The following is a 62,616-nucleotide window of genomic DNA, read 5'->3' as shown; positions in this document are numbered from 1 at the left end:
TTATCTCCAGAATATAGAACCTGCGCTTACAAAACACTACAAATTAAAATAATATTAATAAAAATGTATATATATATATATATATATATATATATATATATATATATATATATATATATATTTCTTATTATGGTTGTCTAGTGTCCATAAAATACATTTTCCTGAAATATTACCCCAATTCCAAAAAAGTTGGGACGCTGTGTAAACTCTACATAAAAACAGAATACAATGATCTGCAAACCTCGTAAAACCCATATTTTATTCACAATAAAAATAGAAAACGCAATAGAAAATGTTTAAACGGAATAAATAAAAAATGTAGGTCATTCTGAAATTGATGGCAGCAACAAGTCTCAAAAAAGTTGGAATAAGGTAACAAAAAGCTAGCAAAGTAAGTGGTACTAACAAGCAAGAGCTGGAAGAATATTTTGTAATTAATTGAGTTAATTAACAAAAAGGTCAGTAATTGGGTATAAATACTGCATTATGGGCAGTATATGGAGCCGACGATCAAAGATAATCAATTAACCACTTGACTACTGGGCACTTTTACCCCCTTTCTGCCCAGGTCAATTTTCAGCACTTTCACACTTTGAATGACAATTGTGCAGTCATGCTACACTGTACCCATATGAAATGTATAGCTTTTTTTCCCCACACAAATAAAGCTTTATTTTAGCGGTATTTAATCACCACTGTTTTTTTAAAAAAAAAAAATTTGCTAAACAAATAAGTGAAGAAAAAAAAAATAGTTTGTTTAAAAATTGCACAAATACTGTAGGTAATTTTTCTCCTTCACTGATGAGCATTGGTAGGTGACACTGATTGGCAGCACTGGTGGGAGTGCCCTGATTATCAGTGTAGATGCCCCTTTCACACAAGCCGTTTATCGGCTCTCCTCTCGTTGTCAGCGCGAGGAAAGGAATGCTGATAACTGGCTTGTGTTTACATCGTGATCAGCTGTCATTGGACACAGCTGATCACATGGTAAAGGTAATGCTGTGATTGGCCCTTTACCCCCAATCTGTGTCCTAAGGATGCAGCGATCATAGAGCTTGGGGCACGTGGGCAGCTCGATCACGGGAGGAAGTCCATGGATTCCCTGCTGCCAATCTAAGCCCGTGCTGTAGCCATCTTTCGGCTATAGCGCAGGCGGGGAACTGGTTATACACCAATCTATGACTTTGCCTAAGTTGATATGATGTTATCAGTCCTCTGCAGGCAGGAAGAAGCATATCATCATCAAGCATCATCCTCATACAGTATTTTGGATTAGTATGTTGGTGAAGATTTGATTTATATGACATGGAGGTGTATTTAATGAAGGAATATAAAGTGACATGGAGATGTGTGATTGAGAATATTAGATTTTATTAACAAAACACAAACAGCTTCTCGGGGAAACCAGATGTTTGTTTTTATTTTGTAATCAATGACAGTGCAGTTTGTATCCACTTAATTGCAACATTGTATTTGCTTCATTGCAACATTGTATCTGTTACATTTAGTAACACGTTTCCTATATCAGAGTCCCCCCCTGCTGTTCAGTACAACACTATCAACGGTGTATATTTTTATTAATGCAACTACAAGTGCCACAGTCTGTCTTTATCATAGCTTCCTATAATCTTCTCCATAGCAGGTTGTCAGAGGGAGGGTCACCACTTTAACCTCTATGAGTTGACTTGCAGGGGACACATTTGGTCTTGTTACTCCCTTCCAGAAATGTGAATCCAGGCTTACAGAAACAGCCAATCAGACACAGATCGATGCACGGTTGGCGTGGGCCACTTTTGGCACACATCATGGAACAGGGACTTCCGCAATCATAATATATTTGATCCGGTGGGCACTCACTGTCAGGGACTGATAATTAAAAAAAAATAAAAAATTAAAATAAATGAATGTTAATGATTTTTTGGACCAGCAAGATTAACTTTGGAATTAGACATACATAGGAGAGAAAAAAAAAAGTTTTGTGCTGCCACCTAGTGGTAAAGTGCAAGATATCAAGTGTAAAAATTGCTGCTGCTATCACCTATGTGTTCCCACATCAACAATCTATAAAACTATATATTAATGCGATGGCGCTGCCCAAAACAATCTAACATAAATACATAAATAATACAGTGAATTAAACCTGTCCCCGGGGATTTTTTAATCTACCTATGCCCCAAAAATGAAAATCCCCCCTCCATGGAAATTGCAAGGTATGAATGTGAAATGGAAACAACCCCCCCCCCCCCGCACACACACACACACACACACACACACACACCGAAGTATTTATTTTTATGTCTGAAACACCGGCACCAAGATTTCACCAATTTAATATTTCAAATTTTGGTAATTTCCGGTGAATGTTGGTGGCTGGATCACCACCTTGACATTCACAGGTCCTCGTATCTGCTCTGTGGCCCTGGCGCGTATTACCCTAATGTTACACCCAGTGGCAGACACTATAGCCTATGGGCCCCTGTATATAACCAATTTCTGGGCCCGCATTCAACTACTGGCCAAGTCGGAACACTCCTCCCCCCCGAATATCTAGCAGCATCTAGACAGAAGTGAGCCCCCACCAACATGTGTATGAATGGGCCCCCAAAGTCTCAGGAGGCCCTTGTACAGCTTTACAGTGTGCCCAAATTGTATGTCCCTCCTCCTCCCCCCGCGGGTTACACCATTGTCCCCTTCTATAGAGAGATTATATTTTACACGTACTTGGTACAGCATGTTTTAGTGGCGGGGGCCCAAACAGTCCATAGTGGGCTGGGCCCCAAACATGTGCCTGGAACACAAAGAAATGTATGACTCAATTAAAGCATATGTGACTCTCAACCACCATTCAAATCAAACCATTCAGTTTAAAATGGAAATGAAAGGCAGAGCTGACCACCCTGTGCTCTCATGCTTAGTGTCGTCAGTTTAATAGGAAAGCAGTGGGACTGGCAGGATCAACAGGGATTTCATACAAAGGAAGCAATACAAAGAGAACAGGAGACGTTATCATACATGGTACAGCAGGCACATATCAGGAATAGGAAATGTTGGGTTGAATTGATGATAGGCAACTCCTATCCTCATATTGATTAGTGGTTCCAAATTAATAATAACTACTGCAGTAGGGAACAGACACAAAAGATACGCTCAGCATCTTTTCAAATTACTGTTCTGCTTTATTATGACGCAATTGAAGGTTTTTATGCACATGATTACGTAGGTATCACATTAATATTACAATTGTACGTTTATGGTAACAAGGGGCGTAACATAGGCAGGCTAATTCTAATCAGGACTCGAAAGAATGTAAACATTTACTGAAAACATTATTAGTGCCGTGTGCACAGTGAGGGCAGTGTGCAATACATACAAAATACAATACAATTATATACAGAACTTACAAATTTCCATTACAGTCTCCCCTCTTTTGATCAATATTTTGATCACTAACCATACCTGCTATCACCTTTAACTTGGAAACTCCACACGCTTAGGTGGAGGTAGTTCTGGCCAAAGAGGCAAAAAACTCCATTGTGGAGAAAATAATAGCTGAGCAGCTTTTTCATTACAAAATGACTTTTCATTGTGAAAAACAAATGATTGATAAGACATATTTACAGTACTGGCTGTACACTCCTGTGGCCAGAATGGCCTTCTAGCTGAATTGTTGGCATGCTGACTTATCAGCATATGTAAACACAGACAATTCTATATAAAATGGAAGACGTACAAAAGACAAATATGACTTCACACATGGCTGAACTACTTTTCAAATATATATATATATATATATATATATATATATATATATATATATATATATATATCCCTTACAATTAAAGTAATTGAATCAAAAAGTACCCTAGACTGTGATGACAAGAGGGAAACAAATCAAACACAGAGATTTCTTTAATTTAGTCATTTTTGCAGTGTCTGGTGTGGATCCAGGTGACTTTTCCTTCAAGTTTTGCAAAACCTGTACATGAAATAGATGCTGTATTGAGTCTCCAAACTTTTCCTTATATATAAATGTCTCTTAACAATCCACAAGTCACCTGGCTTTAGTTTTAGATCCTTCCAAACTTTTAGGATCTGGAATTGGGGAGAAAACACATAAATGAGTTTGTAAAAAACCTTAAAAGATCATCAGCATTCTCCGTGAGATCCGAATGGAGGACTTCAGCTGCTGAGACAAAATGTAAGCAAGTGAGTAACACACTCCCAAACCAAATCCCATAGGGAGAGAGTCCAACATCCCCCTTAGGGGCCTGATAAAATTTAAAAAAACATTCAGGCAAAAGTTTTCTAGTTTCTTACTTTACTTTGTCCGCTATATTGTAGACAGTAGGGGGTGTAAAAATAAAACCTCAAAACTTCTATTAAGGACTCTCCTATAAAAATGATTTCCTCTGTTACTCTCTGTACTTTCTGGCACTCTGTACTTACAAACTACTTCTGATAACACTTTTTACTGTGGCCTTTGCAGTAGCATTTGCCACTGGACATCCAAAAAACATGTCCATACAGACAAAATGCATACTTGTAAGATCCTGACTTGGGCATCTGGATATATCTTTTTGTAATCTCTGGAAGGGATGTTCAGCTTTTGGTAACACCTTTGGTAACAGGTAAAACAAGAAGTGGTATGTTATAAAAACAACTGTGGAGAACCCTGGCTCTATCCCATGCTCATTTACTAAAGCAGCCATAACTTCTTGTGACTGATGACATGGTCCATGTGTCAAGCTGGAGGGAAAAGAGTAGCTGGCAGACATAAATGATCACCTTTTCCAAAGTCCTGTTTCATAAGAAGTTGCCCCCTGTGGACCACTTGTTCTTCTCGTTCTGGGGTCCTTAAAGTTGAATTATTAATCCCAGCTATACTGGGCCAGAACTAGGGTGGAATCTGTGAGTTGCACAGACCCATCAAGTGTCCGGGGCTGTAAATGCAGCATCCTTAGTCACCTGGTCTGCTTCCATGTGTGAGTTTTAAAGTTAATATGGCTACCTCAGCAAGAACCTGGAAGGCTGAAAACAGCCGATCAAATTAACTTGGCATGCTTTATTGGTTTACCTGCCGAAGTAAAAACAAACTTCTGGCCCTTTAAATGGAACCAAAAGCTCTCTATATCTCGACTATCTATATAAATATACACTCTTTTTATAGCTCACAGGCTTTGCTAAAACATGGAGCTCTGCTTCTTGAGCTGGGGAAAAAGGATCCAATGACTTTGAATACAGAGTATTCTTCTGGGTGATAAACTGCATACTCAAATCTACAAAAAATGTAATATCTGGGTCTTCAGGGAGTGTGTCCTGCACTGGGCTCACAGCAGCTGATTCCTTCATCATCAATTTAACACACGTGTCTTTTCCTTTCTTTTGAATAAATGTACGCATTTTTCATTGTTAGATTTGTACATAAACAAACTCATATTTTAAACCTTTCATTAGACAGACATTTAGTTAGCTGTATATTTGCTGCACAGAATGTCGGACCATTAAAAATTAAATGTTTGACCAAAACAATATCTAACTTTGTCTAATAGCACCTTTGCATAAAAGCTACAGCTCTAATATATCGGGGTGAACCTTTCATTACTGGGTCCAGCTTCCATAAATATATTACAATGGCTTGTTTTCTATCATGCTATTTGTGTAAGAACTCCAGTTTCATGTTTCAAAACACAACTTCTTCCTGGCAATATTATAATAAATGATAACAATATATATATATATATATATATAACATAAATCCAAAATATTCTTCTGCTTATACCACAGTACTTACAAGGAAAAGGGGCACATCATTTCACAATCCACACATTCTGCTTTAGATTTCAAAAATAAAAATAAATAAAACAAAACAAAAGGATCAACAATCTGTATGATGGACCAGAAAGCATCAAAAACTAAAAAACAACTGGCTGCAGGTGGCATCTATCCTAACAGGGTGTGTGGACTTGATGTGATGGGTCTGTTATATTTAAATTGTATTTATTATTACTCTTACATCATGGACCGCACATCAAGTTATTATCAAAAACCTTAAAATTTAATTTTTGTAGAAGAACTTCTTATATATCCCATCCATCTTGGCTTTATTCAATATTATGGCAGCTTTATTCCAAATAACAACCTCATCTTAATCATTTTTTATCTCAATAAGGGCTTATTGTATAAATGTAAAATTACAAATTTGTTATCCTAAACTAAACTAATCCCATTTTTACAAATTTCCACAATAACCTGGATTTCATTTCCAACCAAAGGTTGTCTAAACCAGTTTCAATATATCTATATAATTGTTAAACTCATATTAGAAATGAATACTCATTATTACTTAATTTTACTTAATTTCCCTTTTTTTTAAATGCACTGTTTCCACTATCAAAGGATATTCAATTTGTGTAATACATGGTTAAATGTAACCTTCATTTTACCATGTCTGGAAAACAGATTCAAAATAATTGTGATCACATTGTTTACCATTAGATTCGTTAACCTGGCACATTTTGTTATAAATGTTTTGTCTAAAAAGCAGAAATTGGCATGGTGTCCTTCCAGCTTATCACTGACCTCTCATCCCAGCCACATTTCTTTCATGAGAGCACAAAGGAGGGGGTCACATCTGCGTACATGACACACACAAGCAATAGAACTAAAGGTCCCAGCATTCGCACACATACACCAATATCTCTCTAAAATCGCTTACATTTTTCCCATTTGTACACAACATGTGCATATCATTCTCTCACTTTCTTTTAACTCTTTAATATTTCCCTGCATAAATTCTGCATTCCTTATTTTGTTTAAATAACTTTTATACCTAGCTTCTATGATTCTATGATCAGATGGGGAGCCACAGTGCTCATCCCATCTTCCCTCTCTGACAACATATAAAGTATTCTGTTTTACCTCTCATTTCTCTGTTTCTGACTTTTACTAGTTGTAGTGCCTGATCCCAAATTCATCCCACAACTTAACATGAAAATGTCCCTTTCTGTCTAGTGTTATTGTCACCCTTGATCCATCCTGCTCACATAGATAGCTGTTTCTCTAGCTGTTTACTCTGCATGATTCTTATTCCCTGTGGACCTTGGTAACCCAGTTACCCATTGTGGATCCCTGTCCACTCTAACCATTAATCTAGGGGCTCAGTATAGGCGGAACCGCACCTTTGGTTCATATATAGCGCTCCTCTGGCGCTGGGCATTTTTGAGGGTCTCTTACCCTTCATTCCCTTACTTAATTCAATGCCCATAATGACTGGCCAGTCTTCTCTCTTCTCTATGTGTGCCTATACCCTCTTGCCTCTAAACTACTTTATCTAGCAGATGTACTACATATACCTGTGAACAGCACTATTCTTCCCTTTCTTATCTATAACACTCCAATGGACAGTAGACAGGGACAACATAACATATAACCACCAATCAATACAGTTCGATTAAGGGGAGTAAAATAGGTACCCTTTGTCCCGAAAATGCCTTACCGATCAAGGAAGTCTGATAACTCAAATGTAAGCAAAAGGCTTACCTCAGCCGGCTGATTATCAGAAATTCCCGGATCGTCTCAAGCTCCTCGTTTCGGATACTCAGGGTCACCTGGAATCCCCTCCTAAGGCAAAGCTCGCCATGCAATGACTCGGTTAAATTGATGATAGGCAACTCCTATCCTCATATTGATTAGTGGTTCCAAATTAATAATAACTACTGCAGTAGGGAACAGACACAAAAGATACGCTCAGCATCTTTCCAAATTACTGTTCTGCTTTATTATGACGCAATTGAAGGTTTTTATGCACATGATTACGTAGGTATCACATTAATATTACAATTGTACGTTTATGGTAACAAGGGGAGTTACATAGGCAGGCTAATTCTAATCAGGACTCGAAAGAATGTAAACATTTACTGAAAACATTATTAGTGCCGTGTGCACAGTGAGGGCAGTGTGCAATACATACAAAATACAATACAATTATATACAGAGCTTACAAATTTCCATTACAACATATTCCAGAGAATATTAAATCCAGACAGCAAAGAAACCCAGCTCAGGGGGGAGCCGCTGTGTAGAGGGTTTCAGCAACCAGGAGAGTGTATGTATGTGTGTTATTACTTGACCCCAATGTTAGGAGGGGTGGTGATGATCCCCACTGATGCCAATGCCAGGGAAGGTGGGGGCTCTATTATTAATCCCAGTTACTCTAACCATACTGCCAATGCCAGGAAGGGAGGGGGAGTGTTTTATTACTCTTACCTTCAATTACTCCCTCTGACCAAAGCAAGGGGCTTTTTTTTTTTTTTAATCCCACTGACCCCAATGCCGGGGGGAAGAAGTCACCCCCATTAATCCATGCGCCCGGCCCCTAATTTACATGCGTGAATTCCAATGGTTTTTTTTTTTGGAAGCACATGATTAGAGCCTGAGGCTCCAATAGGGTGGGCTCAGGGCATTGGTGAGTGGATTGTTTGCTGTGCCCCCTCTCCCCCCCAAAAAAATTGTTTATGATATATAGTCATGGCCGGGAGATATATAAATCTTCATAATTCATGAAACACTCAGCTAAGGAGCACCCCCCCCACCAGAAAAGGTGGAGTGAATCACCCTGTCCAAGTTGAGGTCAATATACAAACATTATCTTGAAGCAGAGTGACCTGAACAATTGTGCCACGTGACACAAGACCAACTGACAATGGTCAAACTATTGTTTTGTGATCAAGATAGCAGAGCCTTTGATTAAAGGAAAGCCAGGGTAAATAACCCCATTGTTTCAAAGGGTGAAATTTTCACCTTAGAAAGAACCCAGTGTTGACTCAGCTTTTCTCCAGACAATGGCAGCAGACGCTCGGTTAAGTATACACCAGAAGGACACCAGTCACGAATCAGAAGTTGAAACAAAACTAAGAGTATGTGTATGTGTATGTATGTGTGTGTATGTATGTGTATGTATGTGTATGTGTATGTATGTGTGTGTGTATGTATGTGTGTGTATGTGTGTGTGTGTATGTGTGTGTGTATATATATATATGTGTATATATATATGTGTATATATGTGTGTGTGTGTGTGTGTGTGTGTGTGTGTATGTGTGTGTGTGTGTGTATGTGTGTGTGTGTATGTGTGTATATGTGTGTATATATGTGTATGTTTGTGTGTGTATATGTGTGTGTGTGGATATATATGTGTATGTGTGTATGTATGTGTGTGTGTGTATGTATGTGTGTATATATTATATATATATATATATATATATATATATATATATATATATATATATATATATAGTTAAATTACAATGCAATGGTGTGTTAAATTACAATGTTGCAATGCATTTGGTAAGCATCAATGTGTAGTCATCCATGTATTTGACGAGGATTTGGCACCAGTCTGTTATGGTTAAAAGGCGATGTTGTTTAATTCCATAAATCTCTGTCAATCTCAATATATTTGGTTAGGTAGAGATTTCTTATAGCCAGCAAGGTACAAGGGATGGGGACAGAAAAAGGCCGGCAATCACCATATTATAGTAACATGAAACATGTTAAAACACATTTCATAATAACACTAGACATCATATTCTGATTACACCTTTACCATGATCACAGATGGGCGGGTGAGAATCAGGGCAGTTTCCTCCCATATTTGGAACCAACCAATTACGAGATGGTAAAGATGAAGTTAGGGAGGTAACCATCCAATAATTTGCACTATACAAAAGGGGAGACACAGATGATTCAGAGGAAGAGGACCACAGACCCACACCCTGACCCACACCCTGACCTACACCCTGACCTACACCCTCTGGGGGAACACAAATTTGAGAATAAGTGACCACTCCCCATCTCGTTGGACATTGCTGCTAGGACGGATCGAATACACGTCCTTTTCTTTACACAGTGGTGAGATACTGACCATATAATTATTGATAATATTTTCTCTTCCCAAAAATCATAGGAATTGTATCTTTCTGTATACATTGTATCTTATCCAATACTGTGTGAAGGGAAAATTATAGGAATCGTATTTTACTGTTTACATTTTATCCTATACAATACTGTGTGAAGGGTAGTTTAGTATTTAATAATTGTCCCACGTCATTGGCCTTGTGTGTTGAAGCCGCTTGTGGAGCCAAGGACAGAGCATTGTCACCCCCCCCATAACAGGAAGTGCCTGAACAAGGCCGTTGTCTTGTCAAATACAGTCCCCTATCATATAGTGTCCACCCTGTACTGCGCAGGCGCAGTACGGAGGACAAACGAGACGCCGAAAGTCTCCGAAGTTTAACAGCTGATCATCAGCTGTACACGGCGCCTGCGCTTTTATTCTCACCCTGTGTCCAGGTTCATTCCCTACTATCCAAGTGGACATAGAGTGAGAATAAATAGTTGCCGAGCGCAGCGAGGTCGTGCCCGAAGCGTGGTGAGCGAAGCGAGCCCGCGAGGGGCCCTCTTACACAGCCATCGCTAAGAAGTGCCGAAGCGCCGTGTACAGCTGATGGTCAGCTGATCAACTTCGGACACTTTCGGCATCTCCTTCTGCTCCGTACTGCGCCTGCGCAGTACGGAGCGGACACTATCCGATAGGAGGACAGTATATGTCAGAACACCGGATCAACAGAGATTATTTAAATAAAAATCTGCAGAATTAAAGAGTGATATTCAGGCTCCATTCACACTTGTAATGAAGACAAAAAATAAAAAAGAACCCCCCCCCCCAAAGGGGAAAAAAAAAAAAAAAATCGAAGCTCTACTTACTGACCAGCTTGCAACCAACCAAATGAACCTGTCTAATGCCCCGAACACACGGTCGGACATTGATCGGACATTCCGACAACAAAATCCTAGGATTTTTTCCGACGGATGTTGGCTCAAACTTGTCTTGCATACACATGGTCACACAAAGTTGTCGGAAAATCCGATCGTTCTGAATGCGGTGACGTAAAACACGTACGTCAGGACTATAAACAGGGCAGTAGCCAATAGCTTTCATCTCTTTATTTATTCTGAGCATGCGTGGCACTTTGTGCGTCTGATTTGTGTACACACGATCGGAAATTCCGACAACGGATTTTGTTGTCAGAAAATTTTATATCCTGCTCTCAAACTTTGTGTGTTGGAAAATCCGATGGAAAATGTGTGATGGAGCCTACACACGGTCGGAATAAAAAAAATATATAATTTAAATGAACACATCTCAAATAATACATTGATGAGTGAAGTCTTTGGTAAGGCTACTGACCGGTGTGATGTAGTAGTAGTCGGCGGCTCCTGTAGCAGGAATGGCCGGGTTCAGGCTTATATAGGCTGAGGGGAGGAGGTGTGGCCATACAGTAGATGGGTGTGGCCATAAGTAGATGGGCGTGGCACATTAATTAGTTCCTACCTAGTTCTCTGCTGGGATTTGCATGCAGTGCCAACGAGGAAGCCCAGAGGACGGAACACTCAGCTCTATAATTAATAGGTTGGGAGGCTATGATGTCTCAATGCCAATTTAATTAGGCTCCTCCTTTTCCTTGTATTAATTAGATGAGAAGTTCAGCTGACCCGCTTCTTTCATTCTTAACTCTGTCCTAGTTTTACAAATCTCCATGAAAAGAAAAAAAAAAAAAAAAACAGGGATGGGGACGGGGACGGTAGATGCTCCAGCATCTGTGACAACTCTCTGTGTATCTCCAAACTGGTAACCAATAAAAGCTCATAGAGCGTCGCCTATGAAGATATTTAACCACTTCCCGCCCGCCAGATAGCAGAATGACGGCCCGGAAAGTGGCTGCATTATCCAGACTCGGCGTCGCAAACGTGGCATCGCACCGATTCGGACGCTGCCATTGCCGGCAATTGCCACCGATTTGGCATACGAGTTGACATGTCAACTCGCTTCCCAAATCGCATCAATGTGAACCAGGGCTTAAAGTAAGTAAAATGGACCATTTTAAGAAAAGGTAAAATGTATTTTTGAAAATGATGGTCTCAAAAAGTTGGGACAGGGCAGCAAAAAGCTGGCTAAGTGGGCGGTACTAACTAACATTTTGCGACCAATTTGCATAATTGGCGACAGGTCAGTAACATGACTGGGTATAAATATTCCATTCTGGCCACTAGATGGAGCCGAAGGTCAAAAGAAATCAACTTATTAAGCAAAAAATGGCAGGAATTTCCTTATGCTGGGAATTTATTTGTGGAGATCTGTAAAGCTAGGATAGAGTTAGGAATGGAAGAAGCAGCTCAGCTGAATTTCTGATCTAATTAATACAAGGAAAATGAAGAGCCTAAGGCACCGAGGCATCGTAGCTTCCCAACCTATTAATTATAGAACGTATGGTGCTTCCTCATTGGCAACACCATGGAAATCCCACAAGCAGAGAACTGGGAACCAATTAATGTGCCACACCCAACTAAGTGTATAACCACACCCCCACTCCTCATCCTATATAATCCTGAATCCGGCTTTACCTGATACAGGACTTGCCGACTACTACACCATACAGGTAAGTAGCACAGCCAGAGAGTCCCTCATTTTCCTAACGCCTTACCAAAGACTTCATGCATTAATGTTTTGAGTTGTATTTATGTAAATGTTATTTTACAGCTTATGAGTATTTTTTTTGTTAACCAGTTGCAGACCATTAGTTAAATTAGTTTAATTCATTTTTGGGATTTTTTTCATTTATTCAAATTGATTTGAATTTTCTGAATTCGGTCGAATGGAGTTCAATTCGACCAGATTGTCTGAAGTGTCAGATTGTCCACCGCAATATTGCAGTCACACTAGAAGTATAAAATCGCCATTACTAGTATAAAAAAAAATTCCATAAATCTGTCCCGTAGTTTTTATATAAGACCATTAGCTATCTCTATGTATTGATACCCAAGTACCGTAATTTTCAATGATTTTATGCTAAAAAAAAAAAAAAAAATCTTCACCTTTTTATAATAAAGACATTAAGTATTCATTTTGTTTATGTCCCTTAATGGTACTGTTAGAGTCCATCATATCAGTTCTATCCCATAGTTTGTAGACGTTATAACTTTTGCGCAAACCAATCAATATATGCTTATTAGAATATATATATATATATATATATATATATATATATATATATATAAATAAACATCAGGTGGGTTACCCTCTTCTCTTTCAATCCTTGTTCAATCAAGGCACCGTCAAGGTGGACTCCCAAACTTCCACCGTAAATAGATAGAAAAGCCTGACGAAGAGCGAGTTGCGCTCGGAACTGTACAGTGCTTGCTTGTTTGCAATTGAACTATGTAATGAAGATTTTTCAGTAAAAGGACACTTTTTTCTTTCTATCTATATATATATATATATATATATATATATATATATATATATATATATATATATATAAATAAATATATAATATTTTTTTTAACCAAAAATATGTAGCAGAATTCATTATGACCTAAATTTATTAGGACTTATTTTTTTTTTATTAGACATGTTTTATAGCAGAAAGTAAAAAATACTTTGCGTTTTTTTTTTTCTTTTTTTTTTTTAATGAACAAATACCACCGAAATAAAACTCTATTTGTGGGGAAAAAAAATTGAATTCATTGAATTTATTTATGTACAGCATGTCATGGGGAGGGGGATAAATCTTCCGAAGGTCAAGTGGTTAAGCTTTACACGTTAATACTTGTTTTGCAATGACAAAAATCACTCTTAACATCTTTAAATCTGAAGATTTTATTAAAACAATCCCTGACAAAAAAATAACAGGTTTATTATTCATGCATTTGAAAGAGATTTATATGCTATGTATATGTTTTCTTTTTTTATTGCAATTTTTGGTGTGGGAACACATAACATCTGCAGCAATCATTTTATTATATTTATTGAATTTGGTTCACAATTTGCATGGTAGCATGGGGGACTCCGGTATAGTATTAAAAATAATCCCTATTGAGCCGGCCTTGTTCAGGCACTTCCTGTTATGGGGGGGTGACAACGCTCTGTCCCTGGCTCCCAGTTGTGCTCCTGCGTTGTCACCCTGTCACATGGGCTTCTAGTGGAGACTACAAGTGGCTTTTTCTGCACACATTACACAGGCGCGGTCCACTGCTGTCACCATCAGGAAACCCGCCTTGAGAAATACTATGCGGCCATTGCTGGGGTGCGTGTAGGCAGGAAGTTGTTGCAACATCAGCAACACTGTAATTTAACACAGGATGAGAAAAGGTGAGGATGGGTGCATCTGAAGTATATGTAAAGACAAAACTTTTTTTTTTTTAATAGAGTAGGGAATTATTGTAACCCCAGTTTGTTTAAAAAGTGTGATTACAACAATCGTGTTGTATATTATTATATGGATGTTTTATATACATGTCTGTGTCTCATCTGTAGGGCTCGTCCTTTCTCTTTGTTTCAACAACTGATAAAGTCTTGGTGATCATGGGGCCATCCTCTGGATTCCTGATGGTACTAATTGGTGAGTAGAAATCCTTTATAAAGTCTGATTTATAGTGGAGTTGGCTCAGTATATCCTCAGTCTGAGATCTGAGGTGTCATTAATCATCATATATTGCACAATGCTTTTTTTGCTTAGAAGATAGATCACGATTCTCGCAGCGTAACATCATCTTTCACATTAAAACAAAAAAAATTGGGCTAACTTTACTGCTTCTTTTTTTTTTTTTTTATTCATTGAAGTGTATTTTTTCCCCAAAATTGCATTTGGAAGACTGCTGGGCAAATACAGTGTGAAATAAAATATTGCAGCAATTGACAATTTATTCCCTAGGGTCTCTTATGGGGGTTCCAAGTAATTTTCTAGCAAAAAATATTGATTTTACCTTAAAGAGGGAGTCCCGCGAAAAAAAAAAAATTTAAAAGTCAGCAGCTACAAATACTGCAGCTGCTGACTTTTAAAATAAGGCCCCCCCCCCTTTCCCAGGGTCCAGCGATGTCGGTACCCGAGACCAAATCGTCCCTCGGTCCTCGGGGGCTGCCGCCGCCATTCTCTGTAAGGGAATCAGGAAGTGAAGCGCTGCAGCTTCACTTCCCGGTTCCCTACTGCGCATGCCCGAGTCGCGCCGTGCTTCCTAACTGGTCCCCGCTGTCTCGGGGACCCGTGTGTGTCCCAGCAGACAGTGCGGTGGGGACGGGAAGAGGCATAGACTCCTGTGGGAGTCTATGCCGGAAGTGGGTGCAAATACCCATCTTAGACAGGTATCTGCACCCCCTCCCCCCTGAAAGGTGCCAAATGTGACACCGGGGGGGGGGGGGTTCCAAAAAGCGGAGGTTCAATTTTTGTGTGAACCTTCGCTTTAAGAAACAAGTGTTAGAAAAAAGATTTAGACTTTAAGTGGTTAAACTTCCTGCATTTACACTTTGTTTAAAGACTTGCAGACTGCCTGGATTGTTTTCTTTACAAGCAGAAGTTTCCCTTTGATCTAAGAAGGAAGTTAGTTACAATGTTTCATTTTAAAAACTTGGCAGACTGCCTGAATTTTTTTCTTTGCACTCAGAAGTTTTCCTTTGATCTAAAGAAGGAAGTTGGTCACAATGTTTCATTTTAAAAACTTGGCAGACTACCCAGATGTTTTCTTTTGACAGCTGAGTGAGCAGATAAGTCTCTCCACTTGTTATATGAAAGAATCAGCAAACTCTGCAATAGAGATCGTCAGAGGGGTTGAATCAAGATCACAATTTTTTAATAACAATTAATTGTGCAGCTCTACTTTAGACCAGGGGCCCCAAACTAAAACAAAGGGCCATTTCACTGCTTGGAGGGGACAGACAGTAGGGGGAAAAAATGCCCTGACATCCATTCTTACATCTGGATAGTCCCTCAGACAGCCTAGCAGCCCGGGGCAACAGGACACACGTCCACCCAGACAGCCGTCCAGGTGGCACAGAACCCCTGATCACCTGACCTCACCTGAATAAATAGGCTTTCCTAGCAGGCCAAGGGACCCAACAAAATCCCTGCCCATTGGCTGAAATACCCCATCTATTCCTAATCTGTCCCTGCAATGCTCTTGTCTTATAAATGATATTAACTTGCAATAATAAAGAAAATTAATATAAGCGGCGCTGAAAGTGACACTATAAATGTGATAAAGTGAACATTCGTTTGCACAAACCTATACCATAAGTAGTGAAATCACAAAAATCACCCTGTGTCAATAAAAGATATGCATAAAGTCCATAAGTTGATGAACACCGTGAATATGTGCAGATTTCTTAAAGTATTCACCAAACCACACGTTTCAGTGATTCCTCTCCCTTCAGATTCAAAACTCACCGAACAAAAATGCCTCACACTCTCGCGTTTTGGCAAATAAGCGTGATAAACCTTGCAGACAGGTTTAAACGAGTGATCCAACACCCATCCGTGTATGTACAGGTTCAGTCTATAAATCCAGCTTCCCCTCCTCCACAGCTCTCAATTGTGTCTTTACAGAAGCTCTGGCATGGCTTTGTGGGGTAGGTGGCGCACACTGACTGGTGGCTTTGCCTCTCATGAAGCTGCTCTGCCTGATAAATTAGATATTTCTTCTTCAGAGCAAAAGATGCAATTGTAGCAACAAGAATGGAATCCTGTTACAGCTTTTCTGGTTCCAGGAGTGCAGTGTTCACAGCAACGACCCTCTGGCGTCCCATCAATGGATCCTCTCACACAGGGTGCTGCTGTGTCTCTCTCTCCAAACACACTCCTCTGACATCTACCTTGTCTTATCTAATGCCATCAGATACTTGGCCATCTAGTGACAGAAGTGCAGCAATTCCAGAATTGGGGTGGAATCAGTTGACCTCCTAACAATCGGCCAAGGCCACTATCACTTGGCAGGTAAATTTGCTAGCAACCCTGCCTAAACATCAGGGTGCTACACACTAGACTTGTGCACAATGGAAAATTTAGTTTAGTTTAGTTTTCATTTGTAAAATACATCATTTCGTTCTGTTATATTCATTATGTTATGTTAATTCGTTTTCGGATAATTTGCTATTATTCGTAGAGTGTCGATATTCATTATAGTGAATCTCGAATCATGTCGAATTCATTTTCGTTATATCCGCTATAATTTCTTTCGAATTAGTTGAAATTCGATATTTATGTGTGTATATTGATTCGTGATAATGATTTGTGGTTTGGAAAGTTGTTTGTTTATTGAATCTATTAACACACACAATGAAAATATCTCTTCTCCTCTGCTCAAATACAATACAACACACACAATGACAATATCTCTTCTCCTCTGCTCAAATACAATACAACACACACAATGACAATATCTCTTCTCCTCTGCTCAAATACAATACAACACACACAATGACAATATCTCTTCTCCTCCGCTCAAATACAATACAACACCCTTCCCACCCAGTTCTCAGGAATGCACTTTGCCAGTAATCCAACCTCCAGCACAAAATTATTCAGCTGATTGGGCTGTAAGATTTACTTTGAGCTGACCTTTTGTTTCATTAGATCTTTTACGAATTACCGAATCATGTCGAATTCATTCATTATATCCGCTATAATTTCTTTCGAATTAGTTGAAATTTGATATTTATGTATGTATAAATATTCGTGATGATTCGTAGTTTGGAAAGTCGTTTGTTTATTGAATCTATTAACACACACAATGACAATATCTCTTCTCCTCCGCTCAAATACAATACAACACACACAATGACAATATCTCTTCTCCTCCGCTCAAATACAATACAACACCCTTCCCACCCAGTTCTCAGGAATGCACTTTGCCAGTAATCCAACCTCCAGCACAACATGAATAAGCTGATTGGACTGTAAGATTTACTTTGAGCTGACCTTTTGTTTCATTAGATCTTTAACGAATTATCGAATCATGTCGAATTCATTCGTTATATTCGCTATAATTTCTTTTGTATTAGTTGAAATTCATTTCTTTTTTTATTCGGATGCATCCGAATGTCCGAAAGATGCAAAATTTGTCCGAATTTCGATTCGTTACGAAATGCATTGCACATGTCTACCTACACAGTCACTGTCATGACGTGCGATGTGCTGCAATAAAAATGCAGACATGTTTTCTGTTAAAAAAAAAAAAAAATGCAGACATGCTGCATTTTTACACAACACACCACAGATCATGCATGGTGAGAACATACAGAGTAATTGTTTTCTCTCTGTACTTATGGTGAGTCTGCATCCTTCTGCCTAAAGGTACAAAACTTGCAAATATAGTAAGGGGGAATGCACTTAAAATTTGCTGTAAGATGTTCAGATGTCATGAGTTTTTTTTTTTTTTTTCTCATATCTTTACTATGGTGATCATTCTTGCTGCTGTAACCTTTTTTCAGTTATGTTTGCACAAAACACATTTACTTTGCAGTGTGGAAAAGTAACAATCAGCATTTGTGGCTCACCATCATGTACTGTAGAATGCTCATAGAACAGACAGATCTGTTAATTGCACAAGAAGTAGACTGGACACCGCACTCTCTTCCATCGCTCGTGGGGTGCCGCTTTGCCTGTGTGTTCTCCATCACGCACACTGCTGAGTTACAGGGGGTGGAGCTAGTGTAATTCACTGATGGTACCCTCGTCCAATCAGAGTGTGTGGATCCTTCCTCACACTCCCACCAGCAAAAGACAAGTGTGGGTGCCCAGCAAGTGAGACTGTCACTGTAGGGGGGAGGGAGTTAGGAGGAAATGGGCGTTTTGTGAAAGCTGTGGGGAAGGAACACGAGTCGGCCTCTATGATGTGCAACTCAGCCGGCGCCCCGCAATTTACATAGCAATGCATGCCCTAATTTGCATATTAATCATGTACACACACAGAGCCAACAACATTAATGACTCACTGGGCTGGGCCTATCAAGGTAAGGGCCTGGAGCTACAGCTTCAATAGCCCCTATGTTAATCTGTCCATGTAGCCACACCCTGACACGTTTCGTCACTTCTGAAGTGCAAAAAAAATTGCAACACCCACCATTTATTTTTCTCTAGGGCATCTGCTTAAAAAAAAAAAAAAATGTATGTATATATATATATTAGATTATAAAATATAGATTTGGGGGTTCTGAGGAATTTTCTAGCAAAATAAGATGGGTTTTGTTTTACATGTAAGTGAGAAATGTCAGAATTGACCTGGGCTGGAAGTAGTTAACAAAACCAGTTCACTGTCCATCAGATTGCTTGTAGGCAGTGGGTATAACAAATTCACCAGCATCAGATTTTAGTGGGAGTAAAAATTACCATAGAGAGGGTGAATTCTGTGGTCAGAAGGGTGCCCCAGCATTGGTTTCAGTGGATGCAATAAAATACCCTCCAGGACTGGGGTTAGTAAGAGTAATACATTTCCCCCAGCATTGGGGTTAGAGGGTTTCATAAAGTGTCCTCCCTAGCTTTGGGGTCAACAGGGGTGATACAATCCTCTCCCCCAACCATTAGGGTCAGTGGGTGTGTGTATTTATTAAGATCCCTCCAGATTTAGCATCAGTGGGAGTAGTAACACCCAGGTATTGGAAGTAATAAATTCCCCCAACATTGGGGTCAAAAGAATAAATAAAAGACCCCCCCCCCCAGAATTGGAGTCAGTGGGAGTATTGGACTATCTTCCTTTTGGGATTAATAGGAGTGATAACAGAACCCCTAGCATTAGGTTCAGTGGGAGTAACAAAAGACACCCCCCATATACCTGGCATTGGGGTCAGTGGGAGTATTACCCCACCACCCAGGTATTGGGGTCAGTGACAATAATATTAGCCCCCCATTTCCCTGGCAATGAAAGACACCCCCCCTCTCCTCCATGGAGTTGGTGCCAGTGGTCGTAATAAACGGGCCCCCTCCCTTTGGCATTGGAGCCAGTGGGAATAATTAAAGACCCCCCTCTTCCCACAGCATTAGGGTCAAGGGTAGTAATAAAATACCTTGCCCCACCTAGCATTAAGGTCAGAGGGAATAAAAAAGGACCCCCAGCATTGGGGCTAATAAAGAGTAGTAACACTTCTCCTCCCACCCCCCTCCCTTGGCTTTGGGGTCACTGGGAGTAATAAAAGTGTTAGAAAATCTGCATATAGACCTACAGAACAGACAGTGCACAGTCCACACGGGCTTTGCTGCTTAACCGCAGACAGGAAACAGGAAATTTTATTATAGAGAAAATACATTTTTTACCATAGATGCAGCTAAAAAAAGTATAAACATTGCTATCTACTGGCTGAAAAATATATCTGTAGTTGTGCAAAAATACATGAGCAAGGTATTCCAACAAAAAGAACCCCTGCACAGAGGTCCCCCGGCTCCACTGCCGCCTCTATCCACCCATTCCCTGTTTCACAATGATGGGGAAACCCGAACATTCAAAGGTGTCACCGGAACAGCAGGGGAAATCTTTCCATGAAGACACCTGTTCCTGTACCATCATCTGGGAGGAAATTTTCCTTACTTTGGAAATTTCATCACACTTCCTGTTGAGTCCAAAGTACCTGAAGTGAAGGGAAATCTCCCCAATGGGACACAAATGGCTAAAAAAAAAAACCTTTTACAGGAGGTTTATAACCTTCCCCTGCCCTACACAAAATGAGGGGGAAATGTAGAACTTGTTTTGTAAAATTAAAAAAATATATATATTTCTAGCTACAAGAATAAATGAAAATATTATTTAAGTGATAAATTGCTTTTTTGTTTTCCAGGCATTACCTTCTTCATATCAACACATGCCGTACCAGGTATCTATAAACCCCTCTATACAGTATTAGTTTTGATGTCAAATTTCGTTTTTAGTTTCACTCAGTCTTTTGACTAAAATGCCATTTTCGTTTTTTAGTCGTATTTTAGTCATCTGAATTGTTTTAGTTGTATTTTAGTCAACTAAAATCTAATGGGTTTAGTTAAATTGTAATGCATTATTTAAACATTTTCTCTAGTATTACCAAACTCATTATTTTACTCCTGGAGTAAAAATATAATAAGATGATGTTTTTTCTGGTATAAAGGTTTGTACACGCACTACAGACACACAGATTTAGCCGTTGTGATATAAAGTCTTCATAAATAAAACTGAGTTTCATAAAAAAAAAATAGTTTTTTGACAAACAGAAGTGCAATTTTAACCACTTGCGGACCTCACGCCATCATTTAACGTGGTATCATTTTAGCCACTTGCCGACCGCCGCATATACATATACATCGGCAGAATGGCACGGCTGCGCAAATGGGCGTACCTTTACATCCCTTTGAATTTGCCGCTGTGTGGTCGTGTGCGCGCGACCCTCCCGCAAGCTCCGTGAGTGTGATCACGGGTCCCGCAGACTCGATGTCCTGCAGGGATACCTGCGATCGTCTCACGAAGAGGAAGAATGGGGCAATGCTGATGTAAACAAGCATCTCCCCGTTCTGCCTAGTGACAGGACACTGATCACCGCTCCCTGTAATTGGGAGCGGTGATCAGTGATGTGTCACACGTAGCCCCTCCCCTCCACAGTTAGAATCACTCCCTAGGACACACTTAACCCCTACAGCGCCCCCTCCTGGTTAACCCCTTCACTGCCAGTCACATTTACACAGTAATCAATGTATCTTTAATCGCACTGATCGCTGTATAAATGTGGTTCCAAAATCACGCCAAAAGTGTCCGATGTGTCCACCATAATGTCGCAGTCACGATAAAAATCGCTGATCGCCACCATTACTGGTAAAAAAAATATTATTAATAAAAATGCCATAAAACAATCCCCTATTTTGTAGACGCTATAACTTTTGCGCAAACCAGTCAATAAACGCTTATTGCGTTTTTTTTACCAAACATATGTAGAAGAATACGTATCGGCCTAAACTGAGAGAAAAAAATGTTTTTTATATATTTTTTGGGGATATTTATTATAGCAAAAAGTAAAAAATATTGCTTTTTTTTCCAAAATTGACGCTCTTTTTTTGTTTATAGCGCACAAAATAAATACTGCAGAGGTGATCAAATACCACCGAAAGAAATCTCTATTTGTGGGGAAAAAAGGACTCCAATTTTGTTTGGGTGCAATGTCGCACGACCGCGCAATTGTCAGTTAAAGCGACACAGTGCCGAATCGCAAAAAGTGCTCTCAGATAAAAGTGGTCTCTGCGGAGGATTCACCGCAAGATCACTTTTATCGAAGGTGGGACCCCCCCGCTGCACTTCGGTCCTCTCCGCCACTTACCAGAGCCGTTGGTAGCGGCGGAGATGATCGGGTCCTCTCCACTGTGAGACATGGAGCCAAGTGAGGGAATGATGGCCCGCCCACTCAACCACATAACATTGGATGGAGGAAGCTACGCCAAATGTCACTTCCACTGCTCTTATAGGGGATATGTATGTCCCCAGATCTCACATTAAAGAGGTCCTGTCATGCTTTTTTTTCTATTACAAGGGATGTTTACATTCCTTGTAATAGGAATAAAAGTGACACTTATTTTTACACTGTCGGAAAAAAAAAGATTTTTTTTTAAAGCGTCCGAGCTTGCACGCAGAAGCGAACGCATACGTGAGCAGCGCCTGCATATGAAAACGGTGTTTAAACCACACATGTGAGGTATCGCTGTAATCGTTAGAGCAAGAGCAATAATTCTAGCAAAAGACCTCACCTGTAACTCAAAACTGGTAACCTGTAGAATTTTTTTTTTTTTTTAACATCGCCTATGAAGAATTTCCTGGGGGCTGCAGCCTGAGGAATCATATAATATTAAAAAAAAAAATCTCCAGGATCAGGAAGGCTCTCCTATATGTATGTCTAATTTCTAAACTTTATCTTGCTGGTCCAAAATATCATTACGTTTTTTTGTTTGACATTTTCAGTTAATGACGGTGAGTGCCCACCGGATCAAGTATATAATAAGTGTGGAAGTGCCTGTTACTCTCCATGCGGCAAAAGGGACCCAAACCAGGTCTGCACCCAGCAGTGTATCTCTGGCTGTTTCTGTAAGCCTGGATTCATGTTTCTGGAAGGGAGTAATAGGGCCAAATGTGTCCCCTGCAAGTCAACCCAAACAGGTGAATTAAAATGTATTTTATTTTTTTATTTGGTTCACTTGAGCAACCCGATTGTATATTCTGCGTGGCCAATGCACTCTGGGTGCTCGGTTGTAAGCCGTGGACTGTCTCTCTTATTCATTAGGGAACAAGATCATTTTTTTTTTTAGAGGGAGTATGTCCGCTCGAGCTATTGAAGTTGGGTGGCCCTCCCAGCGCAGGCAGAGTATATTTATAGTGAGATGGAGGGACGGTGTGTGTGTGGCCCATCCCCCTAGAAGATGTCACTGCTGACGAAACATGTAGGGGCATGGCTACTCTTGGCATCTATCTGCATTACCCATCGAGCACCATCTAGTGCTCCCTGCTCTACATGATCAGCCTGCTGATCAGTGGCGGTGTGTCCATAAAGGGCACAGGAGTGCCGCCCCCCCTCTCCTGGCACCACTCTATCTATGGTCGCCACTGACACACCCTATTCAGGTGTCCGGACCCTTTTCGGGTGCCGGACACCTGAATTACAGTGGTGGGGGTGTTTTTTTGGAAGCACCTGATTAGAGCCGTAGGCTTTAATATTCGCCCCAAAAAGGTGAACAGCGGGCGCAATGCTGTGCGTTCGCTGTTCACTCAGCTGTGTGTTAACAAAGTGAAGGAATTCGCTTTGCTAACACTGAACCGCCTCTCAGTCAATCAGGTGCTCGGGTGTGTTACCTGTCACCTCATTGGCTGAAATGTCAGGTGCTGTGATTGGACGCCTGATAGAGAGGACGGAAGAAGACATCGAGGAGCGTGCAGGACACCGCCGCTGACCTGCTGCGAGACAGGTAAGTACCGGGCAATGCACACTGGCAGCATTTGATGGGGCACAGTAGCGGCGTTTGATGGGCATACTGGTGACAATTGATGGGCACAGTGGCTGCACTTTATGGGCACAGTGGCTGCGCTTGATTTTTTTTCTTTTCGGTTTGTTTTGCGCCCCCAAAAAAATTTTGAGCACCAGCTGCCACTGCTGCTGATCCACCCTGCTGTGAAGCTTGTCAGTGAACCCTGTAAGCTTTCAAAAAAACGCATGCCCCGTACACACGATAGGATTTTCCGACAACAAAATCCATGTTTTTTTTCCGACGGATGTTGGCTCAAACTTGTCTTGCATACACACGGTCACACAAATCTTGTTGGAAATTGTGAACGTCAGGAAAGCGGTGACGTACAAGACGTACGACGAGCTGAGAAAAAATGAAGTTCAATAGCCAGTGCGGCTCTTCTGCTTGATTCCGAGCATGTGTGGAATTTTGTGCGTTGGAATTGTGTACACACGATCGGAATTTACGACAACGGATTTTGTTGTCGGAAAATTTGAGAACCAGATCCCAAATTGTGTGTGCCAGAAATTCCGAAGGAAATTGTCTGATGGAGCCTACACACGGTCGGAACTTCCGACAACAAGCTCCCATAGAACATTTTCCGTCGGAAAATCCTATAGTGTGTACGGGGCATAAGGTGCTTATTATGGACTTCACGATGGAGATTTGTATTTCTTTCCTGACATTCCATTGGGATTGACTGTGGAGTGATGACCATCGTCTTCCTTGCTGACCGCCCAGCCTGTGTTCACATCTTATGTGCTTTTGGCTATTATAACCTTAGGTCCATCTTTTCTGGTAAGAGGCGTGATGATTATTTCCAGCCGGTGGTGGATCTCTTTACACCTGAGTTGGAAGAACACACGCTAATGGACGGTCTTTGTTCTCACTATGGACGTCACACAATTTCCTTTTTATTCTGACATAAGGGCATTTATATATGCACAGTGCTTGTTTGTACATTATTTATCTTCATGTCAATCAATATGTGATTTATTTCTGGTAAAAAAAAATGTATATGTGAATATACATTATTATTCAATATAAATGAATACATATTGTCAATTTTTGTTTGGGTACAACGTCGCACGAACGCACAATTGTCAGTTAAAGCGACGCAGTGCCGTATCACAAAAAAATGGCCTGGTCGTTAAGCAGGAAAATCTTCCGGGGCTGAAATGGTTAATAATGGCTCAACCCTCACTATACTGACATCTAGAGGAAATCACTGGGCAGTGCAGCCTGGAAAAACAAAACAAAACAAAACAAAACAAAAAAAAATATTATATATATATATTTATTTATATTATCCCCCAGGGACAGGAAGGCTCTCCTATCTGTATTTCTATTTCCAAAGTTTATTGTGCTGGTCCATAATATCATTATTAATACTTTTTTTTTGACATTTTCAGTTCCTGACAATGAGTGCCCACCGGATCAAGTATATGAGGGGTGTCAAAGTGCCTGTTACTCTCCATGTGGCAAAAGGGACCCAAACATGAAGTGCACCCAGCAGTGTATCTCTGGCTGTTTCTGTAAGCCTGGATTCACATTTCTGGAAGGGAGTAATAAGACCAAATGTGTCCCCTGCAAGTCAACCCAAACAGGTGAATTAAAATTTATTTTACTTGGTTCACTTGAGCAACCCGATTGTATATTCTGCGTGGCCGATGCACTCTGGGTGCTCGGTTGTAAGCCGTGGACTGTCTCTCTTATTCATAAGGGAGCAAGATCGTTTTTATTTTAAAATTTTTTTTTCTATATCTTATTTAGGTAGTGTTCAGCCATCTGAACAGTAGAGGGAGTATGTCCACTCGAGTTATTGAAGCTGGGTGGCCCTCCCCAGTGCAGGCAGAGTATATTTATAGTGAGACGGAGGGACGCTGTGTGTGTGGCCCCCCCCCCCCAGAAGATGTCACTGCTGACGAAACGTGTAGGGGCGTGGCTACTCTTGGCGTCCGTCTGCATTACCCATCAAGCATCATCTAGTGCTCCCTGCTCTACATGATCAGCACCGCTCTATTTATGGTTGCCGCTGACACCCCCTATTCAGGTGTCCAGCCCCTTTTTGGGCACTGGACACCTGAATTACAGTGGCGGGGGTGTTTTTGGAAGCACCTGATTAGAGCTGTAGGCTCTAATAGGCACCCAAAAAGGTGAACAGCGGGTGCAATGCTGTGCGTTCGCTGTTCACTCAGCTGTGTTTTAGCAAAGTGAAGGAATTCGCTTTGCTAACACTGAACCACCTCTCAGCCAATCAGGTGCTCGGGTCTGTTACCTGTCACCTGATTGGCTGAAACGTTAGGCGCTGTGACTGGACGCCTGATAGAGAGGATGGAAGAAGACATCAAGGAGCGCGCAGGACACCGCCGCTGACCTGCTGCGAGACAGGTAAGTACCGGGCAATGCACACTGGCAGCATTTGATAGGGCACACTGGTGGCAATTGATGGTCACAGTGGCTGAAATTGATGGGTTTTTTTTTCGGTTTGTTTTGCGCCCCCCCAAAACATTTTGAGCACCAGCCGCCACTGCTGCTGATCCACCCTGCTGTGAAGCTTGTCCGTGAACCCTGTAAGCTTTCAATAAACTTATGCCCCATACACACGATAGGATTTTCCGACAACAAAATCCATGGATTTTTTTCCAACGGATGTTGGCTCAAAATTGTCTTGCATACACACGGTCACACACAAATCTTGTCGGAAATTGTGAACGTCAAGAACGCGGTGATGTACAAGACGTACGACGAGCCGAGAAAAAATGAAGTTCAATAACCTGATCACGGATGTAGAAATACGGGGCAATTTAGGTAACAGCGATCACAGGTCAATTAGTTTCAGTATAAATCACACAAATAGGAAACATGAAGGGAACACAAAGACACTGAATTTCAAAAGAGCCAACTTCCCTAAACTACAAACCTTGCTAAAAGGCATAAACATAAACTGGGATAAAATATTAGGAACAAAGAATACGGAGGAGAGATGGGTTTGCTTTAAGAGCATATTAAATAAGGGCATTAGCCAATGTATCCCATTGGGTAATAAATTTAAAAGAGCGAACAAACATCCTGGATGGCTTAACTCCAATGTAAAAATGCATATAAAAGCAAAGGAGAAGGCCTTCAAAAAATACAGGGTTGAGGGATCATCCTCAGCATTCAGACTTTATAAAGAATGCAATAAGAAATGTAAGTGTGCAATTAGGACAGCTAAGATAGAACATGAAAGACACATAGCGGAGGAGAGCAAAAAAAATCCCAAGAAATTCTTTAAGTATGTAAACAGTAAAAAAGGGAGGACAGACCATATTGGCCCCATAAAGAATGAGGAAGGACATCTGGTTACAAAGGATGGGGAGATGACGAAGGTATTGAATTTATTCTTCTCCTCAGTCTTCACGAGTGAATCGGGGGGCTTCAGTAACCAAAACTGCAATGTTTATCGTCATGACACATCACAGGAAGCACCTCCATGGTTAACAGAGGACGGAATTAAAATTAGACTTGAGAAACTTAACATTAATAAATCACCGGGACCAGATGGCTTGCATCCAAGGGTACTTAGGGAACTCAGTCAAGTGATTGCCAGACCGTTGTTCCTAATTTTTACAGATAGTCTACTGACTGGAATGGTACCAGCTGATTGGAGAAAAGCCAATGTAGCACCAATATTTAAAAAGAGCCCAAAATACATCCCTGGGAATTACAGACCAGTTAGCCTAACATCAATAGTATGTAAACTCTTGGAGGGGATGATAAGGGACTATATACAAGATTTTAGTAATGAGAACGGTATCATTAGCAGTAATCAGCATGGATTCATGAAGAATTGTTCTTGCCAAACCAATCTACTAACCTTCTATGAGGAGGTGAGTTGCCATCTAGATAAAGGAAGGCCCGTAGACGTGGTGTATCTGGATTTTGCAAAAGCATCTGACACAGTTCCCCATAAACGTTTACTGTACAAAATAAGGTCCGTTGGCATGGACCATAGGGTGAGTACATGGATTGAAAACTGGCTACAAGGGCGAGTTCAGAGGGTGGTGATAAATGGGGAGTACTCAGAATGCTCAGGGGTGGGTAGTGGGGTCCCCCAGGGTTCTGTGCTGGGACCAATCCTATTTAATTTGTTCATAAACGATCTGGAGGATGGGATAAACAGTTCAATCTCTGTATTTGCAGACGATACTAAGCTAAGCAGGGCAATAACTTCTCCGCAGGACGTGGAAACCTTGCAAAAAAACCTGAACAAATTAATGGAGTGGGCGACTACATGGCAAATGAGGTTCAATGTAGAAAAATGTAAAATAATGCATTTGGGTGGCAAGAATATGAATGCAATCTATAGACTGGGGGGAGAACCTCTGGGGGAATCTAGGATGGAAAAGGACCTGGGGGTCCTAGTAGATGATGGGCTCAGCAATGGCATGCAATGCCAACCTGCTGCTAACAAAGCAAACAGAATATTGGCATTAAAAGGGGGATCAACGCAAGAGATAAAGCGATAATTCTCCCGCTCTACAAGACTCTGGTCCGGCTGCACCTGGAGTATGCTGTCCAGTTCTGGGCACCAGTCCTCAGGAGGGATGTACTGGAAATGGAGCGAGTACAAAGAAGGGCAACAAAGCTAATAAAGGGTCTGGAGGATCTTAGTTATGAGGAAAGGTTGCGAGCACTGAACTTATTCTCTCTGGAGAAGAGACGCTTGAGAGGGGATATGATTTCAATTTACAAATACCAGACTGGTGACCCCACAATAGGGATAAAACTGTTTCGCAGAAGAGAGTTTAACAAGACACGTGGCCACTCATTAAAATTAGAAGAAAAGAGGTTTAACCTTAAACTACGTAGAGGGCTCTTTACTGTAAGAGCGGCAAGGATGTGGAATTCCCTTCCACAGGCGGTGGTCTCAGCGGGGAGCATTGATAGCTTCAAGAAACTATTAGATAAGCACCTCAACAACCGCAACATACAGGGATATACAATGTAATACTGACACATAATCACACACATAGGTTGGACTTGATGGACTTGTGTCTTTTTTCAACCTCACCTACTATGTAACTATGTAATAGCCAGTGCGGCTCTTCTGCTTGATTCCGAGCATGCGTGGAACTTTGTGCGTCGAAATTGTGTACACACGATTGGAATTTACGACAGAACCAGATCCCAAATTTTGTGTGTCGGAAATTCCGATGGAAAATGTCCGATGGAGCCTACACACGGTCGGAATTTCCAAAAAGCTCCCATCGAACATTTTCCGTCGGAAAATCCGACTGTGTGTACGGGGCATAAGATAATTATTATGGACTTCACAATGGAGATTTGTATTTCTTTCCTGGCATTCCATTGGGATTGACTGTGGAGTGATGACCATCGTCTTCCTTGCTGACCGCCCAGCCTGTGTTCACATCTTATGCGCTTTTGGCTATTATAACCTTTGGCCCATATTTTCTGGTAAGAGGCGTGATGATTATTCCCAGCCGGAGGTGGATAGTAAAACTTCTTCTTTTTTTTTTTTTTCTGCTAGTTATCACCTTATACAGCCCACTTCCAGTTTCTTGTATATATATAAGAATGCCATAAATCTATCCCCTGTTTTGTAGTATAACTTTTGCGCAAACCAATCAATATGCGATTTATTTCTGGTTAAAAAAAAATGTATATATGAATATACATTATTATTCAATATAAATGAATACATATTGTCAATTTTGTTTGGGTACAACGTCACACGAACGCACAATTGTCAGTTAAAGCGATGCAGTGCCATATCGCAAAAAAAAAAAAAAATGAAAATCTTCCGGGGCTGAAATGGTTAATAATGGCTCAACCCTCACTATACTGACATCTAGAGGAAATCACTGGGCAGTGCAGCCTGGGGAAACAAAATATATATATATATATATATATATAATCCCCCAGGGACAGGAAGGCTCTCCTATCTGTATTTCTATTTCCAAAGTTTATTTTGCTGGTCCATAATATCATTATTAATACTTTTTTTTTTTTTTTAATTTTCAGTTCCTGACAATGAGTGCCCACCGGATCAAGTATATGAGGGGTGTCAAAGTGCCTGTTACTCTCCATGTGGCAAAAGGGACCCAAAACAGATCTGCACCCAGCAGTGTATCTCTGGCTGTTTCTGTAAGCCTGGATTCACGTTTCTGGAAGGGAGTAATAAGACCAAATGTGTCCCCTGCAAGTCAACCCAAACAGGTGAATTAAAATTTATTTTACTTGGTTCACTTGAGCAACCCGATTGTATATTCTGCGTGGCCGATGCACTCTGGGTGCTCGGTTGTAAGCCGTGGACTGTGTTTCTTATTCATAAGGGAGCAAGATCGTTTTTATTTTTTTTTCTATATCTTATTTAGATAGTGTTCAGCCATCTGAACAGTAGAGGGAGTATGTCCGCTCAAGCTATTGAAGCTGGGTGGCCCTCCCAGTGCAGGCAGAGTATATTTATAGTGAGACGGAGGGACGCTGTGTGTGTGTTGCCCATCCCCCCAGAAGATGTCACTGCTGACGAAACGTGTAGGGGCGTGGCTACTCTTGGCGTCCGTCTGCATTACCCATCGAGCACCATCTAGTGCTCCCTGCTCTATGTGATCAGCCTGCTGATCAGTGGCGGTGCGTCCATAAAGGGTGCAGGAGCGCCGCCCCCCCCCCTCTACCTGGGTTGGAAGGACACATGCTAATGGATGGTCTTTGTTCTCACTATGGACTTCACACAATTTCCTTTTTATTCTGACATAAGGGCATTTATATATGCACAGTGTTTGTTTGCACATTAGTTGTTATCTTCATTCACGGCTAAGTGCTGGATGAACACCTGCAAATTATTGAATGCTGTTCCATATTGCACATTTTGGTACTTTATTTACGGTTTCATATTGGAACATGCATGTTTAAATATTTGCTGTTTTCATATTGCACTTTTTGCACTTTATTTGCTTTTTTTTTTTTTTTTTTTTTTTTATATTGCAATTTTTTGCAGAATATTTGTATCTATAGCACTGCTTTGACACAAAGATTGATTACTATATGTTCAAAACGTGCCTATATACATTTGAAGCGGATCTTCAGTCATTTTTTTTTCAACTTTCCATCTATTAAATCTTCTGACCTTGTTTTAACTTTGGATAGTAAAACTTCTTTTTTTTTTCTTCCAGTTTCTTGTCATTAGCCTAGGCTTATGACCTCATGCACCTCTCCCTCTCCCTGAGAGCTGGAGGTGTGCCTCCTGTGTAAATCCAGGAAGTGAACAGGCAGCAGCTTCAGCTGCCCACAGTTAAAATGGCTGCAGCCAGACTCAGTGGAGGGAGATTTCTGCAGTATATATAAAATAAAATAATATGCAAAGTGGTTGGAGGGAAGCTTCAGAATGGCAAAGAGATGTTGTTATTATAAATTATGTGAGGAGACTGCAGATCCTTTTTAACCACTTCCTGACCGGCTCAGACCGATATACGTTGGCAAAGTGGCACATTCCTGCGAATCGGCGTTAATGAATAGCGGCTCTTTTTAAGAGCCATAGCAGGTGGGCGTGATCGCCGCCAGCGATCGCGGGCACAAGAGCTAGAATGGGGATGTGTGTGTAAATGCACAAATCCCTGTTCTGACAGGGGAGGAGAGACAGATCATCTGTTCCTACCAAGTAGGAACAATGATCTGGCTCCTCCTCTAGTCAGCCCCCCCCCCACAGTTAGAAAAGCCTCCCAGGAAACACACGTAACCCCTTGATCGCCCCCCAGTGTTAACCCCTTCCCTGCCAGTGACATTTACACAGTAATCAGAGCATTTTTATAGCACTGATCACTGTATAAATGTCAATGGTCCCAAAAGTGTCCGATCTGTCTGCTGCAATGTTGCAGTACCGCTAAAAGTTACAGATCACCGCCATTACTAGTAAAAAAACATATATAAAAATGCCATAAATCTATCCCCTGTTTTGTAGTATAACTTTTGCGCAAACCAATCAATATGTGATTTATTTCTGGTAAAAAAAAAAATGTATATATGAATATACATTATTATTCAATATAAATGAATACATATTGTCAATTTTGTTTGGGTACAACGTCACACGAACGCACAATTGTCAGTTAAAGCGACGCAGTGCCGTATCGCAAAAAAAATAGCCTGGTCATTAAGCAGGAAAATCTTCCTGGGCTCAAATGGTTAATAATGGCTCAACCCTCAGTATACTGACATCTAGAGGAAATCACTGGGCAGTGCAGCCTGGGGAAATAATATATATATATATATATATATATATATATATATATATATATATATATATATATATATATATATATATATATATATATATAAATATCCCCCAGTTTATTTTGCTGGTCCATAATATCATTATTAATACTTTTTTTTTGTTGACATTTTCAGTTCCTGACAATGAGTGCCCACCGGATCAAGTATATGAGGGGTGTCAAAGTGCCTGTTACTCTCCATGTGGCAAAAGGGACCCAAAACAGGTCTGCACCCAGCAGTGTATCTCTGGCTGTTTCTGTAAGCCTGGATTCACGTTTCTGGAAGGGAGTAATAAGACCAAATGTGTCCCCTGCAAGTCAACCCATACAGGTGAATAAAAGTTTATTTTATTTGGTTCACTTGAGCAACCCGATTGTATATTCTGCCTGGCCGATGCACTCTGGGTGCTCGGTTGTAAGCCGTGGACTGTCTCTCTTATTCGTAAGGGAGCAAGATTGTTTTTTTTTTTTTTTTTTTTTAGAGGGAGTATGTCCGCTCGAGCTATTGAAGCTGTGTGGCCCTCCCAGTGCAGGCAGAGTATATTTATAGTGAGATGGAGGGACGCTGTGTGTGTGTGGCCCATCCCCCCAGAAGATGTCACTGCTGACGAAACGTGTAGGGGCGTGGCTACTCTTGGTGTCTGTCTGCATCAAGCACCATCTAGTGCTCCCTGCTCTACACGATCAGCCTGCTGATCAGTGGCGGTGCGTCCATAAAGGGTGCAGGAGCACCGCCCCCTCCCCCCCCCCCTGGCACCGCTCTATCACCATAGATAGATTCATGCATCCGGTGGTGGATCTCTTTACACCTGAGTTGGAAGAACACATGCTAATGGACGGTCTTTGTTCTCACTATGGACTTCACACAATTTCCTTTTTATTCTGACATAAGGGCATTTATATATGCACAGTGTTTGTTTGCACATTAGTTGTTATCTTCATTCACGGCTAAGTGCTGGATGAACACCTGCAAATTATTGAATGCTGTTCCATATTGCACATTTTGGTACTTTATTTACGGTTTCATATTGGAACATGCATGTTTAAATATTTGCTGTTTTCATATTGCACTTTTTGCACTTTATTTGCTTTTTTTTTTTATATTGCAATTTTTTGCAGAATATTTGTATCTATAGCACTGATTTGACACAAAGATTGATTACTATATGTACAAAACGTGCCTATATACATTTGAAGCGGATCTTCAGTCATTTTTTTTCAACTTTCCATCTATTAAATCTTCTGACCTTGTTTTAACTTTGGATAGTAAAACTTCTTTTTTTTTTCTTCCAGTTTCTTGTCATTAGCCTAGGCTTATGACCTCATGCACCTCTCCCTCTCCCTGAGAGCTGGAGGTGTGCCTCCTGTGTAAATCCAGGAAGTGAACAGGCAGCGGCTTCAGCTGCCCACAGTTAAAATGGCTGCAGCCAGACTCAGTGGAGGGAGATTTCTGCAGTATATATATAAAATAAAATAATATGCAAAGTGGTTGGAGGGAAGCTTCAGAATGGCAAAGAGATGTTGTTGTTATAAATTATGTGAGGAGACTGCAGATCCTTTTTAACCACTTCCTGCCCGGCTCAGACCGATATACGTTGGCAAAGTGGCACATTCCTGCGAATCGGCGTTAATGAATAGCGGCTCTTTTTAAGAGCCATAGCAGGTGGGCGTGATCGCCGCCAGCGATCGCGGGCACAAGAGCTAGAATGGGGATGTGTGTGTAAATGCACAAATCCCTGTTCTGACAGGGGAGGAGAGACAGATCATCTGTTCCTACCAAGTAAGAACAATGATCTGGCTCCTCCTCTAGTCAGCCCCATCCCCCCCCCACAGTTAGAAAAGCCTCCCAGGAAACACACGTAACCCCTTGATCGCCCCCCAGTGTTAACCCCTTCCCTGCCAGTGACATTTACACAGTAATCAGTGCATTTTTATAGCAGTGATCACTGTATAAATGTCAATGGTCCCAAAAGTGTCCGATCTGTCTGCTGCAATGTTGCAGTACCGCTAAAAGTTACAGATCACCGCCATTACTAGTAAAAAAAAATATATAAAAATGCCATAAATCTATCCCCTGTTTTGTAGTATAACTTTTGCGCAAACCAATCAATATGTGATTTATTTCTGGTAAAAAAAAAAATGTATATATGAATATACATTATTATTCAATATAAATGAATACATATTGTCAATTTTGTTTGGGTACAACGTCACACGAACGCACAATTGTCAGTTAAAGCCATGCAGTGCCGTATTGCAAAAAAAAAAAAGGAAAATCTTCCGGGGCTGAAATGGTTAATAATGGCTCAACCCTCACTATACTGACATCTAGAGGAAATCACTGGGCAGTGCAGCCTGGGGAAACAAAATATATATATATATATATATATATATATATATATATATATATATATATATATATATATATATATATAATCCCCCAGGGACAGGAAGGCTCTCCTATCTGTATTTCTATTTCCAAAGTTTATTTTGCTGGTCCATAATATCATTATTAATACTTTTTTTTTTTTTTTTAATTTTCAGTTCCTGACAATGAGTGCCCACCGGATCAAGTATATGAGAGGTGTCAAAGTGCCTGTTACTCTCCATGTGGCAAAAGGGACCCAAAACAGATCTGCACCCAGCAGTGTATCTCTGGCTGTTTCTGTAAGCCTGGATTCACATTTATGGAAGGGAGTAATAAGACCAAATGTGTCCCCTGCAAGTCAACCCAAACAGGTGAATTAAAATTTATTTTACTTGGTTCACTTGAGCAACCCGATTGTATATTCTGCGTGGCCGATGCACTCTGGGTGCTCGGTTGTAAGCCGTGGACTGTCTTTCTTATTCATAAGGGAGCAAGATCGTTTTTATTTTTTAATTTTTTTTCTATATCTTATTTAGGTAGTGTTCAGCCATCTGAACAGTAGAGGGAGTATGTCCGCTCAAGCTATTGAAGCTGGGTGGCCCTCCCAGTGCAGGCAGAGTATATTTATAGTGAGACGGAGGGACGCTGTGTGTGTGTTGCCCATCCCCCCAGAAGATGTCACTGCTGACGAAACGTGTAGGGGCGTGGCTACTCTTGGCGTCCGTCTGCATTACCCATCGAGCACCATCTAGTGCTCCCTGCTCTACGTGATCAGCCTGCTGATCAGTGGCGGTGCGTCCATAAAGGGTGCAGGAGCGCCGCCCCCCCCCTCTACCTGGGTTGGAAGAACACATGCTAATGGACGGTCTTTGTTCTCACTATGGACTTCACACAATTTCCTTTTTATTCTGACATAAGGGCATTTATATATGCACAGTGTTTGTTTGCACATTAGTTGTTATCTTCATTCACGGCTAAGTGCTGGATGAACACCTGCAAATTATTGAATGCTGTTCCATATTGCACATTTTGGTACTTTATTTACGGTTTCATATTGGAACATGCATGTTTAAATATTTGCTGTTTTCATATTGCACTTTTTGCACTTTATTTGCTTTTTTTTTTTTATATTGCAATTTTTTGCAGAATATTTGTATCTATAGCACTGCTTTGACACAAAGATTGATTACTATATGTACAAAACGTGCCTATATACATTTGAAGCGGATCTTCAGTAATTTTTTTTCAACTTTCCATCTATTAAATCTTCTGACCTTGTTTTAACTTTGGATAGTAAAACTTCTTTTTTTTTTCTTCCAGTTTCTTGTGATTAGCCTAGGCTTATGACCTCATGCACCTCTCCCTCTCCCTGAGAGCTGGAGGTGTGCCTCCTGTGTAAATCCAGGAAGTGAACAGGCAGCAGCTTCAGCTGCCCACAGTTAAAATGGCTGCAGCCAGACTCAGTGGAGGGAGATTTCTGCAGGATATATAAAATAAAATAATATGCAAAGTGGTTGGAGGGAAGCTTCAGAATGGCAAAGAGATGTTGTTGTTATAAATTATGTGAGGAGACTGCAGATCCTTTTTAACCACTTCCTGACCGGCTCAGACCGATATACGTTGGCAAAGTGGCACATTCCTGCGAATCGGCGTTAATGAATAGCGGCTCTTTTTAAGAGCCATAGCAGGTGGGCGTGATCGCCGCCAGCGATCGCGGGCACAAGAGCTAGAATGGGGATGTGTGTGTAAATGCACAAATCCCTGTTCTGACAGGGGAGGAGAGACAGATCATCTGTTCCTACTAAGTAGGAACAATGATCTGGCTCCTCCTCTAGTCAGTGCCACTCCCCCCCCCCCCCACAGTTAGAAAAGCCTCCCAGGAAACACACGTAACCCCTTGATCGCCCCCCAGTGTTAACCCCTTCCCTGCCAGTGACATTTACACAGTAATCAGTGCATTTTTATAGCAGTGATCACTGTATAAATGTCAATGGTCCCAAAAGTGTCCGATCTGTCTGCTGCAATGTTGCAGTACCGCTAAAAGTTACAGATCACCGCCATTACTAGTAAAAAAAAATATATAAAAATGCCATAAATCTATCCCCTATTTTGTAGTATAACTTTTGCGCAAACCAATCAATATGTGATTTATTTCTGGTAAAAAAAAAATGTATATATGAATATACATTATTATTCAATATAAATGAATACATATTGTCAATTTTGTTTGGGTACAACGTCACACGAACGCACAATTGTCAGTTAAAGCGACGCAGTGCCGAATCGCAAAAAAAATAGCCTGGTCGTTAAGCAGGAAAATCTTCCTGGGCTCAAATGGTTAATAATGGCTCAACCCTCAGTATACTGACATCTAGAGGAAATCACTGGGCAGTGCAGCCTGGGGAAATAATTTATTTATATATATATCTAAATATCCCCCAGTTTATTTTGCTGGTCCATAATATCATTATTAATACTTTTTTTTTGTTGACATTTTCAGTTCCTGACAATGAGTGCCCACCGGATCAAGTATATGAGGGGTGTCAAAGTGCCTGTTACTCTCCATGTGGCAAAAGGGACCCAAAACAGGTCTGCACCCAGCAGTGTATCTCTGGCTGTTTCTGTAAGCCTGGATTCACGTTTCTGGAAGGGAGTAATAAGACCAAATGTGTCCCCTGCAAGTCAACCCAAACAGGTGAATAAAAGTTTATTTTATTTGGTTCACTTGAGCAACCCGATTGTATATTCTGCCTGGGCGATGCACTCTGGGTGCTCGGTTGTAAGCCGTGGACTGTCTCTCTTATTCGTAAGGGAGCAAGATTGTTTTTTTTTTTTTTTTTAGAGGGAGTATGTCCGCTCGAGCTATTGAAGCTGGGTGGCCCTCCCAGTGCAGGCAGAGTATATTTATAGTGAGATGGAGGGACGCTGTGTGTGTGTGTGGCCCATCCTCCAGAAGATGTCACTGCTGACGAAACGTGTAGGGGCGTGGCTACTCTTGGTGTCTGTCTGCATTACCCATCAAGCACCATCTAGTGCTCCCTGCTCTACACGATCAGCCTGCTGATCAGTGGCGGTGCGTCCATAAAGGGTGCAGGAGCACCGCCCCCCCCCCCCCCTGGCACCGCTCTATCACCATAGATAGATTCATGCATCCGGTGGTGGATCTCTTTACACCTGAGTTGAAAGAACACATGCTAATGGACGGTCTTTGTTCTCACTATGGACTTCACACAATTTCCTTTTTATTCTGACATAAGGGCATTTATATATGCACAGTGTTTGTTTGCACATTAGTTGTTATCTTCATTCACGGCTAAGTGCTGGATGAACACCTGCAAATTATTGAATGCTGTTCCATATTGCACTTTTTGGTACTTTATTTACGGTTTCATATTGGAACATGCATGTTTAAATATTTGCTGTTTCATATTGCACTTTTTGCACTTTATTTGCTGTTTTTTATATTGCAATTTTTTGCAGAATATTTGTATCTATAGCGCTGCTTTGATACAAAGATTGATTACTATATGTACAAAATGCACCTATATACATTTGAAGCGGACCTTCAATCATTTTTTTTCAAGTTTCCACCTATTAAATCTTCTGACCTTGTTTTAACTTAATATAGTAAAACTTTTTTTTTTTTTCTGCCAGTTAATACTTTATACAGCCCACTTCCAGTTTCTTGTCATTAGCCTAGGCTTGTGACCTCATGCTCCTCTCCCTCTCCCTGAGAGCTGGAGGTGTGTGTCTGTGTAAATCCAGGAAGTGAACAGGCAGCAGCTTCAGTTGCCCACAGTTAAAATGGCTGCAGCCAGATTCAGTGGAGGGAGATTTCTGCAATATATATATAAAATAAAATAATATGCTAAGTGGTTGGAGGGAAGCTTCAGAATGGCAAAGATGTTATTACAAATTATGTGAGGAGACTGCAGATCCTTTTTAACCACTTGCCGACCGGCTCACACCGATATACGTCGGCAAAGTGGCACATTCCTGCGAATCGGCATTAATGAATAGCGGCTCCTTTTAAGACCCATAGCAGGTGGGCGTGATCGCCGCCAGCGATCACGGGCTCAAGAGCTAGAATGGGGATGTGTGTGTAAATGCACACATCCCTGTTCTGACAAGGGAGGAGAGACAGACCGTCTGTTTCTACTAAGCAGGAACAACGATCTGGCTCCTCCTCTAGTCAGTCCCACTCCCCACCCCCACAGTTAGAAACGCCTCTCAGGAAACACACGTAACCCCTTGATCGCCCCCCAGTGTTAACCTCTTCCCTGCCAGTGACATTTACACAGTAATCGGTGCATTTTTATAGCACTGATCGCTGTATAAATGTCAATGGTCCCAAAAATGTCCGATCTGTCCGCTGCAATGTTGCAGTACCGCTAAAAGTTGCAGCTCACCGCCATTACTAGTAAAAAAAAATGATAAAAATGACATAAATCTATCCCCTATTTTGTAGACGCTATAACTTTTACGCAAACCAATCAACAGGCGATTTATTTCTGGTAAAAAAATGATAGAATACATATTGTCAATTTTGTTTGGGTACAACATCGCACGACCGCACTATTGTCAATTAAACCGATGCAGTTAGACATCAAAGAAATCCTGGACAGCCGCACTCCAAAATTATTTGCATTTATTCAATAAAGTGTCATCCAAAATACAGGTCACAGCAAAGTGGAACAAAGCTTACGCGTTTCGCACTACACAGAGTGCTTAGTCATAGCTTGACTAAGCACTCTGTGTAGTGTGAAACGCATAAGCTTTGTTTCACTTTGCTGTGACCTGTATTTTGGATGACACTTTATTGAATAAAGGCAAATAATTTTGGAGTGCGGTTGTCCAGGATTTCTTTGATGTCTAACTGCTACAGCATTGCAGCACCTGGACTTCTAGACTGAAGGAGATGACTTTTACTTTGATCTGACCCACCTGGAGCGGTGATACTCTCTCTCTCTCTACTTGGATTTCTGGCCTTTTTAAAGCGACGCAGTGCCGTATCGCAAAAAAAAAAAGCCTGGTCATTAAGCAGGAAAATCTTCCGGGGCTGATATGGTTAATAATGGCTCAACCCTCACTATACTGACATCTAGAGGAAATCACTGGGCAGTGCAGCCTGGGGAAACAATTTTATTTTAGTTTTTTTTATCCCCCAGGGACAGGAAGGCTCTCCTATCTGTATGTCTATTTCCAAAGTTTATTTTGCTGGTCCATAATATCATTATTAATACTTTTTTTTTTTTTTTAATTTTCAGTTCCTGACAATGAGTGCCCACCGGATCAAGTATATGAGGGGTGTCAAAGTGCCTGTTACTCTCCATGTGGCAAAAGGGACCCAAAACAGGTCTGCACCCAGCAGTGTATCTCTGGCTGTTTCTGTAAGCCTGGATTCACGTTTCTGGAAGGGAGTAATAAGACCAAATGTGTCCCCTGCAAGTCAACCCAAACAGGTGAATTAAAATTTATTTTACTTGGTTCACTTGAGCAACCCGATTGTATATTCTGCGTGGCCGATGCACTCTGGGTGCTCGGTTGTAAGCCGTGGACTGTCTTTCTTATTCATAAGGGAGCAAGATCGTTTTTATTTTTTAATTTTTTTCCTATATCTTATTTAGATAGTGTTCAGCCATCTGAACAGTAGAGGGAGTATGTCCACTCGAGCTATTGAAGCTGGGTGGCCCTCCCAGTGCAGGCAGAGTATATTTATAGTGAAACGGAGGGACGCTGTGTGTGTGTGTTGCCCATCCCCCCAGAAGATGTCACTGCTGACGAAACGTGTAGGGGCGTGGCTACTCTTGGCGTCCGTCTGCATTACCCATCGAGCACCATCTAGTGCTCCCTGCTCTACGTGATCAGCCTGCTGATCAGTGGCGGTGCGTCCATAAAGGGTGCAGGAGCGCCGCCCCCCCCCCCCCTCTACCTGGGTTGGAAGAACACACGCTAATGGACGGTCTTTGTTCTCACTATGGACTTCACACAATTTCCTTTTTATTCTGACATAAGGGCATTTATATATGCACAGTGTTTGTTTGCACATTAGTTGTTATCTTCATTCACGGCTAAGTGCTGGATGAACACCTGCAAATTATTGAATGCTGTTCCATATTGCACATTTTGGTACTTTATTTACGGTTTCATATTGGAACATGCATGTTTAAATATTTGCTGTTTTCATATTGCACTTTTTGCACTTTATTTGCTTTTTTTTTTTTATATTGCAATTTTTTGCAGAATATTTGTATCTATAGCACTGCTTTGACACAAAGATTGATTACTATATGTACAAAACGTGCCTATATACATTTGAAGCGGATCTTCAGTCATTTTTTTTCAACTTTCCATCTATTAAATCTTCTGACCTTGTTTTAACTTTGGATAGTAAAACTTCTTTTTTTTTTCTTCCAGTTTCTTGTCATTAGCCTAGGCTTATGACCTCATGCACCTCTCCCTCTCCCTGAGAGCTGGAGGTGTGCCTCCTGTGTAAATCCAGGAAGTGAACAGGCAGCGGCTTCAGCTGCCCACAGTTAAAATGGCTGCAGCCAGACTCAGTGGAGGGAGATTTCTGCAGGATATATAAAATAAAATAATATGCAAAGTGGTTGGAGGGAAGCTTCAGAATGGCAAAGAGATGTTGTTGTTATAAATTATGTGAGGAGACTGCAGATCCTTTTTAACCACTTCCTGACCGGCTCAGACCGATATACGTTGGCAAAGTGGCACATTCCTGCGAATCGGCGTTAATGAATAGCGGCTCTTTTTAAGAGCCATAGCAGTTGGGCATGATCGCCGCCAGCGATCGCGGGCACAAGAGCTAGAATGGGGATGTGTGTGTAAACGCACAAATCCCTGTTCTGACAGGGGAGGAGAGACAGATCATCTGTTCCTACTAAGTAGGAACAATGATCTGGCTCCTCCTCTAGTCAGCCCCATCCCCCCCCCCACAGTTAGAAAAGCCTCCCAGGAAACACACGTAACCCCTTGATCGCCCCCCAGTGTTAACCCCTTCCCTGCCAGTGACATTTACACAGTAATCAGTGCATTTTTATAGCACTGATCGCTGTATAAATGTCAATGGTCCCAAAAAAGTGTCCGATCTGTCTGCTGCAATGTTCCAGTACCGCTAAAAGTTACAGATCACCGCCATTACTAGAAAAAAAAAATATATAAAAATGCTATAAATCTATCCCCTATTTTGTAGTATAACTTTTGCGCAAACCAATCAATATGTGATTTATTTCTGGTAAAAAAAAAAATGTATATATGAATATACATTATTATTCAATATAAATGAATACATATTGTCAATTTTGTTTGGGTACAACGTCACACGAACGCACAATTGTCAGTTAAAGCGACGCAGTGCCGAATCGCAAAAAAAATGGCCTGGTCGTTAAGCAGGAAAATCTTCCTGGGCTCAAATGGTTAATAATGGCTCAACCCTCAGTATACTGACATCTAGAGGAAATCACTGGGCAGTGCAGCCTGGGGAAATAATTTATTTATATATATATCTAAATATCCCCCAGTTTATTTTGCTGGTCCATAATATCATTATTAATACTTTTTTTTTGTTGACATTTTCAGTTCCTGACAATGAGTGCCCACCGGATCAAGTATATGAGGGGTGTCAAAGTGCCTGTTACTCTCCATGTGGCAAAAGGGACCCAAAACAGGTCTGCACCCAGCAGTGTATCTCTGGCTGTTTCTGTAAGCCTGGATTCACGTTTCTGGAAGGGAGTAATAAGACCAAATGTGTCCCCTGCAAGTCAACCCATACAGGTGAATTAAAATTTATTTTATTTGGTTCACTTGAGCAACCCGATTGTATATTCTGCCTGGGCGATGCACTCTGGGTGCTCGGTTGTAAGCCGTGGACTGTCTCTCTTATTCGTAAGGGAGCAAGATTTTTTTTTTTTTTTTTTTAGAGGGAGTATGTCTGCTCAAGCTATTGAAGCTGTGTGGCCCTCCCAGTGCAGGCAGAGTATATTTATAGTGAGATGGAGGGACGCTGTGTGTGTGTGGCCCTTCCCCCAGAAGATGTCACTGCTGACGAAACGTGTAGGGGCGTGGCTACTCTTGGTGTCTGTCTGCATTACCCATCAAGCACCATCTAGTGCTCCCTGCTCTACACGATCAGACTGCTGATCAGTGGCGGTGCGTCCATAAAGGGTGCAGGAGCACCGCCCCCCCCCCCCCCCTGGCACCGCTCTATCACCATAGATAGATTCATGCATCCGGTGGTGGATCTCTTTACACCTGAGTTGGAAGAACATATGCTAATGGACGGTCTTTGTTCTCACTATGGACTTCACACAATTTCCTTTTTATTCTGACGTAAGGGCATTTATATATGCACAGTGTTTGTTTGCATATTAGTTGTTATCTTCATGCACGGCTAAGTGCTGGATGAACACCTGCAAATTATTGAATGCTGTTCCATATTGCACTTTTTGGTACTTTATTTACGGTTTCATATTGGAACATGCATGTTTAAATATTTGCTGTTTCATATTGCACTTTTTGCACTTTATTTGCTGTTTTTTATATTGCAATTTTTTGCAGAATATTTGTATCTATAGCGCTGCTTTGATACAAAGATTGATTTCTATATGTACAAAATGCACCTATATACATTTGAAGCGGACCTTCAATCATTTTTTTTCAAGTTTCCATCTATTAAATCTTCTGACCTTGTTTTAACTTAATATAGTAAAACTTTTTTTTTTTTTCTGCCAGTTAATACTTTATACAGCCCACTTCCAGTTTCTTGTCATTAGCCTAGGCTTGTGACCTCATGCTCCTCTCCCTCTCCCTGAGAGCTGGAGGTGTGTGTCTGTGTAAATCCAGGAAGTGAACAGGCAGCAGCTTCAGTTGCCCACAGTTAAAATGGCTGCAGCCAGACTCAGTGGAGGGAGATTTCTGCAATATATATATAAAATAAAATAATATGCTAAGTGGTTGGAGGGAAGCTTCAGAATGGCAAAGATGTTATTACAAATTATGTGAGGAGACTGCAGATCCTCTTTAACCACTTGCCGACCGGCTCACACCGATATATGTCGGCAAAGTGGCACATTCCTGCGAATCGGCGTTAATGAATAGCGGCTCCTTTTAAGATCCATAGCAGGTGGGCGTGATCGCCGCCAGCGATCACGGGCTCAAGAGCTAGAACGGAGATGTGTGTGTAAATGCACACATCCCTGTTCTGACAAGGGAGGAGAGACAGACCGTCTGTTCCTACTAAGCAGGAACAACGATCTGGCTCCTCCTCTAGTCAGTCCCACTCCCCACCCCCACAGTTAGAAACGCCTCCCAGGAAACACACGTAACCCCTTGATCGCCCCCCAGTGTTAACCTCTTCCCTGCCAGTGACATTTACACAGTAATCGGTGCATTTTTATAGCACTGATCGCTGTATAAATGTCAATGGTCCCAAAAATGTCCGATCTGTCCGCTGCAATGTTGCAGTACCGCTAAAAGTTGCAGCTCACCGCCATTACTAGTAAAAAAAAATGATAAAAATGCCATAAATCTATCCCCTATTTTGTAGACACTATAACTTTTACGCAAACCAATCAACAGGCGATTTATTTCTGGTAAAAAAAATGATAGAATACATATTGTCAATTTTGTTTGGGTACAACATCGCACGACCGCACAATTGTCAATTAAACCGATGCAGTTAGACATCAAAGAAATCCTGGACAGCCGCACTCCAAAATTATTTGCATTTATTCAATAAAGTGTCATCCAAAATACAGGTCACAGCAAAGTGGAACAAAGCTTACGCGTTTCGCACTACACAGAGTGCTTAGTCATAGCTCGACTAAGCACTCTGTGTAGTGTGAAACGCGTAAGCTTTGTTCCACTTTGCTGTGACCTGTATTTTGGATGACACTTTATTGAATAAAGGCAAATAATTTTGGAGTGCGGCTGTGCAGGATTTCTTTGATGTCTAACTGCCATAGCATTGCCAGCACCTGGACTTCTAGACTGAAGGAGATGACTTTTACTTTGATCTGACCCACCTTGAGCGATGATTCTCTCTCTACTTGGATTCCTGGACTTTTTAAAGCGACGCAGTGCCGTATCGCAAAAAAAAAAAAAAAAAGGCCTGGTCATTAAGCAGGAAAATCTTCCGGGGCTGAAATGGTTAATAATGGCTCAACCCTCACTATACTGACATCTAGAGGAAATCACTGGGCAGTGCAGCCTGGGGAAACAATTTTATTTTATTTTTTTTATCCCCCAGGGACAGGAAGGCTCTCCTATCTGTATGTCTTTTTCCGAAGTTTATTTTGCTGGTCCATAATATCATTATTAATACTTTTTTTTGTTGACATTTTCAGATCCTGACAATGAGTGCCCACCGGATCAAGTATATGAGGGGTGTCGAAGTGCCTGTGACTCTCCATGTGGCAAAAGGCGCCCAGGTCAGGTCTGCACCCAGCAGTGTATCTCTGGCTGTTTCTGTAAGCCTGGATTCACGTTTATGGAAGGGAGTAATAAGACCAAATGTGTCCCCTGCAAGTCAACCCTTAGGGTCGGTTCACACTAGGACGTTCACACTTAGCAAGTCGTTCCGACTCAGAAAAAGGTTCCTGTACTACTTTGGGGGCGACTTGAGGCGACTTGCATAGACTTCTATATAGAAGTCGTTGTGCAAGTCGCTGCCCCTGTTGTGTCCAGGTCGCCTGAGGCAGTCGCGCTGCAAGTCGCGCTGCCTCAGTGTGAACCGGGGCTTAGAGGTTAAAGTGCTGACCCTCCCTCTGAGAACAGATACAAAGTTGCAATTAAGCAGATACACACTGTTGTCATTGTTTAGAATATAAAAATAAATCATCTGGTTTCCCCAGGAAGCGGTTTGTGTTTTGTTAATAAAATCTAATATTCTCAGTCACACATCTCCGTGTCACTTTATGTTCCTCTATGAAATACACCTTCATGTCATATAAAAGAAATCTTCACTAACACACTAATCCAAAATATGAGGGAGAGTGAATACATGATGATGAAATGCTTCTTCCTGCCTTCAGAGGACTGATGACATCATATCAACCTAGATAAAGTCATAGATTGGTGTTTAAAGTGGAGTTCCAGCCTGGGTGAAAATTAAAAGTCGGCAGCTACGCGTTTCACACTGTCAATCGAGCTTCTTCAAGCCACGAAGAAGCACGATTGACAGTGTGAAACGTGTCACCTCTCCTGGTTCTGTGTCTTAGTCTTGGTGGCTGTCATTGACTTGCTGGAAAAATAAACTACGTTGGAACATTTCTGGTGGTGTGCAGACTTTTTTTCTTCTTTTCCTTTTTTAATATAAGGACACTTACCTGTCCAGGGAGCCCACGATGTCGGCACCTGAAGCCAACCTGTCCATCGGCTCTGGGTGCAGGCCCCGGCATCCTTACTAAGGGAAGCTCCACGCTTCCTGAATGGTCCCGTCATCTTCTGGAACACACACAGGCCCCAGAAGGCGACAGGGGGAGGAAAAAAAAAACAGTGGAAGCAATGTAGGATGCTACAGTGCGTGGGACAAAAGTCCAAAAGAAAATATATAATAAAGGTATGAAAAAAAAAAACTATCCAAAAAACGAGGGGGGGGGGATACAGTTGGGTGTTGGGCTATGCTTACGTTTTTTAAGGCTTTCAATTTTTGCCTGGAACACCGCTTTAAGAATAACTTTATAAAAGTGGACCTCGGTGGAAAAGTCCTCTTATTCAAGGTATCTCCCTTCCCTTCATCATTGCATAATATGGAAAATAATAGGGAAAATTTAAGCAATTGCCCAAGCTGATCTTGGCTAGGATGTGTGAAAGTCTCAGTCAATACCGCTCCTCAGACCACGCCCCCTGATGCATTTTGCACCGCCCACCAGAGCTATTTTCAAAAAACAAAACGAGTGTGGGACTTTAAATGAGGCAGGCTCAAAAACAATGTAGGAGTGGAAATATTATTATAATACATAAATGTCGAAGACCGTTTATATGTGACAAATAATTGTTCAATACATGTACTGACATGATATCCGAGTAGACATGATATAAAACTTGATTCTCATAACATGGAAAAAGATTTATACAGATTTCATAAATATAATACAGTAATGATGTACAATAAATTTCATAAGAGTGTTGTAAAAATTGATGGAAATGTGAGGGGTTGTGTCCGCAAAAGCTCGACGCGTTTCGTCGGTGAACTGACTCATCAGGAGTGAATATATTATCTGTAAATAATAACACCCACCAGAGCTAAATCATAGTGGTTCTCTATAATTACGCCCCGGTGGGCATGGTGAAGTACGTTGGGGGGGAAGTGGTCTGAGGAGCAGTATTGACTGAGGCTTTCACATACACACATCCCAACCAGGATCGGCTTAGCAGCTGTAGAAAATAATGAAACCCCTTGTTGCATTCAATGGGCAGTCCCGCCAGAATTTAACCCACTGAAGTGAATGGGGGCACCCCACAACTGCCCTACAACAATGAACGTGGCTGTCAGTGTGGTGGTTCAGCTTTTTCAGGGATAAAACAAGCAGTGAGGAGACATATCACATTCCAGCTGCCTGTCAACTGATCTCTGAAAAGTGAACCATGGTAGGCCACTTTTCAGAGGGGTAGCAATGGCTACCGCCCATGTGAATGAGCCCCGTTGCTAAAAAGTATAGATTTTTTTTTTAATTATACTGTTGCTACATACTGTGACATGTTGGGGATTAGGGATGAGCTTCGAGTTCAAGTCAAACTCATGTTCAACTCCAACATTGGCTGTTCGCCAGTTCGCTGAACAATTTGGGGTTTTTGCGGCAAATTCGAAAGGCTTATATGCATGGTATTGTCATAAAAAGTGTTTGGGGACCTGTGTCCTGCCTCAGGGGACATGTATCAGTGCAAAAAAAGTTTTAAAAAAGGCCGTTTTTTCAGGAGCAGTGATTTTAATAATGCTTAAAGTGAAACAATAAAAGTGTAATATTCCTTTAAATTTTGTACCTGGGGGTGTCTATAGTATGCCTGTAAAGGCGCATGTTTCCCGTGTTTAGAACAGTCTGACAGCAAAATGACATTTCAAAGGAAAAAAAAGTAATTTAAAACTACTCGCGGCTATTAATGCATTGCCGGTCCGACAATACACATAAAAGTTCATTGATAAAAACGGCATGGAAATTCCCCACAGGGGAACCCCGAACCAAAATTTAAAAAAAATGACGTGGGGGTCCCCCTAAATTCCATACCAGGCCCTTCAGGAAAATTTTTTTAAAAAATGGCGTGGGGTCCCCCTCAAAATCTATACCAGACCCTTCAGGTCTGGTATGGATTTTAAGGGGAACCCTGCGCCAAAATTTTTTAAAAATGGCGTGGGGTCTCCCCAAAAATCCATACCAGACCCTTATCCGAGCACACAACCAGGCAGGCCGCAGGAAAAGAGGGGGGGGGCGAGAGAGCGCCCCCCCTCCTGAACCGTACCAGGCCACAGGCCCTCAACATTGGGAGGGTGCTTTGGGGTAGTCCCCCAAAACACCTTGTCCCCATGTTGATAAGGACAAGGGCCTCATCCCCACAACCCTTGCTCGGTGGTTGTGGAAGCCTGTGGGCGGGGGGCTTATCGGAATCTGGAAGCCCCCTTTAACAAGGGGACCCCCAGGTCCCGGCCCTCCCCCTTGTGTGAAATGGTAAGGGGGTACTGTACCCCTACCATTTTACAAAAAAAATGTCAAAAATGTTAAAAATGACAAGAGACAGATTTTGACAATTCCTTTATTTAAATGCTTCTTCTTTCTTCTATCTTCTATCTTCTTTCTTCTATCTTCCTTCGGTTTCTTCCTCCATCTTCTTCTTCTGGTTCTTCCTCCAGTGTTCTCGTCCGGCATCTTCCTCAGCGGCAACGGCGTCTTCTTCCCTTCGTCTTCTGGGCAGCTCACCGGGTGGCCCTGCCCTCCATTATTAAAGAACCGTCAGAAGAGGAGAAGCGTCACACAGCGGGAGCCTCCCATCCCATCATGCTGGATGCGGAGCTGCCCAGAAGACGAAGGGAAGAAGACTCCGGTGCCACGGAGGAAGATGCCGGACGAGAACACTGGAGGAAGAACCAGAAGAAGATGGAGGAAGAAACCAAAGGAAGATAGAAGATAGAAGATAGAAGATAGAAGAAAGAAGAAGCATTTAAATAAAGGAATTGTCAAAAACTGTCTCTTGTCATTTTTAACATTTTTGACAGTTTTTTTGGGAAATGGTAGGGGTACTTTTGTAACCCCTTACCATTTCACACAGGGGGGAGGGCCGGGATCTGGGGGTCCCCTTGTTAAAGGGGGCCTCCAGATTCCAATAAGCCCCCCGCCCGCAGACCCCCACAACCACCGAGCAAGGGTTGTGGGGATGAGGCCCTTGTCCCCATCAACATGGGGACAAGGTGTTTTGGGGGGCTACCCCAAAGCACCCTCCCAATGTTGAGGGCATGTGGCCTGGTACGGTTTAGGGGGGGCGCTCTCTCATACCGCCTCTTTTTCTGCGGCCTGCCAGGTTGCGTGCTCGGATAAGGGTCTGGTATAGATTTTGAGGGGGACCTCATGCCATTTTTTTTTCATTTTGGCTGGGGTTCCCCTTAATAACCATACCAGACCTGAAGGGCCTGGTATGAAATTTAGGGGGGACCCCCACATCATTTTTTTTTAAATTTTGGTTCGGGGTTCCCCTGTGGGGAATTCCCATGCCGTTTTTATCAATGAACTTCTATGTGTATTGTCGGACCGACAATTCATTAATAGCCGCGAGTAGTTTAAATGACTTTTTTCCTTTAAAATGTCATTTTGCTGTCAGACTGTTCTAAACACGTGAAACATGCGTCCCTTTACAGGCATACTATAGACACGCCCCAGGTACAAAATTTAAAGGGATATTACACTTTTATTGTTTTACTTTAAGCATTATTAAAATCACTGCTCCCGAAAAAACGGACGTTTTTAAAACTTTTTTTTGCATTGATCCATGTCCCCTGGGGCAGGACTCGGGTCCCCAAACCCTTTTTATGACAATAACTTGCATATAAGCCTTTAAAATTAGCACTTTTGATTATTCATGTTCGTGTCCCATAGACTTTAACGGTGTTCGCGTGTTCGAACGAACTTTTTTCCTGTTTGCATGTTCTGGTGCGAACCGAACAGGGGGGTGTTCGGCTCATCCCTATTGGGGATTTATTTATGGAAGTTACTGGATCTGTATCACGTTGGAAGCTTGGAAGGAGGAGGGAGGCCACTTCCTGGTGGTTGAAAACTGCTGTGTTAGATCAGCGTTTCTCAGCTCCAGTCCTCAAGGCGCCCGAACAGGTCACATTTTCAGGCTAGCCGTTACTTTGCACAGGTGATTTGATCAGTTTCAATTTTCAGTTTTAGTTATCACAGCCGTTTCTTCTGAGGGAAACCCTGAAAACATGACGTGTTGGGGCGCCTTGAGGAATGGAGTTGAGAAACACTGCTTTAGATCATATAGGTAACTCTGGAAGGATCCCATATATCTCCTGAATATAGAACCTGCAGTCACAAAACACTATGTAGAAAATAAGGATGTAGAGCCCGCCAGAAAGTCGGCACTGCGCTGCGCTAATCACAGCCGGTGAGACATTTCCTGATCTCTGCAGCCGCGCATCGGGAAATGTCTCACTGCCTGTGATTAGCGCAGCGCAGTGCCAACTTCCTGGTGGGCTCTGCACATGGGCTGTGTGAACATGCCTGAGCTCATACTTAGTAGAAAATAATTTCTATTGCCATCTAGTGACCACAATATACATATTTTCCTTACATATTACCCCAATTCCAAAAAAGTTGGGACGCCGTGAAAAATCTTCATAGAAACTGAATGCAATAATCTGCAAATCTCATAATAGTAAAAATAAATCACATCAAATGTTTAAACTGAGAAAATGGACCGTTTAAGAAAAAAAAAATAGGGCAATTCTTAAATTTATGGCAGCAACAAGTCTCAAAAAAGTGTACAAAAAGCTGGCTAAGTGGGTGGCACTAACAAGGATTTTTTTCTGTCTCACTATAAAGCATTTTTCAAGTACAGTGGAACCTCGGATTGCGAGTAACCCGGTTAACAAGCGTTTTGCAATACGAGCACTGTATTGTGAAAAATCCTTGCTCGGTTTGCGAGTGTTGTCTCGCAAAACGAGCAGGATTCAGGCCAAAGCGCTGTGCAGTACCGCGTTTGGCCTGAGGTGGGGGGCACCGGAGCCGAACGGCGCCGAACATAGCTGTTCGGAAATGCTCGGAAAGACTCGCAAATACTACGTTCCTGAGCCTTTCCGAGATCTGCCGAGGTCAGCCGAGCTGTCCTCGGGCCTTTTCAGCTGTTTCCGAGGCTCTCAGGCACCCCCCCGCCTCTGGCCGCATGTGGTATTGCATGCCATTGAAGTCAATGCGGAACGAATTATTTTCGTTTCCATTGACTTCAATGGGGAAACTTGCTTTGATATGCGAGTACTTTGGATTACGAGCATACTCCTGGAACGGATTATGCTCGTAATCTGAGGTTCCACTGTAATTTGGTTAATTGGCGACACATCAGTAAAGTGACTGGGTATAATTACTGCATTATGGCCACTAGGTGGAGCTGACGATCAAAGGAAATCTATTCAACCTACTCATCAAAACTAGGCCAGGATTTCCTTATGCCGAGTTTTATTTATGGAGATTTGTAAAGCTAGGATGGAGTTAAGAATGGAGGAAGCAGGTCAGCTGAATTTCTGATCTAATCAATACAAGGATAAGGAAGAGCCTAATTAAATGGCATTGAGACATCGTAGCCTCCCAACCTATTAATTATAGAGCTGAGTTTTTGGTGCCTTGTGCTTCCTTATTGGCACTTTATATCTGAACTCTGATGCCAAAGTAATATTATGTATACGTTTATGCAAATCCTATGAGCAAAGAACCGGGAACTAATTACTGTGCCGCTGCCGCACCCATTTACTGTAGATTATATCTCCACCCCTCATCCTATATAATCGCGAACCCGGCCATACCTGATACAGAACCCGCCGACTACTACACCACACAGGTCAGTGTCACATCCTGATATTCTATCATTTTATAACTCCTTACAAAAGGCTTCACTTATTGACTTATTATTTCTGAGATATATTTATTTAAGTGTTATTTTACAGCTTCCTTTGTATCAAGGAATGATGAGTATGTATGAGTTCTTTTTTCTTTTGTTAAGCTTTAACATGTTATTGCATGTTTTGCAATGGCAAAAGTCACTTTTATTATCTGCAGATTTGATTAAAATAATCCCTGTTGAGGTTTTTTTTATTTTTTTGTTGTCATTACAAGTGTGAATGGAGCCTGAATATCTCCAAATCTGCAGATTTTTATTAAAATGATCCCTGTTGAGCCGGCCTTGCTCAGGCACTTCCTGTTATGGGGGGTGACAACGCTCTGTCCCTGGCTCCCAGTTGTGCTCCTGCGTTGTCACCCTGTCACATGGGCTTCTGGTGGAGACTACAAGAGGCTTTTTCGTCACAGATTATGCAGGCGCGGTCCACTGCTGTCACCATCAGGAAACCCGCCCTGAGAAATACCATGCGGTCATTGTTGGGGTGCGTGTAGGTAGGAAATGCTTGCAAAGAGGCTGCGGGAGATCTGCAACACTGTTACTGTAATGTAACACAGGATGCAAAAAAGGTGAAAATGGGTGCATCTGAAGTATATCTAAAGACAAAACCTTTTTGTTTTTCTTTTATAGAGTAGGGGATTATTATAACCCCAGTTTGTTTAAGAGTGTGATTACAACAATCGTGTTGTATATTGTTATATGGATGTTTATATACATGTCTGTGTCTCATCTGTAGAGCTCATCCTTTCTCTTTGTTACAACAACTGATAAACTCTTGGTGATCATGGGGCCATCCTCTGGATTCCTGATGGTACTGATTGGTGAGTAGAAATCATTTGTAAAGTCTGATTTAGACTCCATTAACACTTGTGCGACTTCAAAATTGTGCGATTTCCATTGCCACTTTACAGTGCGACTTGATGTGAGTTTGATGCCATTTTTATGCGACTATGGATAAGTGCGACTTTGGCTTTGACCAGTGATAACATACATGGTGTGACACAATTTTCTTTTCCTGCCGCAGTGATGGCTAGGGTTAGGCTAGAGATTGGGTTAAGGCTAGGATTATGCTAGGGTTGGGGTTATGGCTATGGTTAGGCTAGGATTAGGGTTAGGCTAGGGTTAGTCTAGGGCAGGGGGTCTCCAAACTATGGCCCTCTAGTTGTTTAGGAACTACAATTCCCATCATGCCTAGTCATGTCTGTGAATGTCAGAGTTTTTTACAATGCCTCATGGGACGTGTAGTTCTGCAACAGCTGGAGGGCCGTAGTTTGGAGATCCCTGGACTAGGGTTAAGGTTATGACTAGGGTTAGGCTAGAGTTTGGGATATGGCTAGGGTTAGAGTTAGGCTAGTGTTTGGGTTATGGCTAGGGTTAGGCTATGGTTTGGGTTATGGCTAGGATTAGGCTAGGATTTGGGTTATGGCTATGGTTAGGCTAGGGTTCGGGTTATGGCTATGGTTAGGCTAGGGTTAAGGTTATGGCTAGGCTTATGCTAGGGATAGGGTTTGGGCTAGGATAGGGTTAGGATTATGGCTAGGGTTAGAGTTCAAGGTAGGCATGGGTTTGGTTAGGGTTATGGCTAGGGTTAGGCTAAGGTTTAGGTTATAGCTAGGGTTTGGGTTATGGCTAGGGTTAGGCTAAGGTTTAGGTTATAGCTAGGGTTAAGGTTATGGCTAGGGTTAGGCTAAGGTTCAGGTTATGGCTAGGGTTAGGCTCGGGTTTGGGTTATGGGTTGGCTTTAGGGCTAGAGCTAGGCTATGTTTAGGGTTAGAGCTAATTTCTCTTGCAGAAAGGATGCCTTGTCAGGTCAATTTGCTCGGGAGGGGCTTCTCTGCAGATGGGATGGGCCGGAGCAGGGGTCAAAAAGCATACTATTTGATTGTTTGTGCTTTACAAAGTTGTACACAAGTTGTATGTATATCCTACAGGTGCGACTTTCATGCAACTTTTGAGGTTTTACATTGAAGCCTATGTCCCAGCACCAGAAGTTAGTTGGAGTAAAAAATGATCACTTCTGTGGTCCAAATGGCGCCCTAGCATTGGTGTCAGTGGAAGGAATAAACCCCATCCCAGCACTGGGGTCAGTGGGAGTAATGAAAGTCCCCCTTAGTAATAAAATATCCCCCTCCAGCATTGGAGTCAGTGGGAATACAGTATATGATAAAATCCCCCTCCCCAGCATAGGGGTCAGTGGAAGTAATAAAATATACCCCCCTGGCATTGGTATCAATAGAAGTAATAAATGTCCCAGAGCATTGGGGACAGTAGAATAAATAGAAGACCACCTCCTCACCCAGGATTGGTGTCAGTGGGAGTAATAAAAGTCCCCCCAGCATTGGGTATATGTAAGAACCCCCATCCCAAGCTTTGGGGGAGTCATAAAATAAAATATCTCATGGCACTCATGTCTAAGGGAGTAATAAAAAGCCCCCATTGGGGTCAGTGGGAGTGATAAAAGACCTCCTCCCCCAGAATTGGGGCCCCCTTTTCCCCTTGTGTTGGGGTCAGAAGGAGTAATTAAAGGGCCCCCAGATTTAGGGTTATTAAGAGTAATAAAACACTCCCCCTGCCATTGGAGTTAGAGTTAGAGTTATTGGGAGTAATAATAGAGCCCCCCACCTACCGTCAATGAGAATAGTAACCCCCCCATCAGCACTGGGGTCAAGTAATAAGACCCCCCCTACCCACCTTCCTGGTTGCAGGAACACGCTGTAGAGTGATTCCCCATGAGCCGGGTTTCATTGCCTGGATCCACCCCACCTATTCTTCATGGTGATGGGGAACCCAAATGTTTCAATTGGGACACGTTTGAACCCCCCCCCCCCCCCCCGAAAAAAAAACAAACTTTTTTTTTAGAAGAGTATACAAAAATATTGATTTATTTAATTGGTTAATAAATTCCATTTTATTTTTCAGGCGTCTCTTCATACTCACACATGCTGGACCAGGTATGTATAAAAAAAATCCCTTTATAGAAGGGGACGATGGTGTAACTTGGGGTGGGGGGTGGGGGAACATACCATGGGGCATAACATTTGTGCAGCTGTACAAGGGCCTGTGTCTGTGACTTTGGGAGCCCCTTTATACTAGATGTGGGTCAGGTGGGTGGGGGCTCTCTTCTGTCTAGATGTCAATCCATACACAAGGAATAAGTGTTCTTACCAGTATGTTGAATGGGGACCCCAAAAGTTGGTTAAATACAGGGGCCCCTTGGCCGTAGTGTTTGCCGCTGGGTGTAACATTAAGGTAATAATAACCCCAGGGCCACAAAAGCTCACACAGCAGACAGGAGGAGCTGTGAATGTGCAGGTGGGGATCCAGCCACCAACATTTACCAAAATTCACCAGCATTTACCAAAATTTGAAATCGTAATTTTGTAAAATCTGGGTGCCGGTGTTTCAGACACACAAATCCCCAAATAGAAACCCCAGGGCCACAAACGCTCACACAGCAGACAGGAGAACCTGTGAATTTGCAGGTGGGGACCCCAAAAGTTGGTAAAATACAGGGGCCCCTTGGCCGTAGTGTTTGCCGCTGGGTGTAACATTAAGGTAATAATAACCCCAGGGCCACAAAAGCTCACACAGCAGACAGGAGGACCTGGGAATGTGCAGGTGGGGATCCAGCCACCAACATTCACCAAAATTCACCAGCATTTACCAAAATTTGAAATCTTAATTTTGTAGAATCTGGGTGCGGGTGTTTTAGACACACAAATAAATCCTCAAGTATTTTGTTATAAATATTTTGCATTTCACATACATATCTTCCAATTTTCAACTACTTTAATGGTGCAGTGTAGATGGGAGTTCTGGGGCCGCGTTTGTCCTGCGTTGCTTTTCCTTGGATGCGGCAGGTCATAATATGCTCCAATTACATTGCAGGCAAAACGAGTCATGTGCAGCCCCTGCTGTGTTTTCTGGCCAAACGCATTTTTCATTGCGCTGCGTTAAAACGCATTCTTTATCAACAAAGTCATAAGAGACGCAATACTTGTGCAGAGGGAGGTGATTACTACACATACATAAAGAAAAAAGAAAAAGTACCAATACAAAGAACTCTCCTAGAGACATTTTATGACCCAATCAATGCCTCAACCCTCATCATACTGCCATCTAGAGGAATTTCCTGGGAAGCACAGCCTGGGGAACCAATTTTACATTTTACATTTTTAAAAAATCCCCGAGGACAGGAAGGCTCTCCTATATGTATGTATATTTGCAAAGTTTATCTTGCTGGTCTAAAATCTCATTATTAATGCATTTTTTAATTTTTTTTACATTTTCAGTCCCTGACAGTGAGTGCCCCCCGGATCAAATATATTATGCATGTGGAAATCCCTGTTCCATGATGTGTGCCAAAAGTGACCCACGCAAGCCATGCGTTGCTATGTGCATGATTGGCTGTTACTGTAAGCCTGGATTCACATTTGATGGGAGTGACAAGACCAAATGTGTCCCCTGCAACTCAGGTTAAAGCGCTGACCCTCCCTCTGAGAACCTGCTATGGAGAAGATTACAGGAAACTAAGAAAAGACAGATTGTGATACTTGTAGCAGTTGCATGAAAAAAGGTGCATTAATAAATACAGTGTGTGTGTATGTGTGTGTGTGTGTATATATATATATACATATATATATATATATATATATATATATATATATATATATATATATATATTTAAAAAAATATATATAATAAAATAACAAGACATAATAAATATCTAAAATATATACACTGTGAGTGTATATAACAATAAATATCTATATCTAAAACTCTTATATATATATATGATGAAGACAGACTGCGGTACTTTTACTACTTGCAATAATTTATATATATATGGGAGTGTGAATATACTTAGCAGCTGTGAATTGGTTCTCTTACGTTTAAAACATTCTTTGGACACTCTTCATTGGTAGCTCGCAAGACATCTATCTATAAAACAGTGAGGGTTATTTACGAAAGGCAAATCCACTTTGCACTGCAAGTGCACTCGGAAGTGCAGTCGCTCTAAATCTAAGGGGTAGATCTGAAATGAGGGGAAGCTCTGCTGATTTTATCATCCAATCATGTGCAAGCTAAAATGCTGTTTTTTTAAATTTTCCTTGCATGCCCCCCTCGGATCTACAGCGACTTTACTTCCAAGTGCACTTGCAGTGCAAAGTGGATTTTCCTTTAGTAAATAACCCCCAGTGTATAGTATTTTATGGACCTGAATGCAGCAGTATTCTATATTTTAGACTCATGCACACACAACTGCATTAATCTCAACAGTCTTGCACTGCATTCAGCGGCATGACATTAAAGTAGAGAACTCTGCTGCTTGTAACCATATGGGTTTCAAAATTTTTCAGTTCCAGAAGGTATGTAAGATGGTGTCTTGATCTGGGCATCCCCTAAAAGAAATGGGGGGATACCGATGGATAAAATTAGTTTATTTTAAAGGGAGTTAGGTACCATCTGGTGTGTATTCTGATCATTCCTAGATATCACCATTATTGTTCTTACCAGTGGTGGCTGGTGAAGTTTTAAGATAGGAGGGCGCAAGACCCCGCCCTTCCTTTTTGACCTCTCCCACTTCTCACAAGCCCCACCCCTTATAGAATCCACCCACTCCGTCTCCTGTAGTACATCATATACCAGGCTGTACATTATACACAGGGCTCTGTACATCATATACCAGGCTGTACATTATACACCGGGCTCTGTACATCATATACCAGGCTGTATATTATACACAAGGGCTCTGTACATCATATACCAGGCTGTACATTATACGCCGGGCTCTGTACATCATATACCAGGCTGTACATTATACGCCGGGCTCTGTACATCATATACCAGTCTGTACATTATACACAGGGCTCTGTACATCATATACCAGGCTGTACATTATACACCAGGCTCTGTACATCATATACCAGTCTGTACATTATACACAGGGCTCTGTATATTATATACCAGGCTGTACATTATACACAGGGCTCTGTACATCATATACCAGCCTGTAAATTATACACAGGGATCTGTACCTCATATATCAGGCTGTACATTATACGTCGGGCTCTGTACATCATATACCAGTCAGTACATTATACACAGGGCTCTGTATATTATATACCAGGCTGTACATTATACACAGGGCTCTTTACATCATATACCAGGCTGTACATTATACACAGGGCTCTATACATCATATACTAGGCTGTACATTATACACAGGGCTCTGTACATCATATACCTGGCTGTACATTATGCACAGGGCTCTGTACATCATATACCAGGCTGTACATTATACACAGGGCTATGTACATCATATACTAGGCTGTACATTATACACCGGGCTCTGTACATCATATACCAGGCTGTATATTATACACAGGGCTCTGTACATCATATACCAGTCTGTACATTATACACAGGGCTCTGTACATCATATACCTGGCTGTACATTATACACCGGGCTCTGTACATCATATTTCAGGCTGTACATTATACACAGGGCTCTTTACATCATATACCAGGCTGTACATTATACACTGGGCTCTGTACATCATATACCAGGCTCTACATTATACACAGGGCCCTGTACATCATATACCAGGCTCTACATTATACACAGGGCTCTGTACATCATATACCAGGCTGTACATTATACACAACGGCTCTGTACATCATATACCAGGCTGTACATTATACGCCGGGCTCTGTACATCATATACCAGGCTGTATATTATACACCAGGCTCTGTACATCATATACCAGGCTCTACATTATACACAGGGCTCTGTACATCATATACCAGGCTCTACATTATACACAGGGCTCTGTACATCATATACCAGTCTGTACATTATACACAGGGCTCTGTATATTATATACCAGGCTGTACATTATACAAAGGGCTCTGTACATCATATACCAGGCTGTAAATTATACACAGGGCTCTATACATCATATACTAGGCTGTACATTATACACCGGCTCTGTACATCATATACCAGTCTGTACATTATACACAGGGCTCTGTACATCAAATACCTGGCTGTACATTATGCACAGGGCTCTGTACATCATATACCAGGCTGTACATTATACACAGGGCTCTGTACATCATATACCAGGCTGTACATTATACACAGGGCTCTGTACATCATATACCTGGCTGTAAATTATACACCGGGCTCTGTACATCATATTTCAGGCTGTACATTATACACAGGGCTCTGTACATCAAATACCTGGCTGTACATTATACTCCGGGCTCTTTACATCATATACCAGGTTGTACATTATACACAGGGCTCTGCACATCACATACCAGGCTGTACATTATACACAGGGCTCTACACATCATATACCAGGCTGTACATTATACACAGGGCTCTGTACATCAAATACCAGTCTGTACATTATACACAGGGCTCTGTACATCATATACCAGATTAGGAATGACTGGAGGATGATGTCCAGAAAACTGCACAGAGGTAAGGCAGTCTGGAAAGTAATTGAGGGATGTATAGCAAGGACAAAGCATTGTCACGGCTTTATGAAGCAGGTCGGAGAGGTTAGGAATTGTGAATGCTGACATGGTTATGTACAAAGGCAGGACTGCTGACACAACTACAATTACAGATTCTCTCAACATATCAGCTAGGCAGCTGGCAGATGTTCTTCATTTCTGAAAAAAACCCTCAGGGCTGCATGGCACGCTCTCTCCTACCTTGCTTTCAGCTCGGGCCATGCAAAGAAGGTAGCTGCTAACATCACTTCCGTTTTTCTTCTATTACACGAAACCCGGAAGTAACCTCTGGAATTAAACAACAATGCTACGGGCGGAAGCTAATCGGCGCTTTTTATTGCGCCGTAAGGCGGGTTAAAGGCCCGCAAATGAAGCGCCACGTCTGCAGTCTCATGATTGCATTGACATGGCGCTTCCCATAGTGCAGTGTCTGTGGCGCTCCCGAACACAGTGCACTTAGTTAAAGGACTTTTTTTGGATTTTTTTTCTTAAAGGGGCCATTTTTTTTGGTGACTACTGAAGGGGGGGGGCGGCGCCCGGGCGCCCCCTATGGACGGGCCACCACTGGTTCTTACGTTGCATTCCAAAAACCAAACGGGGGGTACAGTTGGGTGTTGGGCTATGCTTACGTTTTGTAAGGTGTTCAATTTTTGCCTGGAACTCCGCTTTACGAATAACTTTATAAAAGTGGACCTCGGTGGAAAAGTCCTCTTATTCAAGGTATCTCCCTTCCCTTCATCATTGCATAAAAGCAACCATAATAGGGAAAATTTAAGCAATTGCCCAAGCTGATCTTGGTTAGGATGTGTGAATGTGAAAGCCTCAGTCAATGCCGCTCCTCAGACCACGCCCCCTGATAAATTTTGCACCGCCCACCAGAGCTATTTTCAAAAAACAAAACGAGTGTGGGACTTTAAATGAGGCAGGCTCAAAAACAATGTAGAAGTAGAAATATTATTATTATTATTATTATTATTATACATAAATGTCGAAGAGCGTTTATATGTGACAAATAATAGTTCAATACATGTACAGATATGACATCCGATGTACAATAAATTTCAAAAGAGTGTTGTAAAAATTGATGGAAATGTTAGGGGTTGTGTCCTCAAAAGCTCGACGCGTTTCAACGGTGAACCGACTCATCAGGAGCGAATATATTATCTGTAAATAATAACACCCACCAGAGCTAAATCATAGTGGTCCTCTATAATTACGCCCCGGTGGGCATGGTGAAGTACGTTCGGGGGATGTGGTCTGAGGAGCGACATTGACTGAGGCTTTCACATACACACATCCCAACCAGGATCGGCTTTGCAGCTGTAGAAAATAATGAAACCCCTTGTTGCATTCAATGGGCAGTCCCGCCAGAATTTAACCCACTGAAGTGAATGGGGGCACCCCACAACTGCCCTACAACAATGAACGTGGCTGGCAGTATGGTGGTTCAGCTTTTTCAGGAATAAAACAAGCAGTGAGGAGACATATCACATTCCAGCCGCCTGTCAACTGATCTCTGAAAAGTGATCCATGGTAGGTCACTTTTCAGAGGGGTAGCAATGGCTACCGCCCATGTGAATGAGCCCTGTTGCTAAAAAGTATATATATTTTTTTTAATTATACTGTTGCTACATACTGTGACATGTTGGGGATTTATTTATGGAGGTTACTGGATCTGTATCAGGTTGGAGGCTTGGAAGGAGGAGGGAGGCCACTGCCTGGTGGTTGAGAACTGCTGCGTTAGATCAGCGTTTCTCAACTCCAGTCCTCAAGGCGCCCCAACAGGTCACGTTTTCAGGCTAGCCATTACTTTGCACAGGTAATTTGATCAGTTTCACTGCGTTAGTAGTTACCACAGCCGTTTCATCTGGGGGAAACCCTGAAAACATGACCTGTTGGGGCGCCTTGAGGACTGGAGTTGAGAAACACTGCGTTAGATCATATAGGTAACTCTGGAAGGATCCCATATATCTCCAGAATATAGAACCTGCACTCACAAAACACTATGTAGAAAAAATGATGAGCTCCGGCGTGTTCGCACACCCCACGTGTAGAGCCCGCCAGGAAGTCGGCACTGCGCTGCGCTAATCACAGGCAGTGAGACATTTCCCCAGCTGTGCAGCCGCGCACCGGGATGATGTCTCACTGCCTGTGATTAGCGCAGCGCTGACTTCCTGGCGGGCTCTGTGCGTGGGCTGTGCGAACACGCCAGAGCTCATCCTTAGTAGAACATAATTTCTATTGCCGTTGAGTGACCATAATATACATATTTTCCTTACATATTACCCCAATTCCAAAAAAGTTGGGACGCCGTGAAAAATCTACATAAAAACTGAATGCAACAATCTGCAAATCTCATAATGGAAAAAATAAATCATATCAAATGTTTTAAACTGAGAAAATGGACCGTTTAAGAAAAAAAAAAAATAGGTCAATTCTGAAATTTATGGCAGCAACAAGTCTCAAAAAAGTGTACAAAAAGCTGGCTAAGTGGGTGGCACTAACAAGGATTTTTTTCTGTCTCACTATAAAGCATTTTTCAAGTACAGTGGAACCTCGGATTGCGAGTAACGCGGTTAACGAGCGTTTCGCAATACGAGCACTGTATTTTGAAAAATCCTAGCTCGGTTTGCGAGTGTTGTCTTGCAAAACGAGCAGGATTCAGGCCAAAGCGCTGTGCAGTACCGTGTTTGGCCTGAGGTGGGGGGCACCGGAGATGAACGGCGCCGATCGTAGCTGTTCGGAAATGCTCGGAAGGACTCGGAAATAGGGTTAGCGCTGTGCGGTACTGCGTTTGGCCTGAGGTGGGGGGCACCGGAGCCGAGCGGAGCCGAACGGCGCCAATCGTAGCTGTTCGGAAATGCTCAGAAAGACTTGGAATTACTACGTTCCCCAGCCTTTCCGAGGTCTGCAGAGGTCAGCCGAGCTGCCCTCGGGCCTTTCCGGCTGTTTCCGAGGCTCTCCGGCGCCCCCCCTCGCCTCTGGCCGCATGTGGTATTGCATGCCATTGAAGTCAATGCGGAACAAATTATTTTCGTTTCCATTGACTTCAATGGGGAAACTCGCTTTGATATGCGAGTACTTTGGATTAAGAGCATTCTCTTGGAACGGATTATGCTCCTAATCCGAGGTTCCACTGTAATTTGGTTAATTGGCGACACGTCAGTAACGTGACTGGGTATAAATACTGCATTATGGCCACTAGGTGGAGCTGACGATCAAAGGAAAACTATTCAACCTACTCAGCAAAACTAGGCCAGGATTTCCTTATGCTGAGAATTTTATTTATGGAGATTTGTAAAGCTAGGATAGAGTTAAAGCGGAGTTCCACACAAAAATGGAACTTCCGCTTTTCGGAACCCTCCCCCCCTCCGGTGTCACATTTGGCACCTTTCAGGGGGGAGGGGGGTGCAGATACCTGTCTAAGACAGGTATTTGCACCCACTTCCGGCATAGACTCCCATGGGAGTCTACGCCTCTTCCCGTCCCCACCGCACTGTCTCC

General features: G+C 41.9%; 1 protein-coding gene across 1 annotated transcript; it reads left to right on the top strand.

The window, feature by feature from the left end:
• The first annotated feature begins 12,417 nt into the window (after nucleotides 1-12,417).
• LOC141110349 (SCO-spondin-like) lies at nucleotides 12,418-45,378 on the top strand. The gene is made up of 12 exons (XM_073601650.1): nucleotides 12,418-12,494; nucleotides 14,372-14,456; nucleotides 20,654-20,689; nucleotides 22,789-22,983; nucleotides 25,238-25,432; nucleotides 29,853-30,047; nucleotides 32,235-32,429; nucleotides 34,643-34,837; nucleotides 36,967-37,161; nucleotides 39,734-39,928; nucleotides 42,063-42,257; nucleotides 44,828-45,378. The coding sequence occupies exons 2-12, from the start codon at nucleotides 14,420-14,422 to the stop codon at nucleotides 45,034-45,036; spliced, it is 1,842 nt and encodes a 613-aa protein (XP_073457751.1). The 5' UTR covers nucleotides 12,418-12,494; nucleotides 14,372-14,419; the 3' UTR covers nucleotides 45,037-45,378.
• The last annotated feature ends 17,238 nt before the right edge of the window (nucleotides 45,379-62,616 follow it).

The sequence above is a fragment of the Aquarana catesbeiana genome, linkage group LG10 (assembly GCF_042186555.1).
Source record: "Aquarana catesbeiana isolate 2022-GZ linkage group LG10, ASM4218655v1, whole genome shotgun sequence".
Lineage (NCBI taxonomy): Eukaryota > Metazoa > Chordata > Amphibia > Anura > Ranidae > Aquarana > Aquarana catesbeiana.
Note: the sequence above shows the minus strand (reverse complement) of the source record. Positions and strands in the feature narration are given on the sequence as shown.

Bases quoted from the DNA above. Each gene is read 5' to 3' on its own strand.
- LOC141110349 (XM_073601650.1), top strand. From the start codon at position 14,420: ATGGGGCCATCCTCTGGATTCCTGATGGTACTAATTG. The intron at 25,433-29,852 runs GTGAATTAAAAT...TTTAATTTTCAG, and splicing joins CTGCAAGTCAACCCAAACAG to TTCCTGACAATGAGTGCCCA. The intron at 30,048-32,234 runs GTGAATTAAAAT...TGACATTTTCAG, and splicing joins CTGCAAGTCAACCCAAACAG to TTCCTGACAATGAGTGCCCA.